Below are 72089 nucleotides of genomic sequence, written 5' to 3'. Positions count from 1 at the left end.
AGCTTAGCATAAGTCTAAGAAGCTTAGAAAGAAAAGCGTCTGGAGTTCTTTAAGTTTCCTTGAAGACGTTTCACCTCTCATCTGGGAAGCTTCTTCAGTTCTAAGAGCAATTGGTGGAGAGTCCCAGATTTTAAGCCCTATGGGAGTGTCCCCAAGAGGGTCATGGACCTCCTATTGATCCTCTACCTAATCACACAAGCCAAGTGGTGAAAATGGGTCTGGGTCACGCACGATCTGATATCGTCGTGTTGGTGTTGTTCCCAGATCAACATAGTAAATGTTGTTCCAGGATCAACATTGCAAGTGACCAATCAGAATGTTGTGACGTCATACTTTTGCGACTTCGGGAAAAACCGCCGTAAAACAAAAAACTGTACTTAAGCTGCGAGAAACCGCCTCTGTCTGCTGATCAATGGACCCTGACCCTAACCCTTTAATAAACGCTAAGCAGAATTGATATTGTCCTTGCAACATTGGAATTTCATAAATGCACGAATGGCTTGGCGCGCCAAAGAATAACGTCACAACAATGTGATTGGTCACTTGCAATGTTGAACCTGGAACAACATTTACTATGTTGATCTGGGAACAACACCAACACGACGATATCAGATCATCCCTGGGGCACAATCAGCCAAGGTTTCGGGTTAACCCATTGTGAAACCTAGCCCCACCCTATCATGTGATTTACTGAGGCCAAAGGCCCAGGATGTGAGTGGGAGTTAAGGCATCTGGGAAGGGATCTCAAAACTGGATTATAGATGGCAGACAGTTGGTGTTGTAAGCCACCACCTCTGTTCAAAGATGGTCGCTCACAGTGGACATAAATGGCTTCTTTCACTCCTCTTTCAAACCGTCTGTCCTCTCTGTCCAAATTGTGAACATTGGCATCCTCAAAAGAGTGACCTTTGTCCTTTAGATGCAGGTCACTGAGTGAATGAGCGGTGAAACATCTTCAAGGAACGTTAAAGAAGTCCAGATGCTTTTCTTTCCAAGCTCCTTAGTCTACAATGACCTGGGTAACTGAGAACCTTCACAGACATATAGCTTAGCAGAAGTGCAGTTGGATTCTCTTAGCGCTTGCATTTTCTTACTGCTTATGAATCCTCCTTAAAGTTTTTCCTTGACCCTATGACATTTCCACCGAGATCAAGGAAAAGAGTTAACTTCTTTTTAATGCAATTCCACAAGAAATGCCATTAATTCTCTAGAGGGCACAAGATACTGCTCAGTGAATAGAGGTGAATGAAGTGAAGGGTAAAAAAATAATTACATCTCCTTTAGACAAAAAGACCCAATTTTTAGTTTCACTTTACAAATGTAATATTGATTTTATATTCATTCTATTTTAAAATTGAAATAGAATGATACTGATGTTCTACCTTTTATATAAAACACAAGCATTCTTCTCATAACTGGACATTGCCACTTTGTTCATGTTTCTAAATGATAATTGCAACAGATCTTAGAAGCACAGTTCAATTAATAAAGCTTGTATATGTATAAAAAGCAGCTGGATTTTGTGGTTCACAATGACCGCTGTCAGGTGGCTCTTACTAGTATTTTTCAGCTTCTGCATACAGTATTTGAAGTGTGAGATCAAACTGGTTAACGTGATAATTTGGCTTTGGTGCATAATATCATTAATGCACTGAGAAACTCTCTCAACTTCCACGTGTGTGTGTGTGTGTGTGTGTGTGTGTGTGTGTGTGTGTGTGTGTGTGTGTGTGTGTGTTTTGTTTGTTTCACCAGTCACCTTTGGTCTGAGTGTTGTCTTCCAGGATGGCTGCCCTTATTATACGCTACTGAATGGTATTCTGCCGTCTGGAGAAATCTCAAGCAAAAACTTTGGACTTGTCTGCATTATTAAATATTAAATATTAGCAGAATGTAGAAAACAAACTTGAATGTAATACAGGTCAAACTCACGACTAATTTTAATGCTCACATTTCATTACAATACTATGTTTTAGCATAAAGTTATTTGTTCATTTATATATTTTAAGCATGTTCAGAATTTTCTCTTTTCAGTTGCTCTCAGTTCTTTAGCTTCGTTTGTACTTACAGTGCAATTACCTATGGCTACCTTGCCATATAAATAAATTAATAATAATTTAAATGAATTATTGTCACTCAGTTTGTTATGTGCACCTTGTGTGCATCTTATAATTGTTCACACAAGGAATCATTTGGATTGGTTTAATATAAGTCTCTTGTGCTGTAACACCATAAGTGTTACATAAGTTAACACTACATGATGTAACTTAAGTATTTTTTCCAGGAGATATAACGTGAAGCTGTAATTACCATCTTCTTTGTATGAGCTGTGACTAAGGATGTAACTCTAAAAACAACACTTCCTATGACATTCAGCTGTTTGATTCTCTGCAGTAACCTTGGCAATTGCCTCAATCACAGAAAATTAATTCCAGTCATGCCACTCCCTCCCCTGAGTTGTATGAGGCCCATGCATTGCACTACTGGCCTTGATTCACCCTGAATACCAGCCAAGCCCAACGATTTTCAGGTCCCCAGGCCCCTATTGGTATCTGTCTGCATCCGTTCTAGAAATGGGCCAGTCTTTTGTCTGCACACACTTCTTGGCTGCCAGATTGTGACAGATTCGGTCCTTTTTAATTTCCATATTATAAGACAATGTCAAAATACTAGGATTTCCTTACAGTGTTCAAAATACGTTGTGGTTTAGAACTTTTATCAAGCCCAAGATGAATTTCAGCACAATGTAAAACAGAAAAAAATAGAAAGAATCTACAGAAATTACAATGTGCAAGGAACAAATCACACTGGCAGTAGAGTGTTTCAGCAGTCCATCTCTCTATGGATAGGTCGTGGGGGCAGCAGTCTAAGCAGAGAGGGCAATTCAAAAACCAGCAAGTGCAATGGGTGCATTTGTGCAAATGGCGTGGGAAACTTACTTTAAAGGACAGATAATCCTGTGCGATATATACATATTTTGGAACTATATATACAGTGCATAAGGAAAGTATTCACAGCTTTTCATTCTGTGATCTTATAGCCTTATTCCAAAATGGTCAATACCATCCCTGCAGTGAAGCGTAGTGGTGACAGCATCGTGCTGTGAGGATGTTTTTCAGCTGCAAAAACTACAGCAATGTACAAAGACATCCCTGATGATAACCTGCTACAAACTGCTCTGGACCTCAGAATGGGTGAAGGTTCACCTTCCAACAGAACAACAACCCTGAGCACATTGCCAAGATAACAAAGGAATAGCTTCAGGACCACCCAGTGAATGCTTTTAATTGACCCAGCCAGAGCCTAAACTTGAACCCAAACTAACATCTCTGTACAGATCTGAGCACCATCCAACCTGATGAGCTTGAGAGGTTGTGGAATGTATTTCCTGAATGTATTTTTGTCAGAGAGAAATGATATATGTATGCTCATGAAAAGGAATGGCGACTCGGGGGGTGGGGGTTGAATCTACAGTGGGAGGTTGTCTAAGACCAAAGGCATCTGTCTGGGAGTGGCTGTAATTGGCTGCAGTGTGGCATTGTCTCATTAATATGGAGCCCAGGGGAAGGAGACAGCCAACTTCCTCCCTCTGTGTTTGATTGTTTGACTGTATCTCCATTGATGCTAAACGCAGTGCTCCCGAGGCACCCCATGCTTGTTGCCTGCTTCGTTAAAACCAAGAAAATGAATATTAATGTTATACAGACTGGAAGCTTCACTAGTAGAAGGGGGTCGTCAGTCTAAAAGGCAGTTACTACTGATTTCTAGGTGTACTTAATGGGGTCTATTCAAGAGGGTCTGCAGGACTACATGCTCGATCAACAACCAACCCTTATTTTCTTGTGGAAAGGGAATCAACTAATAAATGCACAGGACACGTCTGGTACAAATGGAAAATAATTAATAACACAAAATCTAAAATGAATAACACTAGAAATAGTTTTATGTTCCTATTATTAGTGGAGTCCTATTATCTAAAAACAAATATTTATAATATTTACTTGTATTCGTGGTGCAGAGTAAAGTAAAGTGAACAAACTCTAAACTGACAAAACATGGGCAGCAGGAGAAGCAAAACCTTGAACTGAAAAGGCTGTAAATAGTGTGTGGACCCACCACCCTAACATTTATGACAGCTACCACTGCCTGTTCTCAATTTACTTCACACCAGTAACACCAGCAAGCAGACGTGTCAATTAATCCACAGATATTAGTAAACACCCACAGACAGCAGCATTATACACACTTTCTGCAGCTGACAAACTTGTGAGCACACACATCTGATCAGAAATTGTAGAATCTCTAATAAAAAGCTTTCAAAATTATGTGCACATGTTTGCAGGGGCATAGATCCTAGTGTTTCATTCTGGGAAGACTCCTTTTGTTCCTTAACAAGCTTGGCTCTGTATACATAAAGCACTGTGCAAAAGTCTTACTCCACCCCTCATTTATGTATACTTCGTTTCCAAGGAGCCAGACTTTCTTGAATATTTTTTTTTTTTTTTAACAATCATCTTTGAATTATTCAAGAATAAAGGCACCCAACTCAGAGATGAACCTGTGTTGTGTCATTACATAACTGACAACTTAGCAAATAATTTAAAATTGTATCTTCAGGCACTTTGTTACTAGCAGTCTGTGACAAACACACAGAATTTGTTCCCATTCATTTTGCTGAATCTATGAAAGATGCCAGAGAAAATATAGTTTGTCAGGCATAAGATAGTATTTTGTTGCAGCAACAAAGTTATTGCTAAAGAGGTATCAAGCAACTTGGCATTGTGATCAGTGTGTGTTTAACAAACAAACTAGACAAATGCAGGACAAAGAAGCAGTAGGACAAAAAAAACTATGTTAGGTTTATCTAAAAGTCATATGCTTAAGAAAAGAAAAGTGTCAACCAAAGACTTAAAATGGGATACTATACCTGCTACCAGTGCAGTAAAAGCATACCTGGATAGAAAAGCATACAGTGGAATACTCAGTCATACATTGGCCTCCCCAGAGTCTGGCTCTCAACATTAATGAAGCAGTGAAAGATCATATTGAGAGAGCACAGAATGAAAGGCAGCCAACATCCAAATTATTCCTAAAGACTACTTAAAAAATTCAAAGAAAGTTTGCCTAAGGATTTTCAGGTTCAGGTTAAGGCTGTATATTGAGGAACTAGTGACTTTTGAGCTCACTAATAAAAACTGTACTGTATAAACTTTGTCCTTTGTGCTGTTTCATGTTTCAGTTTGTCTTTCCACCAATTTTCCTGCAAAATGTAAAGAATGAGCTGTAGCTTAAGACTTTTGCATGGCCAATCACATAGCTGATTAGATTTATACAAATGACATTTATAAAACACAGTAGTTGTTTCCTTGTTTTCTTGATATAAGTTTTATGTCCTAACTGTTTGAATTCAACAGATCAGAATTTGAAAATGCAAATGTAGAACTCAGAAAATGGAATCCTTTGGTTTTGGGTAAAAGGTCCCTTTGACTAATCAGTTAAGGAAGTCTCAAAATTACCAATTTATTCTTCAAATCTACTGATGAATAAAATTTGTTATATGAAAAGCATTCGAATATTATTAAAAAGTTAATCTGAAAAGAGAGGATCATCTTTTATCATAGTTGTGAATCATTCTGACAGCAGTAGAATAGAAAAAGTCTGAATATACATAGTATTGTTACATAATCAACTATAAACAGCTCATCAAGGCAGAGTGAAGAGACTGTCCCAACCTACTAATGTGTCAGTCTCTCAGTAGACTGCTATCTGTTAGCAATGATCTGATGAATTATTAATTATAGAATACATAGAATTCTCACCAGGGAGCTACTCAGTATCCTCACAGCAGACAACCACAGAGGGACATCCAAGGTCAAATAAAATAGGTTTCTTTGCCAAATGTATAAGGATAAAGTCATTGGAAAATACCTGTAATTGGTTTAAAACACTGCAATGTGGAAGGCTCCCTGCCAGCCCTGCGGTCATATTGGCTGCTTTTCCAGTTGAATTTCAGTAGCATTAATAAAACTTCAATTAACCATCAGGGGTCCGTCTTCCAGCTCACCTTCCTAATCTAGTTTGATGGAAGCAGTTAAAGCATCAGTAGAGCCTATTTGTGCCTCTTCCACCTTAGCAGTGAGTAGCAGATACTTCTAGTTATATGGTCGACACTGCTTTCAAGATTTCAAATGTGGAAGGCTGCATCATGTAGTGTCAAACTTCCTTAACCTTTATTCTCTTTAGCTTTTCTAAATAGTTTGGAGCTCTATAAAAACTGCCAGTATAGACCTGGTGTCAAACTGGTTTATAGGATCGCACCCCTGATGGTTAAATTATTTAGGTGCTTTGAAGAGAGGAACCCAACAAGCCTCCCTAATTGATATACCCGCACACAAACACTGACACTGCTGTGAAAGGGTGTGCAGGTCCTCAGCACTGCAGATGCCTTTTGGGCCTATTTTCATTCTTCTTTCAGCAAATGGGAGGTTTTTAATGAGCGACCACCCTGTTTCTGCAACATTGTCTGCAGAACAGCTACCCACAGCTGGACTTTGGAGTCTGGAAGACCTTCCATTATGCTTCCTCAGTAAATGAGATGAACTGCAGTAATAGGTTTTCTTTCTGTGCCAGATCAGTTCTCAATTATAGTTTCCTCGTAGTTCTTTTCACACACCATTTGCATCAGTAACAGCCCTTTGCTACTCCGCAGTAATGTTTTGTGAAATTATCTTGAAAAAAAAAGCTAATTATATTTGTTAAAGAGTATATTATTGATTGCAGTATTAATTATTTTATTCATTTTTTCACTCTCTAGCCTTTCTGAGTTAACATTGCATTCAGCATTTTATTTCTTATTTTTGGTAAGAGAAGCAATTGTACTGGTCTCCTTGTTCAAATATAGAGCTGTGTTGAAGCCCAGCTGTGCCGAGTTTGAATCTTAACTAGACAAAAATACAGTTCATATACTGTTTAGGTTTTCTTACTTTTTCATCATCATTATGATTTCAGTTGTACAGTTTCTCTAAAAGTAATTTTGGAAAAACAGGATGTTTACACGTTAGCAGTGGCTGGACAGCTCTATTCAACATGTGAATATTAGCTACCTTTGTACATGCAATATAAGCATTTCAGCAGTCAAGAAAATTCAAAAGGAATATCTGTTTGTATTACAGTGTACCTGGTTCTGTTTTTTTCCTACATATTTTATATTTAACCCCAATTAGCTTTCCAGCAGACTCCCAGGAGTTAGCTTCTTTAACATTTTAATGCTCTCCTTTAAACAAAGAGAAGCAAATTTGCCAACCAAAACTTTGGGATCCAAATCACAAAGAGTAATTGATATAAGTCACTCTATCACTATAAGACACTCTAAATCTTGAGACTGGCTAAAAGAAGTTTAATTTATTGCTCTCGGTGGTAATTGTCATGTTTTTATGTCAGATAATTAATTTATTTTTTAATGGAAACACTCCCTGTCAGTATGTGCGTGGAGATAGGAAGTGGGTCTTGCAGATGCCAGTTTGTCAAGTGAGGTAGGGCTGATTTAATGCTCCTTCCATATGCTTAATCATGTAAAACACACAAACACGATGGTGATTTGTTGGCTGCCAGTCTTCCCCACATTTAGGGTGAGCCAGTGGATAGATCTAGCCAGCTGGATGTTCCAACTCTGCGTTCCCTTTAAAGCTATTAATCCAGGCCAGTCTTCATGCCTTTGCTTTGCAGTTGTTGATGGTAATAATATTGGTGATAATATTCCAGTTTTTCAATTATTTTTAATTCATTATTTGGCAGTGTCCAAACTGTACATTTTAGTATGTGTAATTACATAGATCAAATCAAATCAAATCAAATCAATATACACCATGTAATGTCCATGAATCGCAGTTTTGAATTTACAAATCTAGATCCCTAACAAGTGTAAATGTGTATGAGTTATGCACTCAAACTCCATTCTTCTTCACTTATGTAAAGTGCTGTGAAGAGCTGGGTTCAAGAGCCAGATATATTCAAGATATATTTAGAGACAGAGTATGGCCATGTGGGTGAACCTCTATTTGTTGTATCTGTCCTATCTGTCTCTCAGCGATGTATTTATGTCAAAATATATTTTTAAAAGAAACCCAAGCATAATGCACTGCTACTAACTACATTGTGAGCTTAATTAACATAATTCATGTGTGTGTGTGTGTGTGTGTGTGTGTGTGTGTGTGTGTGTGTGTGTGTGTGTGTGTGTGTGTGTGTATTTAGACTGGAGAAGGAGTATTTAAGCCATTTATTCCAAGATTTGAAAAGGTTAAATTTTCTGGGATGTGGGTCTAACAGATATCAAACACAGGAAATGTCAAAGTTGGTACCCCTGATCAAATGAAATGTCAGAGACAATACCTCAGCTCAAGCCTTTCCTCACTTGGCCCATCATTTTCACAACATTATATTTTTAGTCAGGTATAAGAGGACTATCTAAATAGGCTTTCTTTCAATGAGCAGACCTATTAGCACCATATTGTTTGTACTCCTGAATGAAACGGGCTGGGGTCCTTTAGCCCACAGTTAAGGTCATAAAGTAAAATTCTCTTGTAGTTTTCTCCGTCCTTTGGCTCCCAGCTCGGCTTTCTCCCGTTTCCTCTGCCTGGCACAGAGCCTTGATTCATCCCAGTGTGGACATTCTCCCATGCAGCAACTCTGACTATCAAAACAACAGTCATTAGGCAAATTTGCTTTGGTGCAGGATTACGTTAATTATCATGGAATTATCACTTCATTAAAGCAGGCAGAGATAAATTATCTCTGATGAAACGAATGCAAAATGAGGAAATAATGATCAGGCCCACCAAAAAAAGAGAAAAAATTAAGAGACTACTTGTCGAAAGAAATCAAGTCGTTGTGTTGCAGAGCGTTGATCCCTAAGAGGAATTGCAGCACAGCACAACATCACAGAGCAAGTGGGGTTTCACAGAGAGGAGCAAGGACCACCCACCCCTTTACCCACTGCAGACACATTTCTCTGTTCAGACCTCAACAGAGCCTGCACTTTTCCTTGCAAATTGCAAGTATCATTAATCATGCCAAATACCAGTTTTAATGAATGCCTGCATAAACCCAGTAACATTCTTTGTTTCTGAGGAAAGTCTTTACTTTATTTTGCTGGAACAGGACCAAGATGTGATTTTACATTTATATATTTTATGTGATTTTATAAAATATAATGACTTTGGTTTTTCTTACATAGCATTTTCAACCCACTTTCATATCATTTATTTGCTCACAAAGCAAATTATAATGTTAGATTAAAAAAATGTCTGTAATCTTCATTCTTTTTTTACTAAAAATTTTTTACCGATAGGTATTTTTTAAACCAGTGTCCCGAGTATTTTTCTTAAGAACCCTGTTTTTCCATTTTGCAAGACCAGAGTGGTAAACAAAAAGATAAATAAGATCTAAAGCATTGAATTGTCTTGTGTTAAATTGCGTTTGTAATATAACCAATTACCTGCTTGTTTCAATTAAATTATTATTATTTCCACCAGCATTTTGATCGATTGCTGCTCTACAAGGTGGTTTACATTTTGTCAGGAGACAGAAAGAGCAAGACTTTCTTATAATCCTGCCACAGTTACTGTCTCTAAATGCACTGAAAAACATTCAATAGGCCATTTCCTTCAAAATGTCTGTGTTAGTGAATGTAGACCCTTGTATAAGAACAATGGCCTAACCTGTGGTTGTGTTTCAATAAACATTAGCTATATCCTAATTCCCACTTCCACTACAGTGCTCTCTTATATACTTTGCTGATCAAAGGTCTTGATGAACTGCACCACTTAAGCTGTGATATAGACTTCCCTTAATCCCTTAAGGAGTTCTTAGACTAGAAGTTCTTATAATGGTGGCACATTGTTCCATGAAAATGCTAGTTTGCGTTGGAAATTGGGGTCCAGGTTTATTAGAATCCATCCTGTTGAGTCTGAGAACAAGTTCCCAAGTGAGTTAGAGAGAGAGGCTAAAGGATCCAGATATTAAGGAGTGGAATTTCTAATACTCACACTTTGTCAAACTGAATCCCTGGAAGCCTTTACTGCCCTCACACTCCTGCAGTGTTATCACCCAGGCCTTCTATTGTTGAAGCATTTTGGGGTAAAAACTCACACAGGTTACTTATTCTTCATGGGGTCACATTAAACAAAGACACATACTCCCTGGGGTTTTCTGTGACTTCTAAAAGCATTGCATTGAGCTGCATTGGTGAGATGAGGTTGAATAGCTTTTTCCAAAATGGAAAGTGTGTAATGAACACTGAACTGTGAAAACTGAAGCTCATACACTTAAATGATGCTGCCATTAAGCATGGTGTTTGACAACAAATATATAATAAGTATAATACTGGACATGAACGAGTCTTACAAGAATACTAAACCCAAAGAGGGATCACAGGTGTTGATAAAGCTCCAGTTATTGTATGCGCTACCAGAGAATTGTACCAATACAATACAATCACAGCATGAGATATACACACTGCTGTGCTGACTATCTTGGTGTCGAGTTGCAAATTACATAAACCACCCACAAGAAATCTGTGAAGATGTATTTGTGATGATACAGCCACAATGGCCAGATCAGAGCACACTTTTTCAAGTTTAATGTTTCATTCCAGCCTATATTTAATGTTCTTCTTTAATGTTGAGGACAATTCTGCATCAGACAAATGTACAATAGGCAAAAAAAAAAAAAAAAAAAAGGTCCAGTTTCTTCCAGCAGCTGCCTGGAAGCTACACATGTCTGTCGTTGAAGCTGCGGGCTATCCATTTACTTTTGTTGAGAGATTTAAGTAAAACAGAGAACAATAAGTAGCATGCACTATACACACCGTTCCAATTTCAGCTCTCGGAGTAATCTCTCATTCTTCTCTTCAAAATGGTGAGATCCATTCAGCCATTTTTTGACTACCTAATGGCATTTATTTGCAGAAGCCCTGTGCAAATGTTATGCATATATGTTGTATGCATACTATTTGCATAGTAATAGTAATTCATGTGCATGTTTTTTATTTGTTAATAATTTCCTTTAATCTTTTAGTTGTTGTGAGAAAGACCATTATCAGCATTATCAGCCAGAAGTCCAACATTCTATATTTGCAATAAAAAATAATGAGTCACTCGTGTATCAGACTTGATATATTTTCATCCTTTAGTGGAACTCAGAAAGAAAAAAAAAGTCACAATGTGTGTTAAAGCAGAATTATTCAGGTGGTATATAATGCAAAACAGTGGTTCTTAAATTTCAGCTACCAGGCATTTATCTTTAGTGCTGTTTAATATGTCGCTTTATTTGCTGTGACAGCAGGGGCATGCAGCACATCTTTACTCTGGTATCTTGCAAAACTTTTCTTTGGACATTGGCTGCTTTTTCACCCATTTTCTGTCCAGTATTTGTACCCTATCATTTTCAGAGAACTCACTGAACATTGACCTATGAGTCAGTCACCCAATAAAAAGGCACTTAATACTGTGTCATCTAGAGCTACAGAACAGTCAACAAAGAACCAATTTTAACCAGTTTTATTTTGGTCACTTTGTTACTAGCAGACTGTTGCAAAGTACATTTTCTTCATCTGTATTAAAAAAAAATGTCAAAGATAGCACAAAATGACAAGCATAAAATATCATTTTTGCACCAACAACGTGATTCCCATTAAGTTATTAGCCGGAAACTTGGCATTTCTCATCATGGTGTACTGCGTGTCCTTAAAAATGTGAGGAAACTGGGCAAGTGGAGGAGAAAAGAGTAAGTAGCTGCTTTTAAATAAGCTATCAACAGCAGCAAATTACAAATAAACTGGACTGAAAATATGTGGCACGAGGTCTGACAGAGTGATGTATCCAGATTTTTGGTTCAAATTGTCATCAATATGTACAGAGAAGGTCAGGAGAGTAGTCCAACAGTGAATGCTTACACCCATCTGTAAAACACAATAGAGACATGGTTTGAGACAAGGTTTGAGACATGGTTTCAGCCAATGGTACTGAGGTTTGAAAAGGTTTTTGTTACATTGTTAATAAGTACAGATTGATTCTGAGAATTTCATTTCTATCTGTCCATTCAAAAATTGTTATAATTCTCAAAAGCATATAATTGGTACAAAAGGAATAGTAGCTCACAAAAGAGGTAAACAAGGTTATAGTAGAGGAAACAACAGCAACAAACAATAAAGGTTCTGCATTATAAAATATAATATTTGTCTTTATCCTTGAAAGATCTTATTCCCCATTAAGCAGCTCCAGTGTTTTGTTATGAAAGAAATAAGAGTGCATTCCATGCAGTGTCCATTGATTTAGAGTGATTTTCATTATACCGCTGAGGAGGCCTTGAAATATATGTTATGTTAATTTCTAGACCTTCCAAAATTAAACTTCTTTGACCAAAGTTATTCAACTTGGGGCACTGATGTATTTGGATACTGACCTCAAAGTGCTACTTTTGATAATGGCCAATTTTAAGAGCTTTATTTAATCCCCAAAGAATGCATGGTGTCTAGTACACAACATGTGCTTATACAACATGTTTATCTCCTGGCTGATAAAAAAAAAATCTCTCTAATGAGTAAATCACAATTAAAAACTCATAGTGTCAAAGAAAGAAATGAATGAACAACTCCGCTTCGAAATAGTGGAGTTGTTTGTTCTTGCCTTGTGCTCAAGAAATAACTGTCAGCTAAATGGTCAAGAAATTCCCACTGGGCTGGTTTCCAGAAAATAGTTCTTTCCTTGTACCAACACAAAAGAAAAGGCAGAAGGACAAACACAGAGAAATGACACTGAATGAATGTTCAAGATCTTTTCAGCTCTCTTTCTCATCACCTGACACTTTAGTTTAGCATTTTGTAACCAACCCAAAGGTGTCAGAAGAGGTCCAACTCAAAGTGTTGGGTATACTGCAAAACCTAATGTGTGTTCTCATAGTCATTCCCCTTTAGCTTGGTTACTGATAAAGAATACAGAGTTTTTCAGGCATGCCCAACGCAAAGATTTATGTGCACACAATGGATGCACTGTTAAAACCATGCATAGTTTGTCTAATATGCTGTGTTGCACATTTGCTCGGGGAAAAAAAAGTATAAAATCAATATGCCATCAGCTATTTAGTAAATTATCAATAAAGCAATTCGAACAGCATTGCAATATGAGTCACAACAAGATAAAAAGAAAGTGTTGAAAACACTCATTTTATATTTTGTGTAGTTTGTTGTCAAAAGATCACAAGAAACACAAACACAGCACGTAACACTCAAAATAACAAAGACCTTTTCACTACTTCAGAGGTTTTTGAAGATATTGCATATATTTGAAAACTAATCTCTTGTCTGCAAGCAAGCAGACAAGAGAATAGTTTTAACCAGGGGAGCTGACATTTGAAGTGACATGCTCCTTTGGTTTTAGCTTTTCACAGCACATTTTGGTCTCACGCTGGACTGCAATCCATCTTTCTGAATTACAGCACCGGAACAATTGATCCAGTCTTTTTAGTTCCCAGTATATTCCTGTAAAAAGCATCATTCCACAGAGACAGAAAACAGATTGAGATGGACTAAAGAAATGGATTCTCAGTTCTTCTTTTAAAATGCGTACGGTGTTTATACCGCTTATGAGCCAATATTCATAAAACCTGACATTTTCTGTCACTCCAAGAGGACAGAGAGGTCAGAGAATGTACCTGTGCCAGGGTAAAATAAATCATTGCCAAGCATAGAGTTTAGGTCAAACAATCACCCCTCTGATAATGCATGTCCATGGAGAGGCTGGCGAGATTCATTGCTGTGCTCCCTCTGACAATAATAGAGGCTTTCAAAGGCCACAGTCTTTAATTTCTAGTCCCTGCTATCAGGGATTTTACCCTCTAGAGAGGGGGAGGTCAACTGCCCCAGTTCCACAGCCCTAGAGCTGACATCCTGGGCATTAAGGGCTGAGAGAGGTGACTAAGGTCAGGCTGTGATTGCTGCTGGAGATGGCATGCTGTCGGGTCCAGGGGCTCATTGGACCCTTTTTTTGGGACAAAGAAGCTTTATAGAGCAGCTCCTTGGTCAGTCTTATCAGGGCAGCACTAATGGTTATGATATGATCTGTCTAGCATCACTTCCAATTAAAGCTTGCTGGGGGAATGTGGCAGACACTGCTTCCCATGTCAGTGAGGGCTCAGTAGCGCTCTCTGACTGTAGACTATTGTTTGAGCCACTCATTTCAGTGGTGATCAGAGTTTTGTTGTGACTACCACAAAAGGAAATGGCCACTGGCCAACCCTGTTAGATGTGGTTGTGGTGGGGAGATGGAGAGGGTAATCAGTCTTCTTATTGATACCATGACCAGCCGGCTTCTCATTACAACAAAGGCTAACCTCTCCTATACAATATGAAGCTATAGCAAGAGGTTGTTCTTTTTGTGCAGATAGCAGTACCTTCTGACCAGAAAAATACGTCTCTGAGACTACTTATAATTTCTAAAAACTTTCTGGCCTCACACTATAGCCTCTGAGCTGATATCCCATTCTTGGAGCTTGCCACTTTCAAATGACTGTGACTGCAGCAATCCTTAACGGTGGTAAAGGCTGAACTTTAGATCCACAGTGCAGTGCAAGCCAGAATCCATCAAGGACCTCTTATCTACATCCAGGCCTAGGTTGGAAGTTGTGCAGACTTGGTGTGATGACACATATGAGGCTAGATGAACTCGGCTCTGTGCTGATATGAATTTGCTCAGGTGTAGATCTGGGAAACAAACCATCATCTGTTTGGCAAATGGCCTAGAGAGGATATAAAAATACCCAATTGAGAAAATGCATAAATACTAATAAAAAAAGAGTAGCACTTTCCTTATTATCCATTAATAGTTTTACATAAATTAAGGTGAAAAAGCTTTTTTTCTATCTTGTGACTAAAAAGTCTTAACCAGCTCACCTGCTTTTCAGTGGTAGAAAAATTAGAGAAAAGATGTTAACCTTGTGTTGTGCATTTTAGTTACATGCCTGATTTAGAAATCTCTTGGCACACTGCAGTGGACAAAAATGAGTGGATTTTCTAATATGCAGACACAATATTTGTGGATGAAGTTACTGAACTAACTAACTAACAAATGTCACCAGTGTTTACATTTTAAGGCATTGAACATCACATATGACTAATGTTTTCTTTCTATATATATTTTTTTTTTCATCAATTTTCTGGTGTTTAAAGATTGCAACAGGTTTCAATATGAGATTTAGCACGTTACCTCAGACATGTTGTCGGCTGTCACCTACTTCAATGGTGAACCTCCACTAGAGGTTAGTGAATAGAATAGATGGTCGTAATGAGGCAAGAGCAGCTGCAAGCCCTTTTGATAGAATGAGGTCACTAGAGCGTGAGCTATCAGTGAGCCTGAATGGGGGTTGGTCAAGGGTGGGTCTCACTCAAAAGAACCCGCGACAAACTATTTTGTATTGAAGGAATGTGAGGCTGCAGGCACTCCTTCTGCTCTTTTTCAACGGATGCCTGTGTTCAAAATAAATCATTTTAATTGATCTCAGATTCCCCCTCTCACCATTTTGCTAAATGATAATTGAAACATTAATAGGATGTTAATAGGATGTGTGTAACCTAGTAACCTTTTATATAAATCTTACCCTAATGGAGAATATTCTCCATGACCACCATGAATCAAGAGTAATTAAATATGCATGGAAAAACACTAGTTTGGGAATTTCCCGCATTGCAAATAAGGTTTGACTGAGTGGGATAATGGATTGATGCAGGAGACAAACGTGCTACATATATTTGTTAGAAAATAAAAAAGGATTTCTGCAGTATTGTGGCACTGAGTCTGTTTTTCAGGTTAATGCTAATGAGACTGGGTTCTCTAATATGGATTTTAAAATGCATACTTTGCCCTTCAGTTGGAGGCAGGACTGTACCTTTGGTTCAGGCAAGTTTGTTATGGGGACCCAAGGGTCTAAACACTGCTGAAAGGGCATGAGTAATTCATATGAGTGAGGCAGGGCTAGAATAGTGGTTTTGCCCATGAGGAGAGACTTTAGCTGGAAGAAACAAGATCCTCCTTATAGACTAATGGATGTGTTAGCAAGTGTGCTTTCAGACCAGCTTTCATGTTGGCTCCACCAGGGGGTATAGAGGGAATGGCAAATTAATTATAGAAATGAAGCCAACCTCTTTTTCTTATCATAGAGGGCAGCTGTGTGGCATGTGTGTTTCCTCTTGCTTGTTTGCTTCGTTCAGTCGCTGCAGTGGCAAAAAGTGTCCTGCTCTGTATCTAATCTCTGCTTCCCTTTATCAATCCATACCGCCTTACTCGTGAGAAAGACCTGCTGTCTGCGAGGGAGGTGAAGAGTGGAGCCTTTATTGAGTGAAAATTTCATATAAAGTGTTTCAGACTTGCTGAGAAAGAATCAAGCTTTGTCTTGCTTTTCAACTTATTTCATAGCTTTTACAACCTTCCACTCAAAGTCGACTAATAAATCAATATTTCAAGTGGGATCTAGTGTTTCAGTGACATCATACTGTTGGCTGTGAAAGCACATTACCCGCCAGCGGAATGTGAGTCTCGATGACAGCCTTCGTGGTCCTGATCAGTGTCTACGTTGTAGTTTTTTTGAGAGACATTTACAGTGTTAAATCTCCTAAAAGTGGCATGTTTGACCCACTGTTGCGGATGAAGACGCTCTGAAGGAGACACTAGCACACACACACACACACTAGCCTCACTTTCTGAAAGATTCCCAAAGGTCTGCTTTGGAAATAATGGGAAAGAACAACAGTGAATGCATGGAATATTAATGAAGGGTTTAAGCCAGCCTCAGCAAAAACTCTTAATATCAAACAGATATCACATATCAAGCAGAAAGGACATGTGTTGATGTGTTATCATGCTGTTTTCAAGAGCAGTGTGCTGAAATTCACTTTGTAATACAAAATGTTAATGTATTGTGGAAAGACTGAATTGTCTCATAATAAAGAGCCTGTTGCATTCTCCACTCACCTCCTACACCGGCTTACTTATTACTGATATATTACTGCATGTTGAACATCAGTGTCAAGGATGAACTGAAATTACAATTCCTGGCTGAGAAGTAAGTTCACATGTCTCCGTTTTTTGTTTCAGTCTGAATATACAAGACTGTGAGAAAAGTGTTGCGCCACCACTCATTTGTTTGTATTTTGATTCCAAGGACACAGACTTCCTTTGAAATTTTTAAGTCATCTTGGGCAATAGTTTTCCAGGCTTTCCAAAAGAATTTTGTTTTTCTGTGGACACTGACCAGTTTGACATATGAATCATTCAAGCATAAAAAAGAAACCTAAATAGAAAAGATGAACCAGTGGTATGTCCACACATGTCACACTAACTAGCAAAGAACCTATTTTAAATAGATTCTTTAGGTCATTTGTTTCTATCAAAAACTATTGCAAAAACAGAATTTCTTCCCATTTCTTTAGCTGAAACTATGAAAAATGCCAAAAAATATCACAGTTTTACAAAAAGCTATTAGCTGAAAACTTGGCACATGTGGGCATGTCCAGTGTGTCCTTAAACCAACTGAGGAAACAGGGCACGTGGATGACAAAAGAAGAAGTAGCAGGGCTAAAAAGTATCTACAGCAGTATCTGAGAGAGTGACACAGGCCCTGAGAAATGCATCTGGCTCTTCAGTCGAGAAGGGCCAGATGGTCTCGGTGGAAGCGCGGCTGTCAAGAAGCCGTTCTTAAGAAAGGGAAACAGGAGAACAGGGTATGGTACACGTACAGTGGAAGCTCTGTCATGGTATTGGGGATCTTGTCAAAATTGATGGAATTCTGAACATAAAGAAGTACTGTCAAATTTGGATCCACCATGCAATACCACCTGGAAAGTTTCTGATTGACAGTGGCTTCATTTTTCAGCACGACAATGATACTGAACACACTGCTGCCAATGCAGTGAATTTATACCTGGATAGAAAACACACAATGGAACACTATCAGTCACAGACTGGCCTCAGAGCCTAGACCTCAACATTATTGAAGCGGTATGGTGTAATCTTGACACAGAAGGAAACAAAAAAAAACTATTCCCAAAGACTACCTAAAGAAGTAATGAGATAGCTCAGCAAAATAAAAAAAGGGGAAGTGGCTCAGTCCTTTTGCACAGTACTATACTTATTTAGGCAGGACTGTGATGGATAAAGTTCAGCTATCTAAATGCCCCTACACTAAATTTAATCCTAGTGATGACTTGAGAACTTCTTTCAGTACACAAAGACACAATGGTTGTTAAGAAGCAGTGGATTCAAATTTCAGTTCAACCCGAAATTTCACCGGTGTCGAGTAAAAACAAGAAAACAAAGCAGAGAACATTTAATAGTTTAATTATAAGCTGCTGTATACATTCAGTGATTATTCCGATTTTCATGTTGCCAGAAGCCATGGGTGAGACCAGCAAAACATTCAGCTACAGAGATCTAGTTTGTTGTATGCAATTTGTCCATTTTCATTCATATTTTTCCACATTGTACATAGTTTACTGCAAAGCAACATAAAACCACATTGCTGATGTGCAACACGGTTCTTCCAAGACCTTAGTTCCCTCTCGCATGATTCCACCCAGTCTGTTGTGTGGTGCTCATAGTAAGGGAGAGCCCTGTTTATGCCACTGTGGTCTCAACCTTAGCTTTGAGATCAGGAGAACACAGATGGTACAGGGTGACAGCAGTGCTGAGTAAAGCTAATCTGCACATCACAATGCCCTCATCTGAAGTTGGAAAAGTCTTTTTTTTCCCCACGTGATTGGGCCATATAGGAAAGCCAACCTATTACACAGATAAAATAGGTGGAACCTCGTTACAGCCTGGAGAACACTGGAAGCTGTTCTTCCTCCTTTGATACTGAGATGAAGCAACATCCTGCAATCATTAAGGTTGTGTTTGCATCTTTTTTGGTTTCTTTTGCTATCTCACTCTAAGCTCATTGAACTGACACACTAATGTTGGTGCTGAAATCGCTTTTTTTTTTTTGTCGTTGTTGTTTTATGTAATTTTTTTTGTCTTTTTACATTTTCTGGTAGCCCACACAGAAACTGGATGGCACAAGAACTGACCAATAAGAAACTCTTTACAACAAGGTAGACTGCAAGTCAACAGTTGCCAGGGATCACACAGTAAACAAAAAAATAATCCAAGTTTTGAACATAAACAAAAAAAAAACCCCAAAACAAATCCGGTTCAATATAAAAGCAAAAGACAAATGAACGAAAAGCAAGTTAATTTCAAGTATAACTTACTCATAAAATAACTACACAGCATTAAATATTCTCATTATACATTTTAAATTATTTATAAAATATATTTTGGCATATATGTTTTTTTTTATTTTTGTGTTTGTGTAACAAACGCTACTGTAGCTTCAGTTGAACACCAATGTTTATTCATTTTTTTTCTCTTGAAACAAAACATTAAAGGGATTGTCACATAACAACAGGTTATTAAAAATGATAATAGTAAACCCTATACAGAGTTTCACATAGCAAGACATGAGTGACGATCCCTTCTATCCTAGCCCCATAGTCAAAAGTCAAAAAAAGTACAAGACCAAAGCACAAAGTTCTAATTTGTGCTCCACTGGCTACAATCAAGGTTGGGCACAGGAGATTTCAAAAGCAGAAAGTCTTTTTTTTTGTTTCATACAACGCAATTTGATCACAAGTATCTGTCTGTCCCACTTCCTGCAGTCAGAGCGGCTTGGCAGACAATGAGAGTTCAATCAGCTCCATCCGTGATAAAATATAAATACTGTAAGGACCTCACAGTCTGATGACACGAGGATGTCCTCAGGGATATGCAGAGAACGTTTCTCTTATTTGTCAGGGATAGGAAGACATGAGACCAGGAGGCCTCACCTTCCTTCTCCTGAATGCACTGAAAACTTCTGAAGGAGTAAATTGATGATATTTTTGGATGAATCCTGTGTGTATTTGTTTTTGTTTATTACAGTGACAGAACTCTATACAAAGGAACAAAGAGCGATTTTGGCAGCTAAAACAGACTGCAAAACCAAAGAAGGCAAATATCAGTTCGTGATACAAAAGTAGTTCAAAAGGCATAACTGTACGTATGAACTGGCACCTCAGGTGTCCAAACATGTAAAGTCCTGCTTTGGGTCGAGGGCTGGAGAGCTCCACTGGCCGTGTCCATGCAGTCAGCAGTAACCTGCCTGTCCACTCATCGTAGGCTGATAGAAAGAAATCTGAACAAAAAGCAAACAAGGAAAAAGTACTGCGACTACAACGAAGCCACATCCACTACCTGGGCCTGAGCACACAACTAGCTGCAGCATACGTCAGTTTATCTTCAGCCCAGGCTGGTTTTTCAATTTTGTATACTGCAAATGGGTGTGTCTCTCTACTGCCACAGCCAGATTTTCTTCTGTGTATACACAGCTATTGCGGGGTATATATATGTGAGTTTACACTGGATGTGTGTATACATGTTGGTGTGTGTCACAGAGAAGCTTGCTAAAGCACAATGTCCTTCAGGCGCTTGCTGCTGGGGGATTCCTTGTCTCGGCCATCGTGGAGAAGTGTGTTGATCTCCCTTACAGCCGGCTCACTGTCCTTCCCCTCCGGCTGCCGCAGCAGGCTGTGGTTGGCAATTCGCTCTGCGTCACGGCATTTAAGCGTGTTGTAGGCAGATGACGGCTTGCACATTGGGCTCTTCAGGTGCACAGGGGAAGTGATGGGACTGGCTGCCTCCCGCCCATTGCCAGCTTCACGAACAGCCCCTCCATTGGCCTTGGGGCTACACACCTGAGACTCCTGAGTCCGCTTTCCCTTTATGTCTCCTCGTTCCACATCTTCAGACCCATCCTTGCCAAAGGTGGCAAAAGTCCTCTTTGTTGTGCCATCCTCATAGTGTGGCACGTCCACTGTGGTCGCCTCGATAGACAAAGCGATGACGTTACGAGCATGCTCGGGTGACTTGGCGCGTGCTGGGACTGTAACGCGAGGCATCCAGCAGCGGTCAGAGTGGCCTAGGATCCGACACTCATCTTGGCAGTGAAAGCCCTCACTGGGATCTGTGGGGAAATAAAGAGACAACCTAATTGTTATATTTGTTCTTAAAGTTAATTGATTTTCGTCTTTATTCTGATAATCCCCTTACGATTTAAGTATGTCAGAATTGACTTGAAAAACACACGAAAACTCAGTTTAAAAATACAAAGTTAAGCATTACTAAATGATTTTTTTGCAATCTACATGAGCTCAATATTACACTCCCTTTAACACTACTCCATGATAACTAGGGCTGGATGTTAGGGGCACGTCTAATATGCCAATTAAATTATGAATTGTTAAATCAAAAGTCCATTTGCAGCTGTTGTATAATTGAGTTTTCTGTAGCAACATTAGATGAAAGGCAGGTTTAAACATTGCAATCAGATATCTCACAAAGACACCAGACGAGTTGCGGTGCCGCTGCACGGTTCATATCTCTCTCCCTCTTTGTTTCTGTCATCTGGTGCCGGGTTATAAATATGTAATGATGTTTAACGCTGAAGTGAAAAAAAGATTTGTCTGAGACTGTATAACTGCGTCTTCTGCATTTTGTTGTGTTCAGGGAAAAACATTTAAGAACATTTCTGCATCATTATAACAACAAAAGGAGCCGAAGTCTCTCAAACTCAAATGCTTTAATTCTTGTTTGTTCTTTAACAGTCCAAAGAGCAGTACTCAGAAATCTCATGTACACATAATTTTGTTTGTCCTCTGTCAATTTCATTTAGAAAATGTTCATGGTGTCACATTTCTAGCTTTAGCAGCAGAACGTTGATATTTTTTGGAAAATTTCAAACAAAACTCATTTTTCCTAAACCTCGATATGAAACCGAACTCCCCACCTGCTTCTTAGGAAGAAACCTGCCGCACACATGCACAGTGACATATTTCTTTTCTCCCCTACTGCTTGTTTTACTCTAAGCAAGAGCCATCCTACTTTTCAGAGGCCCAAGGTGACAAGAAGGGATCGTGAGAGGGATTGCGATCGACCCAAATGCATACACTTACATCTGGCAATCGCAGCTTGACAGATCACCTAATTAAAATCACTAATGATCTGTTTTTCTCTCTTCTTTTCTGTACTCATGAGAGGCACCTCTGCTAAGGCCCCGGGGATCGATATTTAAAGACTGGAGACAGGCTTTTCAGGAGCAGATATGCCAGAGTTGTCTCTCATAAAGTATAATCTGATGAGACTGACAGATATGACCGGTTACCATGTCATGGAATAACTGAATGAGTATGTTAGGGATATCATGAGCTGTCTTAAAATTGTGAAGGAATCATCGCCTATGGGCACCGAAATCGCAAGCCATGAGTTACCAATGTCCATATGACAGAAGAGGATTTCTCTCATCATGTCTGTCTAATTGTGCACAGGCTGACATGAACTGACATGACATTCTCTCAAATGAATGTGGATGACGAAATCCGGTTGTCTTTGAACCATCTTAACTATACTTCACAGTAACAATTTAAGTACACACAATTTAATAATATGTAAAATGCATTTTTGAATTATTATAACCCAATACTATCCAAATTATACGCAACAGGCATAATGAGGCTGCTTTATTTAATTACCATACATTTAAGCTCATTTGATGAGGCCAAGAAGCAACAATGTGTGAAAACTGAATATTTCCCACTAGTTATAGTCCTGCATCTATGGAAATTACAATGAATGCTGATTGGTCCAAGAAACTGCAATGGCAGCAATCAGGGAGACAAAAGGCATTGAGTTGGGGGTTTTGTTTAAACATTTCCAATCAGGATGTAATAATGCAATCACAACAGAAAGTTGTTTTTTTCCCAGGTACCAAGAACATAATAGAGGATGATGAATAGAAAAATAAATAAACATAAAAAAGCACCATTTCAAACCTTTTTAACCCAGCGTAACTGCTTTACCTGTAACGGTACTTTAAAACGCATTTCTTAAAATATATAAATATTTAAACTCGAAGAGGCAATGTAAAGCATATTTAGAAAGATAATTGTTCACATGAGCATTTAGTGCTCTTATTGAAAACTTTTGTTTTACATTCATACAAAAGTTGAGCTCTATATTCAGCAATCTGAAATCTCACCAAAATTCATGTTTGGCATGTTTGACAAAGTAGATCTTTTGCTGCATTGATTAAAAATTTACAAGTATCTCGGTAATGAATTCAATTTCCTCTAAACACTTTGGCTTATTTCTATAGCCTAAAGCACTTTCTAAGGCGTGAAAAGCCTTGAGGCACAAAGAAACATACACAAGTTGTGTGCTCTGTACTGCGCCGTGCGTGCAAATGCAGTGAATGCCATTACTCTCCTTTCCTTTAGGGGTCTATGAGCGAGCAACTGGGTTGTAAATGACATTGTTATGAAAGCCAAGTGCTATTAACACTCACACATCCTGCCTTTCCTTGCAGCTTCATAAAACGCAGATGTTGCTTTAAAAGGCCCCAAAAACTGGAGGAGACAAAATTTAAATGAAAAAAGTGACAGGCCATCGACCTTTAACAAAACGTAATCTCCTCCCATTAAAAGATAAGAAAAAAACAAGCTTGTGTATGGTAGGAGATGAATTAAAGGCTTTTACAGCACTGCTTAGATTTAGAAGTCAACAAGTACAGAATAGAAGACAGTAAAGGCCCTCCTGCTGTGCATGTGTATTCAAAGTTATCAGGAAAATAAGCTTGCCAATCAGCTCCAGGAACAGATTTAGAGTACGGAACAGAGAAGGATGTCATTGGGAGCATTTCCGATCTACAAAATTAATTACGAAGGGAGCTCCACCAGGAGGTACAGGCTGGGCTGCATCTTGTGTGTGTGTGTGTCTGTTTTGTTCATTTAAAATATTGTGCAATATAATGGTAATAAAGTACAAATCTAATCATGTATCAAGATCACAACACTACTATTATATCAAACATGCTACACTATAATGTTGACTCCAAGGTAGTAGAAAGGACTTTATATATAGAATTGAAAATATGAAATTAAAAAAAAAAACATGTGCAAAAGCTAAAGTCTTCTGATAGTGCTCCATGTTTTTTCTGTTTGTAGTTATAGCACCAATTTGCATCAACACAGGGTGAAAAACCCATGTTTCCTTCCGTTTCATCTTGCATCTGTTACCTGCCGGCAGCCGATTCTGTCCTGTCTATTTGACTCAATCAGATGAAGGTGTCTGAACTTCAGCTTACAGCAGACAGATCTTCAGTTTCAGCGAGGGAATCCCACATCCTGACAAGCTCATTGCTCAGTTTACCCTTGTGCACTGCGTATAATGATCCCTTCATGTTATGCAGCTGCAGGTGCTATTTGTTTGTTGCTAATGTAGCAAGAAAAGAAGAATCAGCAAAAAGACTAAAATCCACTGACACAAAAGGGAAGGGATGCGTTCACTGAGCGAGACGTCTCCCTGTATAATTCCCTGAGCTTTCGCCAGCTATTCTGCGTCCTGTTTGCCTGACTCGGAAAACGCAAACGCTTATCCCTCCAAAAGTAGCGCACACAGCCTGAAGGTAGAAAATGATGATGTAATCCTGTAAAATCAGCGTAAGCAGCGGCAAAACAGAGAATACCAGTTTGGAGGGCCAGAGACAGGGTTGAGTAGATATGAACCAGATTCAGGTGACAAAATCATAATTCTGTATTTCTTAGTTTGACTACCACAAGACAACTGGGAACTGCAGTATGACACGATTCAGTCAGTTTGGTTTTACAGGATGATAAACCCTAAAAAGAATTATGAACAGCAGTGCAGGAACAGCAGTACGGTATGATAAATCATCTTACTAAGAGTGCCACTTGTGGCTTAAACTACTTTTGTTTGTACTTCCTCTATATGTGACATTTTTGATGCAGAAGAAACAATGCATTTCAACTGACGGTCTTATGAAAACAGATGCTACTCAACAGACATCCAGACAGTATCACAGCTTCCTGTGATGGAACTGTTATGAAAGGAAATAATGTAGACTAATTTAAACCTCGCTATGTTTTACTTATGGTCTCCACAGACTTTACCAATTCCCTTTGATTTCTTTTGCTTGTTTTTCTGTTGTTACCTTATTGTCTTTGATATTAATCCCCATTAAATATTCAGTAACAACGCTACCAAATAGTCTGAAATGATCAAACAGCACACAACAACACTGCCATTATGCTACGTGCCCCTTTTCATTTCTGGTTGAGAGTACAGGTTTAAAATCCAAAAATCGACTCATAAGTTATAAACATGATCGAAGCCCTAAGGAGTCAAAATTTCTTGTCGTGTGTGTGAGTTTTCATTTGCAGCTAAAATGTCCACTTTTCTGGTTTCATCTTGGTATGCCACAGTATCTTTAACAATGAGAGGGCTGTTTTCTAATTGCTCTCCATATTAATTTTCCATCCTGGCAGTCACATGGCAAAGCATGATTAAATCTAAATTGTTACTACAGAGTCTTGATGGAGCCTGTAATGCAAAAGCTGATGAAAGCATCACAAGGGAGAGAAAAAAATACTGCACGAACAGAAAAGACGGTGCCTGTCTGTGGTTGGTTAGTGCATCCCGTTGGTTAGTTCAAAATATGCTCAAGAACTAACAGGTTTGGTCCTCTCCAATCCTAACACAACAAATAGAGCTTAACATCTAGTCTGTCCTAACTACAGCAAAGGACAGTTCTACGGCCAGCTGAGGCTGAGGCTTGGCCAAGCAGCCTCCTACACTACTCACAAGGGAGAGTCCAAGCACTGCTGTCATCCCAGCCAGCCAATTCAGTCTGTGGGCCATAAATCAGCCTTGAGGCTTGGCTCCTGCGGGAGCAGCAAGATGGAGTGTGATGGTCTTGTTTTTACAAACAGTAGAGGGGCACCCTTACTGCGCCACGTAAGCCATCATTCTCTGCACAGCATCGAGTCCTCTCCTTCTCCCTACAGCATCTGGTTCAGTCACATCAAGCTACCCCCCCACCCCCCGAAACCGTCTAATTCATCCCTCACAGCTCCCTGCACAAGGCCATCCTTTATGCGTCCCCTCCTTTTGTTCTTTCATCTAATCAGTTCTACTGTCTCATATACGTTGACGTAATTAAATGAATCCTTCACCCAAAAACCTTCTCTAATTTCTGCCTATCTGTTCAGAATTCCTTCAGTTCTGCCGGTCAAATATTAATTGTCAAGAAAATTAGACACACTGTGTGGCCTTGTTAGTACTGTCTTATGACTGTTGAAGCCTGGGGTTCATAGGGCCGTCGTTCTATTTCTGAGCATTAGTAGCAGTCAATTTATCAAGAACACATTCACTCCCTAATACATCCCGCGCTGCACTGAGTGTCTGACAGCTTGTCACTACTACCAGGCCTACTTATGTCTTCCCGAAAACCTGATGTAAGATGGCAAGTTAACTTCATTTTGAGCCAGTCTTACGCTTTCTTTTCTTTGGAAATGCTTGTCAATAATTGTTCTAAATGCTAGCAACAGTGCGTGCCAAATACTGCAAATTTTTACTTCCACCGTATGCTCACTTCCCTTGCTGCTGGCCCATCCAGCAAAGCTAGAGCTTTCTATAATGGGTCTGGGTATAAAGAATGAATTTCCAAAGTGGTGTTGACAAACAATGCACTTGCCTCTAAATTGGTACAAACGGCATCTGTTTAACAGCTGTGTAACAGCAGCGGGATGAAAAAAGTGATCGCTACGCTGTTTTATAAATCACTATGTCATCGCACAGCAGTGTTTTGTTCAAAAGCAGGACCACTAGCCAATGGACTGCTTGATGTAGTGGAAACGATGTGAACTGGTTGTCATTATGACATACGTGGGTGGGCTGGTTTCCATGCCCTGGCAACAAATACTGTCTTGCTGAGAGAATTGTCTCACCTTATTGTGGCCTACTCCTACCATAGCTGGCTCCTAGAGGTTGCAGTGTCTCAGGAACAGTTTTAAAGGCCCTGAAAGTATTACCCTTGGCTCGGGTCATGACATGAAGAACATTTGAAGGGGCATGATTTACAGTGTTCAGGTCTTGTTTGAACAGACATCAGAATTTATGCCCTGGTTTTCATATATTACATGAGCCAGTGACCATTTAACTCTCTCAACAGGCACTCTGGACTAGATTTAACCCAGGCAGAAGGACATAAAGAGCTAAGCCTAGTTGTACACAGCTGTACTGTGTTAAAGAGGCAGTAAAAAGGTTCTTAACACAGGCTCCATCACCAGAACAATACACTTACATGTTCACAGAATTCCATAAAAATAAGGCCAGGATCGTGTCTGGCAGAAAAGTACCCCACGCTTCAGCCACAGTGCCAATTCATACAACATATGATGACACTAAGTGGACACTAAAATTCATATCATTATGATATCCATATCCCAAAATTATTCTGTTCAGGTTTTGCTGTTTTAATCAAACCACCATCCTTAGGGCTAATTGGCATTATTGTTAAAGAACTATATAAATAAATAAATACAGCACTTGGACTTTAAAATTCCAGTTGCATTTCAGATACTGAAAGGTTACTGAAAGCAGATTGGATTTTAATTATATATTTCCCTAATTCTGTACAGTGAATAGATGATAAAAAAATCTGTACTGTACACGTGGTTCTTCTTCTGCGAGATAATGATGCCAACCGTAACACTGTCATGGGAAAAAAGAAATCAGCTTAATAACTTTACTGAAGTAAATTGGATAATTTTGTGGACATATAACTTTCCCGAGGAAAAAAAACCAGAAAAACTAATCAGGGATATAATTCGGTGATGAATTTCATCAGAGAAATTTCATCTCTGGATTAGAAGTGTTTTAAATGGATGATTATTTTAAAATATATAAAAATGCAATTAAAGTCGAAATTAATCTTAAACTTGGGCTCATCTCATTCACATAATTTGATGTATTTCCAATTGAAAAAGCATTTGGTGGCAGGGGGAGCTCATGCATGAAGGAATCTTTCAAAGGTGCCAGCAACAAAACTGCAGTTTTCCTAATTGGAAAAGCACTGTAAAGCATTTAAAAAGCTTTGCTTTATTATTACCATATTTTTCTATTATCAAGAGAAATTGTAAGAATTGTTAGTATGTACTATTCTCAGTTCTTTTGGATCCCGACTTTCAAAAAGCAGGTAGCGTGATTCAGAATTTGAATATTTGTGTTAGTTTTTTTTAACCTACAAACAAGAAGCAACACAATCCCAATGAGTGATTAAAAGATCTCTTTGTAAAGCGACTGCATCGGAAAGTGTATGCATTTAAATAGAGTGTTTTACCATGATGTGATGCACTTTGCAAAAATCGCACGGCGAATTTTGGCCTTGTAAAGTCTGAGCAGCTAAATTGCCCTTCTAATGACGAGCTTCAAATTAACCTGTACTCAGGCGCTGAATGCCCCCAACAACAAACCTCAAACTCAGCACAGCAGGCTGCCGGCGTCCCTGTTGCAAACTGCCCACTCGACAATGCCAGCCAGACCGCCTGCCTGCCTGCCTCTGTCTGCCTCTGTCTGCTTGGCTCGTTTCCCCTACAATGCATCTGCAGAGGACATCTTTAAATACACTGGAACAAATGCAGCATTTCTGTGTTTAAGCTTGACCGAGCTAGCGAGCTAATTTGCTCCTAAACCCTTGAGTCTGGGAGAAGCAAAGGGGCACACTCTTAAATTACATCAATGAATGGGGTTGGAGCATAGATGAAAGCTACTGTATGTGGTGAGTGGGGATGGAGAGGAGAAAGAGAGTTGGAGGATAGAAGCACTATGGACTATTATTATATTTTGTCCAATCTGTAAGGTAAAAACAGATCTGCGATCACTGCGATCTATGGCTGACAATTAAATATTCTTCAAGGAAACCAAAATATAAGTCTAATAAAAAAGTAATGGTTCCACGTAAGAGAAAAGATAAAGCGCTAATGTCAAGGTAATAGTACACTGCAACACAGAAAACATTGCTTTGTGTGCTATGGGGCTTTTAGTGAATAGGAAGTCCAATTCATTTCTTTATTTCACAAATATCAAGGATTCTAACTCTATTTTTTATTTATTTATTATTATTATTATTTTTGGTGCAAACATTTCTCACAGTGAGAAAAGATTACTTTTTCACCTCTTAAGTGTTATTTCTTTTAGCCATCTGAAATGCCCACTATCCTTCAACACTTGTATCCAAACAACTGGGGATGGCACACCGGGCAGAAAACCAATATCTTGGATTTCCTCTCCCTCTGTGAGCTTCTGCTTTGCCTCAAAAGCCTGGCCTTACATAATTAATATGAAGTGAACTTGACTGAATGTGAAGCCACATTATGCTAGCCAGGACTGTTTTATATTCCATTTTATCTTGTCATAGAAGTACCAGCATGATTCCTGCTCTCTCGTGTTCTTGTGTTTTCAAATTTTTCCTTCCTTTAAAAAAAAAAGGAAGAAAGAAAAAAACACATTTTGCAAAATAGGACAGTATGTAGTGTTATGGGCAGGTTATTAATACAGTAAGAGGAGGTGGGTCACCACAGAGAAAAGCGGGTCACGGCTTGGGAAAAAAACAAATAAAAAAAATAATTACACAATTTTCTCCACCTGAATAGTCAACATCACTTAGCAGCAAATAAAAGAAATAAGACAAACACAGCAAGGTCTCCACTGTGTTGAGATGCATTAGATTTCCACCTACTGGGTAGAGGAAACGCACGAAGGAGGCCTTCCAACACTTTCTAATGCACTTCCATTTCTCTGTCACAAAGGCCAATCTGTTTGGCATCTGGGAGGCATTCTGATTCTCTCCCAGGTTCTCCATTATCCACCACAGTGAGCTTTGCACCATGATACCACTTAATATAAGACAGTCAGAACCAATGTCTGTAGCATTAGCCACCCACCCAGTGCTACACTGTATAGAAGAGTGACACTGGTGAGGCAGTCCACGAGGAAAGCTACAGCTTGTATCTAAGACACAGATTGAAATGGAGGTGGAAGACTGGCCTGAAGAAAAGAGAAAGAGCTAATAAGCACATCTTTTCTGATTTAAGGAACATGACTATAGCATACATAAGGATGATAGCAGGGGCCTGACACAGTGCTAGTAATTGGATTTCTCAGCCCCTGTGCCCACTCATGATAACATGCTGAGCTGTGACATGAAAAGTCCTTATGTGTGGCAAGAGAGCAAGGTGCAGCAGAGTGGAAGTGACAGGTGTCAAAGATCCAATTCCCCTGCTCCTCTCCATCTTTGAGTTCCTTTTCTCTAGAGACAGCTGAGGAACAACTTGTCCTGTGGTAAAGCCAAACACCAAGCTTAACATTCAGTTGCAAATCCAAGGTAGTTAAACCTATGTAAAGTGGAACAGAGGGGAAGGAGGGGGAGGAAGGGTGGTGTTAGTGGGGGGTCTCTAAGCACTGTGGGTATAAGAGGTCATGGCCTGATTGCTTGCTTTATTTATTTTCTGATGCTGATGTGAGCTGAATACAGACGAGCACTGGTCTGCTCGAGGAAGATTGTAAGATTGCTGTTGCAAGTTTCTTCCCACACTGTACTGTGTGTTTTAATAAAATAATTTGTGTTGACCCACTATGGACTTCCAGTCGTATGTCTCTTCCTCAAAAAATCGAACCACGACAATTTCTAAGATGAACTGGAGAACACACAAAGGAGCCTGAGACCCCCCGCTGCATCTCGGGGGGTCGTGCAGTATACGGCTGCGGTCCCCTCGCTGTCCTCTCCGTGCATTTGGAACTCATCCTTAACGAGGACTGCACGAGAAGAGGCATATCATTAAAAAAAGCCATTCTGGGACATTCCTGTCTGCCATTAAACGTAACAACTGACCTCTCTCATTACTTTTTATCCTCCCCTTTAAAGAGGTGGGGTACAGAGTGGTATAAAAACTCAGTGGCTGCACCAAGATGCAGCCACTGACTGAATTCTCTCTCTCGTTCAATTATACATAAAAGGAACAACATAAAAAAACCCTCCTGGAATTTATCACAAGCATTTTTCTTTATATTATAAACCCTATCTCTGAAACTAAGCAGATTAATGTTAACAGTTACTCCAGTATTTACATGTTTCGCGCTAACCTGATTTTACATAATATACTAATGTGAAATGATAATTAGGTTAATGCCCAGAAAGATATGTGGTAGCCTTAAGCAATATCTTATTAGCGGGACAATACAAAAATAGAGGGCCTTTGTGAATGTTTTTTTTTTAATGCTGATAAATTTACTTAATTTGATTATCCACCACCGCCAGATTCACCACAACGGAGAAACACTGCTCTGAGTCAGTTCAGTTCTTGACCTTTCTCACCAGTGAACTAAGTCCAAGCAGAGTGAATCCAGGGTGTGCATGCCAGAGTAACTCAGATTAAATTCAATGTGACGTTCAGGTTATGTGCTCTAAAATTTGATCCTCACTCAGCGCAGAAGACCCCTTTAAGATAAGCAGTAATATATTCTTTTTTAATCTGAATGACTAAAATTACTAAGGTGCGCGAAGTCAGAAATAAACAGAGCACAGAGGATTATGAAGACGTGTCGAAAGACAAAATGCCTGCAAGGCATTGTGGAACCTGGTGGCCAAGAAGGGGCTGGGGGATGCTATCTGCATCCACACATATCTCAGCAGCTTCCCCCTCTCCATTACTCTGATCTCCCTCTTTCATCAATAGTTTATATTCTGGGCTACTAGCAGCCGCACAGTACCTACCACTGTTGAGGCTGACTCAAAATGTTCAATTACAACACACTGAGCTCATCTCTGCAAGGTCATCTCGGGGACAGAGAGGGGAACACTGACACTAATTGGTAAATGAAAGATAGTAATGATAGTGCTGGTTTTCTGTGACTTCCCTTTAACCTCTGCTTAACTACTTTTAGAGTACAAATCCAGTGCGCACAATCTTCCGTGTTGTTTTACAGTATATGCAAAGTCTTGAGAAGAGAAATCCTGCATTTCTAAAAGTAAAATGTTACAGAATAAATCATCCTCGCTGAATATACATGAGGAAAGCAAACTATGGAAATATTATGGCACACTGCCTGAGGTAGTAACCTTTTGTTGCCACGACGGAGAAGGACGACATAACTTTACATATTACCGCTACATATTCCATCCGAGCTATAATGTTGTCAGGAGAAAGAAGGTGATGAGAACTAAGATAAAAATCAGGATTTAGAAGACAAAGGCATCGGGGGTAGACAGTGAAATGAAAGGAAAAATAAAACAGATGAAATCTCAAATGGATTAAGGAGGATGGAAGTGCGGTGTTTTTTTCCCACAGAAAGGAAGTAATAGGGGTTAAAAAAAGAAATGCACATCGCTGCAGCACAGGAGACCCCCCCCTCTCTCTCTTCCTCCCTTACCCCAGCTGCAGTGATAAATGTCTCTTTGTATTCTGGACAGAAAACTGCAGGCTACAATGTACTTGTCAAAAGACAGCTGATTTTCCCCTTAAACAGAGCAGAATATATTCTTAATCTTTCCTTTCACACAGGGAGAAGATAAAAGAAAGGCCTCGTGCCAAGACACTTAAAGCCCAGAAAATCTCCCTCCATTCACTACACGTTTGTGTGGCGCGCAGTTATGAATGTCTTCCTGTGTGTACAATATACGTGTTTGCAGCAGCAGGTGTAGATATAGCATGTGCAACTGCATTCTGTTTGTACTTTTCCTAAATTTCTCAGCATCCTTAATCCCCGCAGTGAAGCCATAGTTCCACTATGAGGGCTCCTAAATGGAAGTCAGTGCTACAGGTAATGGAGCTGATTATAGCTATCTGGGCTATGGGCCAGGTGCCAGACTCTGCCCTGCCTGGAGGGAGCACAGGCCGCCTGGTGTCTGATATCCTGGGATCCCTGTAATACAAGCCTTGCTTTGGCAGTCACTCTGTGACTATCCTGCCCACTTCCAGCCACACATCAAGGCTCCTTTGAGTTTGTCTATGTGTATAGTATGTCCTCATCAGGCTGTTTACTCAACAAAGTATCAGACTGGAGTCATACAATTTCAGCAGCAAAGCTGTGGTAAGTCATGCTTTCAAAGGACTTTTGTGGGCTCATGATAGGACCTCATGTTGTCAACAGAGGATCAGGCTCTGCTGCAGAATTATAGTATCAGCTGTTTTCTAAACAAAGTGTAGAATGCTTCTGGTGGCGAACTTACTCAAACAAACTGCATTCCCGACACAACACACAACAATGGCTAATCAGCTGGGAATGCATCCCCCCCCCCAACATAAACTTTTCAGCTGACCAGCAGCCAGTAGGGTTAACACAGTAATCCCTCGCCCTTATTTCCACTAAATTTCACAATAAGGATATTTACCGCAGTGCTGGGCATCAAGTGTTAAAACATGGTATGCTAGTCCCATTAACTTATCATTGCAGGTGAGACAGCACAGTGCAACAGGTCCTTACATTTAAGTAAATGAAAAAAAACATCAATGATCACAACAAAAGACTAAAAATGCTTAAAGTCCCTTAAGTATAAAACATACTCCGTAATACTATGAGTGGTATAAACGGCGGTCCACTTCTACTTTATGACATGACAGTGCCATGATTAAGACTTGGTTAATCAAAAATGTGACTTGTGACAAATGCCTTGGTATTTCTTTGTAATGCACTTTGTGATCTTTGTCTTTTGATTAAGGATACTTGGGGAGGTTTAGTCATCAAATCCCTGGGGGGCACTTTGTCGTAATGTCTTTACGTTTACCACAACAATCTTTTGGAAAAATTTTTAAAAAGGGGCCTCTTCATTAAATATTAATATTAACAGCTCTACTCTCTACAGAATTTGCTGCTCTAAATAAAATCACTTGTGTTCCTGACAAATTTCCATAACATCTCGAGAGCTTTGTCAGCGGTCAGTTGTTGAAATGTCACCGTTGCCCTTGTGAAGAAGTGACAATAACTTTTACTTTGCAGGGAACTCTTTACAAAAACATGCAACAACCATGGAAATTGGAAACTGAGTACATTTAAAGGATATGTAAATGAGTGCATTTCAAGGAGAAATTGCATTTTGCATTTGCTGCATTATACTGTGGCGGGGGTTGTGGGTGAAACGTGCAAATAGGGCTCTTTGTTTTGCTGAGTCGACTTTACATGAAAATAAGGTGAGATAGTGATCACCCAACCCCTTGGGAGAAAATCACAAAAACGTGTCAAAATAAAGATACAACAATAAGCTAAAACATCAAAAAAGCTCCAAAGCACTCTATTTTTATGTAAAAATTAAATGCCTTTATTCTCAAGGCCTTAGAGGGTTTTTTTTATTTTAGCTTATGTGCCCCTTACAAAGAGCACCACAAATGGATGTTTTTTTAAATCCAGGAAGGATTCAATTCAATTCTGAAGATACTGAAAAAGATAAATGAAAAAATGGGTGTTATCTTAATTTTTAATATCATTATTACATCGTAGAAACAACAAAAAGTGAAGTAATGAGCGGAGTGTTGATGTCACCCTCCAGAAAGATCGAAGGTGTAAAATGGTTTAATTCTAGTTATATAATTACAAAATGATTAATCATACTTAATAACATCAAATCGATCAATTGGCAATTGATTTTTTACAATTACATTTCATTTTAGCACAAATGAGGCTGCAGTTGTTTAGTCATACAGCCCCCTGTTTTAACACAGTGTTTAAAATGGCTTGCAGTGCAGGAGAGGTTATGGCATGTGGTGATCTCAGAGAATTATAAGGACAATATTGCGGCTGTAAAAATGGCTGCTGCCTCGGTTCCTCAAACAAGGACCAGAATCAGTCAAAGCCACAAAAAAGCAGGTAGACTGGAGACACACACACCACAGCTCTGCATCTTGCAATTCACTCTATTTCCCCCAAACTTCTAGTATTTCACTCTTGTGCCATCTCTTTATCTTTCTCCCTCCTCTCCCTCTCTCTCGTTCCCATTCTTTCCCTGATTAACCTTTAAAGACACACACTTGCAGCCTCACACACACTCAACACACTGTGTACACACTCTCGAACAGGTTTAAAATTCAGGTACTCGCTCCTCTCTCTTTATTACACACTCGGCCCCCATCAACTTCTGCACATTACCTGTTCTTAATCTCCCTCCCTCTGTCTGGGATCATCCTGATCCCCCTGTTTTCCCATCTGCTGTCGATTGGGGCCCAGCTTTGCTAGGTGTTCAACAAACAACGGTGATTCACTTGGTTTCTGCGGAGATTATTAACACACCTAGCATGCCACAGCATCATGAATAAGCAATGGAGATCCGGAGCCCTATTTTCTCTCTGCCTCTGTGTTTCCTCCCTCTCTCTCCCCCCTCTCTCTCTGTCTCTCTCTCTTGCCCTGCCGCGTTGTGAACTGAATGCCAGGATTGTCTAGAAAATGAGCTGTCAGTGGAGGGCCTGCAATGAGATACATCAGGCTCATTGTGAGCCCTAGAAAATAATGAACTATTCCCATTTCTCTCTCTGATATGTTCAATACGCTATCCATGACAAGTGCAAAGAGATAAGCAGTCCCCTCTTGAGCTGATTAAATACACTGGGTATATTCAGGAGAGCTTTGGCAGAGTGTAGGTTCAGGGGATGCCATTATAGAATTATAACATTACTATATGTTTGCAGTTGATGGTGGAAATTAAGATCCTTTGCATGCCCTTTTTGTGTGTGTCTGCAGTAGCTGAGAAAGAGCAGCTAGAGGTAATATTGCTCGCAGAAATTTTACAAAAAGCACCACATTTTCTTAAATTCCTCTTTGGGTGTCTTTGCTGTTTTTATATAAATTGTTGGAGTGGTTTAGGCTTCAGGATTTCTTTTAAATTAGAGGACAAATAACAGCAGTGTTTTCAGTACAGAATTAGACTCTTCTTCACAGTGTGACAGAAAGAAAATCCTCAGACCTTTTTTTAACAACACGCAAAAATTAGGCAGCTGTTTTACATTATTAGGTGTAATTTCAATGTGACAGAGCCAAGACTTCACAGTCACCGAATTTTATTCAGCGACGTAAACAAGATTAAAAAAAAATAGAAAGAAATTTAAGCCCAGATGGACACAGCATGAAATTACATTTTATTTCTATCTTTTTTCTTTAATTCTCCACAGCTCGGAGGCAAAAATCTACATCCAGGTTGTTCATTACAGAGTTCACTACACCTGCTTGCAAGCATTCTCTGGTGTGCTTGAGCATGCAGTGTGTTTGCACTCTATCTTCCTTAATGCTTGTAATGCTCTGAGCTCTTTGTCACTGTCAGCCATTTTACCTCCACTGGTTCCACATTAGATTAGACAAATCCAAATCAAAATGGATGGTCCCAGTATAGAGTTTATATGTTAATCTGATCGTAAAGTATCATAACGCAACACGTGTCATTGCCAGCCTGAATTACAACAAGGATTTTGATGCTTAATTCAATCAAATGTTGTTTGAGAATCAGTCAAATCCTCTAGCACGTTACCTTGGAGTGAGAGAAAGGGAAAAAATCATTCCCACCTGTCACAGAGATTGTTTCTTCTTTTCCTCTTTTTATTTTCTCTCGCTAAGACTGCTTACTAGACTCTCAGCTCATCTCTCAATCTCTGTCTCCATCACACACAGACTCTGGCTCGCTCTCCCCTTCTCGTGTTGTCAGCACAGGCCTGTTCCTGTTGCCTTCCTGATTCTGACACCTGTCAGCATTTTCGTTAGTAGATCAGAGAACTGCAAGCTAGAAATGTTCCCGTGGTGAATTTAGGGCAAGTTTGCAGCAGGAACATGTGAGATGCCTTTACTCTTTCTTTAATTCAACAGGGAAAGGGAACTGCTTGACTGGCACAAAGTTGGGAGATGTGGGTTGGAGATGTTTGCAGTCAGTAGATGGAAACAGAAGAGAAAATAAAGATGGAGAGACATATGGAGGGAGAGAGAAAAAGCGAAAGAAAATCAATTAGGAACAGTGAAACCCTGTGGATCTGCTGATGGAAGAAGGGAATATGGAGAATTTTGCAGCCCACGGAGGGGGCTTCCATTCCTGGGTTCCAGCTTCAGGCACACACCCACAGGGAGCTAACAGATAGATGAGAGATATTCTCTGGAGGTGGAGGCCAAGGAATATGTCAGAAATAAAAGAGGCCTGTTCCCTGCTCTGGCTAATTGAGCAGTCTTAGATCCCTTTGAGTCTAATAAGCCAAGAGAAAGTGATTTTATTTGAAGAACACTTACACGTTGACCTGGATACAATTCCAAAACTGAGATCACAAAAATCTAAAGGCACAGATCGGACACTGTAAAATGACATCGTGCCCCCACCATTCCCTCCCGCAGAGATAACTCGAGCGATTTAACATTACATGAATCTTAATCCTTGAAATCCACGGCTCATCCATATCCATGTGAATTAAAATGTGAGCTATGACAATCAAAGGATGTCAAAAAAATAGATTAAGCCCCCTTTGTCACAGCTCCTTTAGAGTCGTCTCCTTTGCTTCTCCCTTGACACTAATAGTTCTACAGAGCTAAAGCTAGCATGTCGCACATTTCAACCAAATCCCCCCAACTTCACAGACATGCCTATAAAGATAACGAAGAATTCATTTTATATAGCTGCTCTTCTCAATTTATAGTTGCAGCGATATCGTTCATTTCTATTCTATTGGCAGATACGAGGGAGGCCATTACATGTTAAAGATATCTCTTCCTTTATAGATTTTAAGAGATTTAATGTAATTTGTTCTTCAGATACTTCCTTAATCTAATCCACTGGGTGAGGATAGTTAAGGTCAGGTTTTCAAAAAGAGTACATACACACATCTTTTTAGATTCTTGGCAGCGATTCAGCAAATTCACTCAGATTTAAGTCGAAAGTCTCTTCACAAGCACTTCGCTCAAAGTTACCTTGGTATTGGCTCATGCAGGAACAATGAATAATGTTGTTGAAAAGGCATTACTGACAAAAAAGGCATACAACAGATGGACAAAAGCCAAATATGAAACTCCTAAATTGCTTTAGGTGGGGAAAATGCCTGCACTGATATGGTGCCGGGCTAGTTAGCAGCTGAATCTCATCACACGAATGGATTCCCGCATGAAAGTCAACAAGATGACATGGATGCAGGGTCGTTGTGTAACCGTAACAGATTGTCTCCTGGGCAAACAGCATCTTTACATGACACTGGGAATAGTAAACATTTGCACTGTAAAAGCCCGAGAGTTTAACCCTACCTCCCTTCCCGTTTTGGCTTCCTTTTGTTCTCAGCGCTTATCAACACAAGAAAACAGAACAATAAAAAACACACAAAAAACAAGCTTCTTCTCTCCTCAGCTTGAGCGTGTTGTTGTCCTTTGGCAATTGTAGTCTATCAACTTGTTTTGTGCTTTTGCTGGCAGGAGAGGTGCACTATACAACACAGTTACTCCCAGAAGACATCTAAACAGCGGGGTGTTTAGTGAACATGCCTATTTGTTTTCTGAAAATTCCCTCCACTCACTCACGAGAACTGGCAGATAGTGTCCATTTTTGTCAATTAAAACAGATGAGCTCAACTACTTCTATATTGTATAAACCTTTCTGCCTTTGTACTCAAGACACTTTAAGCAGAAGGGGAGAAAAAAAGCGTGAAAACGAAAAAGCTGGCCTTCTCCTGAGAAACAACAACAACAAAAAAGAAGAGGTTATTGTCAAATCCTGATACGCCAGGAGAGACAGGACCATGCATCATGGCGAACCAGCCCATAATGTCATCCTACCATGCCCTTTACCCGTGTAATTAGACCGTTGAGATTGCAATAGAAAGATGATTTCATTTGGAATGTCATTACATTTCCGCATGCGATCTTTGCCCAATTTATTTAATAGTTATAACCGCCCTCTCATTACTTTGTGGTGTGATCACTGCTGCAGAATGACTACCAAAAGCAATGGGAAAATAGATTCCACTGAGGTATTTTGTTGTCGCTAAAGAAAAATCAGAGGCCAAACGTGAGTCTGGAGCTAAAAGCGATTAAATTAATAATAAAATAAAGAAATAAATAAAGAAAAACCAAACCATCAAATTGTAATTCCAAACAGCAACCTCATTATCATCTATTTGTTCTGGTCAAAGGAAAGGACAGACACTGTGAAATAGCCTGTTGTTCTGTTTACCGGCTATGTGGTGCTGCATTACAAATTCAGGAGGCATGTATCCATTTTGCTGAAACAGATACAATCATTGGTGGTGTTAATGAAAAAAGATCTGCCTCAGAGAGCTCTCCTCACTCGTAATATTCTTCATGTACATTACTTCTAATTGTCTCCAATAATGAGATCCCACTACTAGAAGCATTTTTTAGAGACCCAGGAATTTTTTGCAGGTTCTGAAGTAATTACAGCTGACAACCAATAGTCAGCAGATTCGCTTTTCACTGTTCATTATCGTCTGATGCCACCAGAGTAACACCCAGCACAAGCTGATTCTCTGGTCATCATACTTCCTGACCCTATGTATTTCTCGGCTAAGTCATTACAAGGTGTGAACTACCAGCCAGGAAGGCATATCCACGTGCACGACTCCATTCTTGAACAACGCAAAATGTGGGCTGACTAATGTTATTATTACCCAGTCGAACAATATCAACAGTGAAACTCGTTTCCGACAGGAAAGAGCCTTCAGATATCCATTGCCGCCTTTTCAACCACACCCACACACTTCACAGTCCACTGACAAAAATAGACAGAATAGATAAATAATTTATTTAAAAAATCACATAATCTTCATTTCTTTGCGCTTTTTTTTATAAAGTCGTATTCCTTTTCGTTATCTCTTGCTCATTAATTTTTTTTCACTATATGAAGCTACGAAAGAAGAAAGTAGAGTAGTGAGAAAGTACACAGCCTTAGTAGGACAGTGTTAGAAAAAAAGGAACTAAAATTATGTCAACGTTAAATGAGGAAGGAAAACCTAAATTTGGCATCAGTTTCCAAATTGGGGCACGGTGCAAACGTAAAGTTCCGATGCAAAGGATATCTATAAGAGTGTCCTCAAATGTCCACTCTTTCCTCCTCACTATGAATGAAATTCCTAATGGGGTTATCCTAAAATATCTGCAGTGTTTCACACACTGACTCTTGCGCTGCCATTGCACCTGTGCGTGTAGTGCTTCCTTTGAGGACTTTAAATACCCTCAGGTGCATATAGTAACATCCTGGACTCCCAGACAGCTATATCCTGCTTTTTCCCCCCTATCTCCCTCTAACTGACCCACTCTCTACTTCAGTCTGACTGGCAGTAGTTAAGAATGAACATGACCCTTACACTGACTTCTGCCAACCAAGCAGATGTCTTTTTAAATGGGGAGTCAGAAATGAAACATCAACATTAATTCCCTGCTAAATGATCCAATTGAATAATGGATGAGGGCACATGGAGATATGTAGATTTCCACCTTTTACCTTTATGAGCCTAATTGCTGCCATTCAAGCACATCTGAAGTCAGCTCATCCTCAACAGCAGACATGGCTACTATCAGTCAATAACGTTGGCTAAGCCTGTATCAAAGGGTAGCCTTTGCCGTCACAGATCCCTCACATTAGCTGTACTAACATCAAAGACAAAAAAAACCTGTGATGTTATTCATATACTTGCACATTTGAGACTTCCAATGGGTAAATGCATCTTAAAAGATGCTCCGGTAGCATAAAAACAGTCTCAGTGGCACACAAAAATACACATTGGTCTTATCTTGAAACTTGAAACACATCCCAAACGATGTAGTAATCCTCTAAACACACACAGTGCACACACACATAAACACAAACAGACACAGATTTTCTTACCTTGGTCTGGCAGCTGGCAAACATTAGGAGGAACAGTCATGTTCAGCACGTCATTGACAGCCGTGTCAACATAGTGTCCCCTCTGGACATCATGTTCGCTGTCGGTCTGGTCGCTCTCCTCATGGCCGCTGTCCTTCAGACTGTTCCCCTCCAGGTCCTTGAATGTCGATGTGCTACATGGGGGCCAGGAGGGAGGAAAGGGAAATGTTGATTAACTGTCACCTCACCTAAAAACATGCTCTGATGGTTTGTGACGACTTGTCTATCTTTCGCTTCGTGTCCCTTTTTGTGCTTTTTGTTGCTTTCTTTAACCTGGTGCATTTCCATCAATTTAAAGTGGATGAATACTAATTTACACTGGCTCTAAGTCTAAGTTAAGCACCACACCTTTTCAAAGAACAAAACCTCTTTCCAGCTTCTGTTTGCACTTCCATGTAATAAGAAGGGCGTTTAAATCTCCTGAGAGCCTTCTTGGATTAAGTGGACATTTTTCAACTTCATAGATAGCAAACCAGCCACAGGATGTTTCAGCCAGGGACATTTTGGATGGATGCACTGACTTCAAGGACATCGCATTGAACAAACAGGAGGCACTCACTCACTACAATCAAACAAATACTGCAGTAATCAGGAATTCCTGGAAGGAAGATGGATGTAGAAAATGCTGGAAGCATACAAACTGAGCATCTGTCTTGTTTGGGGCTCACAGTCAATAAAGAGGGTGGGGTGTGGGGGCACAATCAACAGCTGCACAGTAACAGCGTGATTTCCCTTCACTTGATTTCCATCCCACTGGAACAAATTCTGCTTTACAAACAACACTAAATAGGGGTGAATATATGAACACGTGTTCACAAGAGAGAGAGACAGAGGGGAAAAAACATGAATGAGTTTATGTAAAGACAGACAAGGGTGTTAGAGGTTAGAGGGGAGGAAGAAGACAGACTGAGGAGAAAATGAAAGTAAACTAATGTGCACAAAAAATGTAAAGGAAGCAAAGGACAGTGCAAGGTAGCTGCATTCCATAGTGCGAGCCTCACATTCTCCAGTGTGGGAGAGAGGACTGCAGTGGAGGTAATGCTGGCTCTCTGATGTTATCACTGTAATTGCACCTGTCCCAGACCAGAGGCTCCCTGGCTCCTGAGGGGATTTCTTTGTAGTATGCTGCAGAGGCCCACACTTGAATGCTCTTTGTTTACATTAATGCAGGGATTCTTTTGGGGAGAAATTGCCATAATGGGTTTTCAAAAGGCTGGGATGGCCTCAAACAAAAGGAAGCCTGGAATGTTCTATAGCTGCAGGTAAGAAGGGAGAACTATAGTTTACAAAGTGAGACTGGTTACAAAACCCTCTTTGGCTTGAGGGAATTATTAAATGAAACCCATCCCAGTCTCCAGTCCTGAATTCCTCAAACCCTATCCAAGATCTTGGTTTAGGTGAGCTGAATAACAATGCACAATGAAAACATTTATCCTTCTTTCCCTGACAAAGGGAAAAAAAGTAGGCAATTATGGTCCATTCATGACTGTTTTCTTTTAAAAAAATATTTTAAACATAATATGATGATTAGGTAGTTGTTTCTTTTTTCCGTTTACCTGATAAAATTCAAGTTTATGTGTAATTAATGAAGTGTATCACACCTATGCACTTTGCAAATATGAAAATCATTACTTGCAGATTCTGCTGCCCTGTGTAATTTAATAATCTGAAAGTATGACTTTGTGCCTCATTCCAACAAGTGTCTACTAAACGCATTATTTTAGAGTAATACTATTTATCCTAAAATCTTATCCTCCCCTTGCAATTATACAGAATGAAGAACATGCAGGAACACATGAAAACTACTGCAACGGTAGCTGTGCACTCATTAGATAAAACAATTACAGATAACAATGGTAATGAGGTGCTGGTAACAATTCCTAATCAAGACATACCTTTTAATGAGGTGGGCTCTGCTGTTCACATAACTGGAGTCAATGGAATAATTCTCCGTCTGTAAGAGAGTGATGGCGGAGCAGGTGGGGTGGGGGTTGTGGTGGAGGGATGATGGGGGCAACAGAGAGAGGTACTTTTAATAATGGAAGCAACCAAAATAATGTTACCAGTAATTGGCTTTCAGTAGAGATGTTATTTTACACAAAGGCCCTGGTGAGCAGCCTCGGCTTTCAAAGGGCTGAATCCTATTCTCTTTCAAAGCACACACACAGAGAGGCTGACTGGGAGTTGAGAGCTGAGGAGAGTGCTGCAGTGAGCGCAGCCTCTCTTCTCCTGTTCACCCTCCCTGCTCTCGATCCCTTGCTCCCTCCCTCCACTGCCGGTCAGCCCACTGTCTTTAAAATGGAGTCATAAGGGAGGACAGACTATCATGCAGACAGAGGGAGAAGAAAAGTTTCCCTTTTTTCTTCTCTGAACTCTTCACTTTTACCATGTTTGAGAAGACATTAATGTGGATATATTAAATAAATAACTGCGAGAGAAGTAGATGAAATTAAGAATGTACCAGGGGAATCTTAACTTTGCAATTGCAGATGAAAAGGCTTTCAGAATATGCATGCGATAGATCTCTGACCCACATTAGAGAACGCAGTTCAAAGAGATCTTACATTCATTTTTTTTCTCCCCAACATTTATTTAGCAAGGATAATGTCTGACGAGACGAGCACACGGGCAGAGAAACTAGTGTAAACTAAGCAAGTAGACCCTCCCTACATCTGCCAAGCGTCTACTTACACAAGGTAAGATGCCAGAAGGCCATAGGATATCAAATCCTCTCAAAGGACACGCTCAGTCCTGCAAAAAGCCGGGACGTGACCCTTTTGACAAGGTTTGATAAGATGCAGGTATTTTCTCCTAAAAGAAAGCGAGGCCCTTCACTTAAAATTCCATTGTGCAGATACTGTATCCTGATAACAGCTGAGTCAATGGCTGGCTTCCGAGGAAAGTCTACAGTGTACCGATATCAAAGCCCTGTTGAAAAAAGTCACCCTGATGGTAAGAAAGGTTAATGCTGGCACCGGAGCGCAGTTGCTTATTATCAAGTGAGCTGCACATTTGACAGAAGCCTGCTGTTGAGGTAACAGTGGCCCTGCAGCTGTCATATGTGGTGACCAGACAGATTTGGATTAAAACTCAGTGTGCAACTGTGCGAACACTCTCCTTATTAGATGTTAATGGGGTTGAACATTTTGAACTTTTTCAATGTCTGAGTGGAAGTGAGACCACAATGCAGATGAGTCTATGCAGTGAGGTTGGGGGGGCAGAAGAAATGTCAAACATCAGTCCCAGTTTTCTTGGATTTTTTTTTTTCCAATAAATACATATAAATAAATAAATAAAAGCGATGCTGGAAGATCACAGCGTTTACCCCTGGCAAACGGCTCCTGTGACCTATTTGCAGTTTATGAAAAATGTAAGAGACTGTTAATGTTAATTTGTTCAGATTGATGCCATTCTCACCTGGCTTTAATCACAAAATGTACCATCGTTATTTGTCTGATACACATCGTGTCCCTACAGTGGCTAAAAACTTTTCTATAGCACAAGCCTGTTTATCTTTAAAAAGACTGACGTGCACTACATCTGTCTTAAATAAGCACAAGAGCTCCTGCTTGCCTTCTCACCTCCTTTATGCCTCATTATTTTTTTTGCAGGAAAATGCATGATAATAAGCAACAGTGCAACGTGGGCTTCTGATTGGGGTTTGTTAAATTATGATGCAATATATTTATGCACTGAAGGTTAACATCGTTCCTTTTCCCTTTTACCATTTACCCCTAATTAAACTTTAACTCATTAAAATGGGGAAGATAATTCATTAAAAAAGGAATTTAATTAACATTTTATTATTATCCCATAATTTGAAGCACACAGTGTTTGTTCCTTTGTATTACCCCTGACTACTTTTGTTCCAATCAGCTTGAGTCTTTTAAATATCAAAGTTAACGGCAACCTGCAAACCAGATAAATCATTAATTAAAGATTTTAAAGTATGCTATTTTTCACGGATATCTGCGTAGTGCTCTATCAGATTGTCTCTGTGCATTGCTGTAACGATTCCAGTGCAGATACTTGATCTGCTACTGCGTTACATTATTACCTACGCTGCATTTTGATCGCAGTGTACACGCATTAAACTGCTTCATCTGCTATAGTGGCTGTGCATCCAGGAAAACAGAAATGAAAATGCAAGGCGTGAGTAACAAGGAGCAAACTTAATTTAAACGACAAGATAGAAAAGTTTCTTGTAAATGTCACCCTGGCTGCAGCCTGTAATTGGTGTGGTTAACATGTTCTATGTGAGCATGCCTTAGAGAGGAGTGTATGCCGCTGCTCTCAAGCTGTCCCTGTATTGAAAATAAACTGTATTTTTGATAATGCAAATTTCAGATAATGATTTTACATCAAGCTCTTTCAAGAGTGTACAACGCAGAGAGATTCCTCATAATATTCTAGTCGATAGTGTTGCATCACCATCTCTTCCACATCAGCTCTTATCCACTTTACAGCTCCCCATTAACCAAGAATGTGGTTTATTTTCTCCACTTATCAAATTGTTAGTGGAATTAGGCGAACGCCTATCATGTGAAGGCTTATTCTTGTCCACTGTTGAGTCAGTCGGTAGTGCTTATTCTGAGGAATAATAGCTTGAACTTCCTGTAAAGAAATGTAATGTCTTCCCCCACATTTCTAACCAACCTCAAATTGGAGGACATGTCAATATATCTTGCTGGGAGGTCAGGTTTCAGGCAAGAGGATGAGGACTGCTTAACTACAGCGAGGATGCCACAAATGGCTACTTAATCAGGTTGGACAATGTGTTGTTGTGATTTGAGCGGCCCCAGTTTGGCGGCCAGAGCCACTCTATCCCCATAATTATTGTTCCGTTTCATCTGGAGGGCTGGAGGCAGGAATGTAGTCCCTGGTGTCGCCGGGTGACTGATAGGTAGTGTCAGCATGAGTGGGGAGCGGAGTGAAAAGAGAGTAGAGAGGAGCGAGAGACGGTGAAGATGGGAGGAAATGGGTGAGACTTGACCTCTGGGAGACTTGCTGTCCAGTTGCTGCAGCCCAATAGCTTTCCCCTTTTCACCCCTTGCTTCTTTCTCTCCAGCAAAACCCGAAGCACAGGGACGGTGGACTTGCTTCTCTGCAGCTGAGAGGAAAAGCAATCTCCTCGCCTAGTTGCTGCCGTAAGATTTGATTTGCCTTCCTCCCAGCGTGACAATTGGTTCTGCAGTCTGGATGCAAGTGTATTCATTGTGTGGGGGCATGGGAAGCACCAGAGAGAAGAGGAGGAGTGGGGGAGTGAAGACACCAGTTGTTACACCAGTAAACACCCGACAAGTTCAGCAGATGTCACACAGATAGGAGAGAAAAAGAGAGAAAAAAAATGTCACACAGCTGCCCTACTGTATGTATTATTGAGGCTGATATGGCACAGAGTAACATTTAAACAAGGAAAAAACATCATGCACTAATGACATGCTATTTAAAAAAGATGCTGCTAACAGCTATTTGCTTTATACTTAAATTGGTTTTCCATTACAATCTAAAGAAAACAAGTGGAATGAAACATGATATATATATCATATATATACATATCATATATATATGTGTGTGTGTTAAAAATTAAAAATGCAAAAGATTAAGTTTCACTTTAATACCAGAGCAATCAACCTTTTTCTGAAATACAGCAAGAATGACACATGTCCTTGAAGACATTTGGGTGACGGGGGCTTTAAAAAGGCTACGCATCTAAAAGTAAGACAAAATGGTTACAGATATGAGTGATTCACATCTGTCATGGATGCAACTCTAAAATGTCGTCAATTTAGCTGACAAAAAACATCCAGCCGTACTCCATGTGGACACAAAATGCTCTTACTGCCACACTGAAATGCACAGTTTAAAGATAAAGAAAAACAGACCAGAGAGAATCTATTACAACTGTCAGATTAAATTTAGCATTTGAGCAGACCTCCACTTTGTGTTTGAGCAGTCTGTGGTTGTGCCTCAGTCTTTGTTTATCAAGGACTCCCTTTGGCCTCACAAGGAAATGTTAAACATAATGTTCCCTGTTATTGATATCCCATTGCTAAAGCAAGGGATGAGAGGGAAGCAATCCGGGCAGGTTAAAGGAAAAACCAGCTGCAATTAGGGAAGAAAGAATGGGTTCATTATCCCTCTAGGTTTGGTTGTGGTTCAACTAAAAGAGTTGAAAAAAGTAAGAAAGCGAGGGAATTAAAGAAAAGAATAAAAGTTTATGAAAGTGACTGTTAACACATATATAAATTTGTTTTTTTAAGTTTATTTATAAAACCCAATATATTTCATATTGACACAGACAGTTTCATATTCCTTTTTTATTTCTTAATACTCTTTTCTAAATGTACACTGCGAATATGAGCTTTCATCCTCTCGCACATACACACCCTCTATCTGCACTTCCCTACAAAAGCACTGCTCCAGCAATCCCTGACTTGCAGGTCTGTGCTGGCGCCCGCTGTCCTCGTCTTTAGGTCTGCACCCAGGAACGTCTCTAAGCAGCTCAGACTCAGTCTGCTTCTTATATTGTTTACCGTGTAAGAAAAAAAAGGAAAGTTTTTCAGCTCCTGAGATGCAATAACCCTCACTAGCTTCCAAACCTTTGCCCTCTAACCCAGTGACCACCATCACCACTTTCTTCCTGATTATAAAATTTCCCATAGACCCTCTGCCATCTGCTAGATTATAGATTTCCCTCTTCCTTTAGAGAGGCCCCGGCCCCTGAGGGAGGATCAGCGGTAAAAAGGGTGAAAGAGTGCCTGAGGCACAGCCGTGGTCCTGGATGAGATTACATTTTCTATTTCTGCCTGCTTAAAGGGGTCTGCTGTGATGAATACAGAGAGTTGTTACTATTTAATATTAACTGACTCTCCTGTAAACTCAAATTATACACAATCAATTGTGATAGAGGGGAGCACGTGTGACAAATAACCTGCCACATTGTCTCCATCATTTCACTTCATCAGCCATCAATTCACCCCAAACCCAGGAGCCCATTTGAAAATCAATCATGTCATGAAACTGAGTGATTCTGTGGAGAAAGGTTTTTAAGACTTCCTCGCCCAGCTGTAGTTTGTGCATGTCTACACTCTCTGTAACTGGAAAAAAAAGGGTGAAATAAATGCTGTTACGAGGTCACTTGTGTCCATCAACACATTTGTTAAGTGTTCATTATTGTCACAGCAAACTAAATAACAGCTTTTCTGAAAAACAATGACACAGATACGTAACTACAACAGCCCTTCCTGCCTGTGTTTCCTCGTCTTCCCGTGTGAAATTGAGCAAATATTTGCCCATTCAAAACAACACAATCCCCGTCAACCCGTTCGCGTAAAGGACGGGGAAAACGGCCAGAGTCCAATTCTATTGCTTCCTCCACCTGTGTATATAACATCTAAAGAAAACTGCAGACCGCGTGGCTGTCTTCTATTCTGAAACAGAGACAATAGCCCAGACCAGTCTCCATGTCACTCAGGACTACAGGCTCCACAGAAGTCCAGTTAGTAGAGATGTGATTAATTATACATACATTGATAGAAACAGCATTCATTATTCATGAGCTGCTCAACGTCAAAGATATTTCCCTCCCTTTCAGCATGATGAAAAGATTTTAAATAATAGCCCCCATTTGCAGATGTCTGCATTCCAGCGGAGTCGGCTGACGCTAAAGAGGCTTAAGTCAGAGCTGTTGTCTTACAGGGAATCACTGCTTGGGCCCAACATGTTTCAAACTGTTGGTGGCTGTTTGGTTTCCTGGGGGGGTGTTTTTGTTTTGCTTTTGTCTGCTGCTTTTAAGGCTTTCCGATGGAATTATAGCTTTCAATTAGAGCGAATAGGTGTCTACTGCCTCAACCAGCCACATAAAAGTGGATAAGGTTTCATTCAACACCTGTTCAGCGTTCAGGGCTGTTCAAGCTACGTGCATGTCACAAAGAAAACCTGTGCTTCTCCATGACATTAGGATCCATGGTTTTACATAGTAAATAGGGGGGAGGAAAGAAAAAGCCTCGACTATCAATGCTGTTTCCTCAAAGAAATCGGCTTACTTTTCTTAAAGCCTGTGGAGCCCAATCAAACTCAAATGGCAGGAACTTCCCCTTTAGGCAAGTCTTGAGGGATTTTCTTTAATTTGGATGTCAGACTGAAAAGTTTTCTCACTCCTCTCATCCCAAAATCCGTTAATGTGTGTATGGCACCGCATGAGAAAGGTAGGTGGTGATTTTCTGAATAGACTCCGCGAACATCAATGAGAACATCTAATCCAGGTAGACTTTATGGTTTCCGGCCCTCTAGGAATAAGCATTACAAACACATGTTTTAAGCAGTCATTTAGTTTCTCTGAGAGAATTACTAGATAGCAATTTCGCTGCTCAGTTGTGGCCTACATTAGCCAGTGTTGAGTTAGTTTGGGGGGAGGGGGGGGGCGGCTGAATTAGAGCACAAGATATCCCCAAAGGTTCTCCCCACCTCCCTTGGGCTGGGCCTTAAAAATAAACATTCAGAAACACTGCAGATTATGTAAACACATTCTGCTTAAATGCTTATGTGAGAGCAGTGACTGAATAAACAACATAACTTTCAGTCACTTTCAAAATCAGTAAACTTGGAATTCATTTTTGAATAACTTGATGCACATGACGACAGAAGTCTATCAATGTGCGTGGCGAGCGGATCAACTTGAACTCTTGTGCATTGCTTAAGTACAATCTCACTTAGCGGCATAAAGGTGGCTGCCAGTCACATCGGTGCTGCTGTAGTCTCTCTTGTTCGTGTTCTCGCTCTCTCTTTTTTTTGTCTTGCTCAGTGTGACAAGGCATCTTTGCAGACATTTTAGTTGGATGGAGATTTGCAGCAGCTCATTACAGACTGGGAGGCTCTGTGAGCGGATGCAGTCACTCGGAGATGGATTGAGTGGGTCTGTTTATTGACATGCCTTAATCTGACACTGGGTAAAGGGAATGAGTCACCGCCTCCAGACACACTACCACATCACAGCCACTCCAGCAAATAGGGAGGCAGCACCTAGGATACAAGTGGAACTTCATCAGTGCTCATTAATCCAACAACCCCAGGCCACTCGCTCAAACAAACCATGTTTACACTGCATGTTGGCTGGATGGAGGGGTGATGGAGCTTTTCAAAGGGCATGTGTGCAGGTGCTGAGAACTGCACACACAAATGCGCATACTGTTGCTACACGTACACATATGCACAAACACAAACACACGTAGAAACAGGTACTCTAGCCTCAAGCTCATGAAAAACGTTCCCGCCCTCATAACCCACAAGCCCCTAAACACAATATCTGTGTAGACCAGCTGCTAAAACTCACTTGATGCACTTTGTCTCGCACATCAGAGCTGGTGCTCAGATCAGGGGTTACTGATTGGGCTTGATGCCAAAGTATGTAGAGCAAAAAGGGGCTTTTATTTAACGGATCTTTTAGCTTTTGTCAGAGATGGGTCACTCCTATCAGCGATTCGGCCATGGAGGCCTAGTTAGCATTTTGATCCTATTTGCTGGTGCTCCAGTGTGACTCACATCTGGTGATAATATTTGGGATGAATCCTTCTAGACAGCTATCGGTGCTGGGATTGACAGCAGAGTATTAGCCGCTTGCACATCTCCGCTGCATCTGTAAATCCAGCTTGTTAACAGGACTGTGACAGACTGCCATCAGGACGGAGACGGAACAAAAACAACAACTAATGCTTTGTGACGACACCAGTGCTTGTTTTCCATTTCACCACTAATGATCAGTACAATGTCTAAATGTGAATTCTTTGTCTTTTATATTTGAATATAAATTTATGAAAAAAGTTTAAAAAGGAGTAAACAAGGAGCGTGTGTGAAACGCATAAGCTAGTAACTAAAATAAACCTTTTTTTGAAGAAACACACAGGCGCACAGGGAAAGCAGGCAAAGGGGAATAAATACTATGTGAGTCAGAAAGAGAATTGCACGACACGGATTTACATTAAAACACTTTGTTTTTCATGCAGAAACACACACACACACTCACACGCGCACAGAGTCGCAGTGGGGCAGAAAGTCTGAGTGGGGGCTGATGTCTGCTCCACCGGGGACTGGGAGCGCAGCAGCTTGAGAGCAGGGCCAGTGGATAGGGGTCCAGATGTAGCAGCCTTGACCCACTCATTTGTAAGGGAGGGGTAGAGTTAGGATGGGGGGTATTTCAGCAGCTGAAACACACAGGGATTAGCCACAGTGACTTCATTTAATTTAATTTGTATTAGGGCCGTCTTTGGGGGCAAACATCGTTTTTAACTGCGAGGGGACATACGGGGTCATGGAAAACAGCAACAGACGGTGGATCTCTGCCTCCTACCCCCGCAGTGCATCAACAGGGGAACGGGAGGCACTGTATTCTCAGACGTACAGACACATACACACACACATACACACGATTGCACACACATGCACAAATAAATACACCTGAGCAAATGACTTGTTTCCCTCAAATTATGACTATATTATCAAGTCAAATCTCTCAAATTGACATGCATCTTAAACCTTGCATCAACCTTTCCATAGCTCAATTTCTTGAAATGAAGGCCTTTAATCCTTTTGTTCTGCCACCATGAACAACATGTAGTAATTTTCGTTGCTTATCAAAGCTCCGCTCTGTGCAGTTCTGTGCTTGTGTTTGTGTGTGTTGCAAACACTAAGCTGTTATCTACCACGAACATATCTTAGGGGTGGATGTTTATCTGTGCTGATGCAGATTGGAGGAGTTCTCTTTGTCTCAGTGCAGTGGTACATAATATTATTTGTTTTTTCATCGTTTATTTCTCCAAGGCTGATATAGTTTGATGTCCTATAGTGGAGAAATCCTTTTAGTTACCCCCAGGCATCTAATGTGCTTTTACTTGTAATCTGGGAAAGGCTGAGGGGAAAAATCTGTACACAATCAAATAATTTAACTCCCTTTTGTATTCAGTGCAACATGACTTACAATGCTAAGTAGAAGAGGAAAACAAATCCAGTAAGCGAGTGAGTACCCAACATTCCTCCTTACAATTTACACTAGCTCTGTGGAAAAATATGGCACCGATCAGTTATCAAGTCTGCTGTAGCCAAAGCCTGCGGTCATACAAAAGCTTCCTCTCAGTCTTGCGCAGGTGATGTAGTCAGAGAAAAAGCTAATGTACCATGCACTGGGAGAAGAAGTTTTATTACAAACACCGTCAAAAAGAAAGAAAGAAAGTATCGCCTTGTCTGTGTGAGACAGAAAGGACTGTACTGCTGGAGCCTGTTCAAGACTATCAGGCACTCGTTTTTCCTCTCTCCCCCAGCCCCTATCAAAAGATGTTACTGTGTAAAATGTCAAAGAAAAAAGAAGCAAGAGAAGTAATCTCCTTCTCCTTTTTGATCGCAAGTGGAATAATTGGAACCCTCTTAGGCTCATTACAAGAGTTGCCCGCCAGCCAAAAGACGGCTCCAACTGCCCCTCTTCATTCATGTTAGAGCTTTGAAAAATATTGCTTCCTCTAGTAACAACTTTTTATGAGATGCAATGACTAGAGGTCCTGGTACCTACATTAACGAATAATCCCACAATGCCTTTGAAAATATATCTTTCAACTTCTACTGTCAAACATCAATTCTGAGCAATGGGAGGGAAACAGCAACAATCTGGCTCTGTAATAATGTCATTATGCATATTGCACAGCACTTCTCACCATTACCCTTTTTTTTTTTTTTTGGCAGTGCTGTTCTTCTCAATTGCATAAGTTATTCCATATGTATCCCTATAACTGATAGGCTGGTCTTCATTGTTATTACAACTATGCTTGTAATTATCGTGACTCTAATTACTATTACTGTATTACCCAAATTAACCTTATTCTGGGTTTAGATCACCCGCGCTGACGCTAGCCAAGACATGCCAATGAAGAATGGCACCAATGTCCCTTCAGATAAATCCAGTATAATTAGCTGTGTGCCTTACAGGGCCTGTGTGATGGTAATAATTAGAGCTACTGTAGCAAAGGTCATGCAAAACAATTTAGAGAGGATGCTGGCTGCTTGTGTAATGGGAGGAGGAAGGCGGAGCTCCTATTCTGTCTTTCAGAGATTGAAAATGTATAACTGTTACTTTACCTCTGCATTTGCTCCGTTTTTAACCAATGCTCTCAAAATAATAAAAATTGAAACCCCATTTTAATGGCAAGTAGACTTCCAGCTAACACAGTTTAAATGGATCCATGATTAGATTCGAGGAAAGTGCTACAGGGTGTATCTGTTAACTGGTATCAGCGGAAATCGATTCGCTGCCTTAGAGGTGTGATAGCCGCCCCATCGCACTGTTGTTGCATCTGTTCATTAGTTTGAGTTTAATGTGTTTATGCTTACCCTTAGTTATCACTATTAATTGTGGAAGAGAGGGAGACGGCGAGAGATGTTCTGATCTACCCAAGTGCACAGGTTAATGAGCTGAGTCAAAAATGTTGACACAGAGGTAAACAAGTACTCACACCGAAGGTTCTTCTATTTCTATGCTCCCCCCATGTGGTTTGGCTCTCTCTGCAATTCCCAGATTACTCCTAAGCTGAGAGCTCAGGGTTCTCAGTCTTGATCCATCAGGAATTCACTCTGCTCCCTCACCTCGCCACCATCACACCCCGATGAGATAAGTAACAGCCTCGTACTCAAAAATAGCATCTCAAACAACACATATGCTTATGTCTGCTAGATTGGTCTCCATCCCCTGCTGCAAAACACACACCTCCTCGTACTCCCACAAGTCTCAACAACACTTCTTTAGCAAAGAGGGATGCAAACAGCCCTAAAGTGGTAGTATAAGACTTTTGCTGCAGCTACTGTCTGTCACCTGAACTATCACTGTTTTGCATGTTGAAGTTGATTTATTACAGCAAAGTGCCTCACATTACTGTCGACAAAACTGGGATGTTTTTACATTTTGGCATGCTTTACCTAGCTTTTTAAGAGCTCGTGATTTGCATTAATTTGCAAACTGCACTTAGCTAATAGTTCAGAATTTTGAAAATTACCCTAATTTGCTTTCTAGATAAATTAGATGATTTGAAAACTACACTCGCTCGATAAGTATGAAGCTCAAGTAGAAGACAGGTAGCTAAGCTTGCCATTAAGACTGCAAACAATGGGATCTGTCCAAAGGGAACCCACACACACTTCGAAAACATACAAATCAACATCTTAGTGTTTGCTTCTACAGGAAGTTGTGAGCTCATATTTTTCCTTCACACATTGCCTTACTTCCTAGCTTTCCTCTATGTATGCCAATCAGATATATAGTGATATCAAAACAAATAATTAAATTAATAATAAATGTAGAAAAAAAACTTGCAAATCCATCAATAAATATTATTACAGGAGCAAATATTAAACACTATACACCAGGTGGGAGAATTAAAGCTTTCTGCAATCAAGTACCATTTTAAATTAATAGTGAAACTACAGGAAAACTCACACAATCCTTTTATTTGTCACCTCGATCATTTTATCCTGATATACGTTCGGATGATTTCTGAGACTCCGGCAGTCTTGAATCTACATTTTTCAGCAACAGCGACTGAAGCCATTGTGTCATATAGTTAATAAATGTGTGTGTAAAAGTACTTCACTGCAATACAAACTGCACTCATCAACTGCTGTTGGATGTCGAATTAATTATTATTATTATTTTTAGTTTTTTATATATTTTTTTTTTAATTAGAGTCAACACACTAATGGAATTCATGCAGTGGAAGAAGAGGCATAAACCAGGATCCATATGTCTTTGTGACAGCAGGGATTTAAAAACTGTAAATTGTGATTATCATTGATCTCATTCATCAGATGCCTAATCTCTATGACTCACATCCACACTGGCCCCACTGGGTGACGACGAACTGTCCACCCCCACATCTGAAGTCCAAAAAAAAAGTGTTGCGGAAAGCAGCGATAAGCGGGGCCTTATCCTTTTAAAGACACTCCCGTAATCCATCAGCGGTGGGAGGAGGGGGGGGGAGGCTTCAGCTTTAAGGGACTTAGTCTGGATTATAGCTAGTCCTCCAAATTAAACCAAAAGTCAGCTTTCTGCAGTTGCTCATGCAAGCTGGCAACTGGCTTGTTACCAGCTCTACAAACATGGCAAATGATGAAGGTCTATAATTAGAACATTTTCTCACTTAGCCACCAGATAAACTAACAAAAGTAGCACAGCAACAAAGCCTGACCCATTCCCCACTAAAGTGACTATTCTACCTTTCTGTCTCTGACCTCCTGTGATTTGACTCAGAATGTCTTCCATTCTATGTACCTGACTCTGGTTGCCAGCCAGCTTAACTACAGACAAGCTTCTCAACCAGGGCAGGGCTGTTACGTCCCCATTGATGCCGCTTCCCACAGCAAAACAAGGCCAAATCTGGGGCTTAGAGGCTAAAATAATCATTACTGGGTTGCAAACAAATGAAAAGTCAGAACACTACTCCCTCTGACATTCTTTTGGATTGATTTTTCTCAGATATACAAATTCATGCTGCAGTAATTTATAGGAATATTTTAACATGTTGGGAAATATGCTCATATGTTTTTTTACTGGGACTCAAGATCATTGATACCATTCTCATGTTAGTGCTTCCCAGATGAAGTTAAAGCAAGCAACTGATATGCTACCTGGAAACAGGGAGCCTAGTTCTATGCAAATGTAATAAAATGTGTATGCCACCAATGACAAACCTCAGAAAGCAATGTGTTATATCTTGTTAGGTCCATTTACTGAAGGAAAAAATGCAAGCAGTGGTAAAATGACAGTCGTAATCTGTCTTTGGCTAAATCTTAACATGGAGCAAATATATATTAGAGTAGTTTTTCTTTATTTTCAAAGATCCAACAGTCAATTTTGTCAAAAGATTTTGCAAACTGATTATTTTAAGGAGACTATTTCACCAAACTGGGAGGACAAATGTTTCCCTCTGTTTACAGAGGGAACATGTGTTCATCTCTGTGCATGCACGTACATGCATTGTGTTGATACATCAGAGTCTGGTTTGATGTAATAGTCCCCAAACTTGATAAGAGCACTTGAATTTACCTCCACGGTAACCTTCCTGCTTTATTCCCCCAAGGAGGAGTCAGTCTGTCATTAAAGCACAGAAATTATAAACAATCTTTAATTTAACAAGTGCAGACATGCTGTCTTCTCCATTCACTAGCTTCCCATAAAACTGAACTAGGAACAGCTAATCTTGAACTAAGGAGGTTACTGGGGAACGTACTGCTCTCGGAGCAGTCTGACAGAGGCCAAGTGCTTTTCATTCATCTACTTGGCTGCCTGTGCTGTGGTATGTCAAATCATGGACGTGAGGGGAAAGTCAAAACTGTTGTCCTATTGTGCTCCACAGCCAGACGACTGAACCCTGAACATTGTTTTATAATGCCAAAAGAGAGACCCGAGATGGGGGTAAAGTTGTTACCAATTCCCATGGAAGACAATAATAAATATCAGTGGTATTGTTTTCATCTTCCACACTCAGCCCAGAGTAGATATCTAATTTATTCCCAAGCATTTTTGCCTTCATAACTTGACCTAATCTCACTCAAGCAAAGAAATGGATTCCCACCTTCTCTAGAAAATGGATATGGGTGTAAATAATATGCCTGGACACTTTCTGAAAAGCCTTAATCCCACGAAAACAAACCTGATTGAAGCAGGCCCACCTGATTTGCGTTCAGGAAAACTAGATAATCAAAATGCAAAACAGCCTTTGATAGAAAAATTAGCCAAGTTCTAACATCAAATCCCCTACAAACAACATCAGCATATTCGCCTCCTGAACTTTTATTTGTATTCAGTGTTTGGGTTTTTAATGTAATCACAGTGCATTCGGGGCTCCATCAATGAGCTATTCTGATTTGCGTCAGGCTGAATCACACTAACTGCTTAGAGGTCTGCAGACATCATGAATGAGAAAAGGACCCACACACTGAACACATTAGGGGTCCTACCATTGCCTTAGACAGAGGTACAATGGGTAAGGGAGGCGAGATAAAGGAAGGGGATAACAGGGGTGAATGAATTGCTGACGTTGATCAGGCAGAGAAGAAGGGCAGAGTGGGAGAAAAGAAAAGAGGAGGCCCAAGACACTGGCCACACAGGGCATGAGGGAATGGGGGGCTTTGAGAGGCCTACACTCGGTCATAGCCCATTAGCCCGGTTGGGTGAAAATGCTACAGCTCATTACATGCTCTGCCTCTGTTGTGTGGATGAACAATGCACAATTACGCTACCCTGCTGCTTCTCTAGCCATACTGCTGCATGCCTCTGAGGCGGCTGATATTGCTGCTATAGTGGCTCGCTTGCCAACAGCCCCCGTGCTCATCAAACATCCCATACATGGACTCCCTAATGCAAATTCAGGTTTATGTGTAGAAACAAAAGTGCTGTTTGAATGTGCTAAAATAAAAAGGGGAGAAGCAGGAAGGTCTACTCACCATCGGTGTGCACAAAACAATGGCACAATGCAGCATTTGTGTGAGTAATATAATGACTAATGTCTAATCCACCTTCCTTAAATTGTATTAAATGCCAGACAAGCGACAAATGGATAATTCTTTTCTTTTCTGCCAAATTAAGTTTCACTAAGTGTAAGAATTATCCCAAATCCAGGTGCAGTCTGAAAATATAGATCCAAGTGTAAGAAAACTAGAGTCCCTGAAACTGCTGTGACAATATCTGCAATGCAGTGAATAAGTAAGCCCAGGATTCATCTATCCACCAGCAAATTGGTTCACTTCAAGTCTTGCTCCTTTCCACTCTACAATTATGCATGCAGAAGTTGACATTTAATCTGATGGGGGAAATGCTACATAAGATCCTCCTGCTAACTCTTTGTTTCAGGCAAAAAACAGGACACTTGGAAAGGTCATTCTTCCCTGGTGTCAGAGCTGGCTGCTTGGAAAAGTTTCTGTTCACAGCGACTATTGTTATGTTTCACAGAATCCCTCCCCCATTTCCCTGTCATTCAAAAGGCACAACATCAGCACTCAAGAGAAAGCCCTGGGAACTCTTTTAACAATGTGGTAACAAGTCTGACAACCCACAGTTCAACTAAAACAGGACAGGGGGAAAATTAGAAGCCCGATATCTATGAATTTTAATTAATACCTTTTCTCTGTGCATTTGGATAAAATTAGTTTTTGGCACACGTAACGGTCATTACAGGAGAATTGTAATTACTTTTTTCTCACTTCGTTTACTTTCCCAAAAACATTGTGGTTTTGTTGTTCAATAACACATCTGGAAAGAAAACAATTATTTTTCCAAATATGGATGGCAAGTCCTTTGCTATTCTTATCTGCAAGAGGGAACAAATATATTGAAGCAGTGTCTATGTTTTCTTCCAGTGCATGCCAGTAGACATTGTAAATATGCTTCTGTTTTAATATTCTTACGCCACAGGGATGGCAATCGGCACATTCCTCTTGACACACACTGAATGCAACAAAGAAAATAATATTGTGAGCAAATAGATTTCACTTCTGGCCATAACAAGTCTTAGGTTTGTATTTTTTTAAATATGTAAGCTGACCTTTCCTATCCTATATTAATGTAAATACAGACATTTCCACGGAAGGCAGCAAAATCTGAATTAACGAGAGATAGTTGTTTTTTTTTAATAATATTTTTTTATTATTCTTGTGCTCCCGAAGCTGTGTGAAAAATTACCTCAGACTTGTATTACTTGATTTCCATGTTTATTTCTGAAAAACCTCACCCCCGCTTTGTTTCACACTCGAGAACAGCCAGACTTGACACATAAATTTTTTTAAAGTGTGACCTGCTGGAATGACCACTTTAAACATCTCAGTAAATCACTGGTGATGGTACATTTGCACACCTCTATTGTCCTCCTCGTGTTGCAGGGTTTCCACTTGAGAAAACAAAATGTGGCATATTTGTGTCAGAGAGCATAATTTGAAAAATACAAAAAAAAAACAACACCAGAGGAAACTCATTTAAATGGGTAATTACGTCCACGAAGCATCGCTTGCAGGATTTAACAAGGTGCGTAATGAGGGTCCCCTTCCCCAGCGATAAACGTCATCGCCATGTCCATTTTCTTCACTTTACTTTGCCATTTCTCATTTAGGGGTGGACCTATCAATGTACGAACCCAGTGCTGTCATACCTCTTTTAGCTGACTGAAATTAGCATATGACTACAACCATTACCTAACTATTTTTGTTTCACAAAAACCCCTTTGATTAAAGGATTTAGGAAAAAAAAGCAAAATTAAAGTGTATCTTCCTCAAATTAAGTAAAATGATCTCAAAAGATTGAGGAACAATTACGTAGATATGCTTTTACTTTTCTAGCTCCAAGTAACTGTGTGCGTGCAATCTTCTGACACGTACTTGTGCCTCTTACAGTACGCAGTTATTTGACTCGAGATTTTTAACTACTGAATGAATTTGACACGCCTTAAAGGATTGATTTTAAAAGACCGTCGAGATTTAAAGGAAAGATATCGAGTGGTGCAAAACTCAAAACACCATCGTTCGTCTGTGCCACGGAGCACATTCACAAGTCCACAAATGTAATCATAATATTTGTGTTTTCAAGGGGGAAGAGCATCTTGTACATGCAATAAAGAAGTGACATGATTGCTATCTGTATCGCGGTTAACACGATTTGGGCAATAAAATCTCTTCCTAATGCAGTATTTTAGACAGAAAAATAACATGTTTCAGGCTGCAGCAGTACAGGTTGAAGAAAATCATTGACATTCTATAAATAGATATCACCCCCCTTTTCCCTCCCACTCTGTCTCAACTCGATTTTTCAGGCTTTACCATTTTTCTACAGTATAACTCCCTCTGTACAATCTTTACAAGTCACATGTGGTTAAGGATACATGCAGTGACATGTGTACATCAGATGCTGTCACTTGTGTGTTTTGACTCTTAAACTCTTTTGGCTGGATGCTCTGATCCTGACGATAGGGCGGCAACCCGGCGGAGCTGGATGCTTCTGACTGGCTGCCTGGGGTTGTTATGTCATTTCATTGTAGCTTTGCGACATCGAGAATGACACGCAGTGATGGGGTGTTGCGGGTTAGGGTCAAGGCTATAAAAACCTAACCAAGCGTAAAACTAGCACTAGTTGTACATGAACTGAAAACCATCTTGCTGAGTAATGCTGCTCTGTCAGCTACAGCTTGACCAGTTTGGCGAATTAATTACAATCAGATATAAGAGGCCACTAAGCAAATCGCATCACACTTTTAATTTCCTTTGACAGATGCTGCTTTATTTCACTTTATAAACACTGACACTTGAAAAGCACAAGATTTCTGAAGTCTCTACCTTACAAATAACCTCTCTAAATAATTAACAGGTTCAACTGCCACTCAATCAGTGAGCTTCTGAGGCTTTTGTAGATGAAACGATTCTTTTTCAAACGGTCTGAAAATAGGAGACGTTAAAGAATGTAACATACCCCACCCAAGTCTTCCAACGCATCAAATAAATAAATAAATAAATGAAATAAAATGCAAGATCAAGGTGTTATGTATCCCTCCCCTTATTGAACGACATCTGTATAACTGTCATTTTCTCTTTCCTAACATGATTAGTCTTTGACAAACTATTCAGAGTTGCAGAGGTATATCTGTGACCAGAACTAGACACCAGTAAATTTGTGACACCAGAACTGTCCTGTGAGATCAAACACTAAACATGACACTAAAATAAAAACATTTTAGCAACATTTCCACGCGCGGGCAGTACACGACACTAAAAGTGTACTTTAAATGCAAAATTCACAGCATTGTTTGATTATTGAAAATGTTGAAATATGCTTCTCACTCCTCCTTCTCTGAGATTTCTGAGTCAGTCATAATGATGTAAATGATAATGTCACAGCCCATATTTCAAATAAATGTGACACTCCATAAGAAATATTGTGTGTGCCTGTGTATTCATGAGTACATGTGTGGGGGGAGATTGGCAGTTTCAACAGATGTGTAGTATGCACTGACAGCATGACATCTATTTTGCATGCTCAATATGACACGTCTGAATGCTCCCATGCATATTGTCCTGATGTGAAGTGATAGCAAGGGATATGCATCCTCGCTGGAACCACTCCCTGTTGTCTTTCCTACATCAATATCAAAATGTCTTCCTTACTAACGGGAAAAACAGCAAGACAGATACGCAGATCTCTTTCCAGTTCTCTTTCTTTTTTTTCTTATTTAGCATACTTTGATTGACTGCGAGTGCAAACGCAAAAGGTACTTTTTTTTCTCGTTATATAACTAAAACTTGGACAGTGTATTTGAAGGGGTGTGGTGGGCATATGGATTGCTGGGTTGTTGGATGACTGCTTCTGTTATCAATCAATTTATCCTGTTAAACATACTTTTGACCGAATGCATTTTACACTGTGTAACACAATGTCAAATCACTTTTTTTTTTCTTCAATTTTACACATCACCTTGTTCTGATAAATCCTCCCTACAAAAAAAAAATCTCTTACCTGAATGAGGCTAATCGATGAAGTAAGAAAACTCATTTTCCTGCTATACTCATTATCTGGAATCACAGGTGTGAGGAGCCTTAGCACACATTACAAATTCAAAAACACATTCTAGCCAAAGGCTATTTCTTTACTGTATAATTGTCTCCCCCACCAAGTGATTCACTATAATTAAGCCATGGAAGACAGCTCTATTCTCCTGTGAGCATTCATATTAGTGCTACTACAGGCAGGTCTAACAAACATCTCACAGCTGATGCTTTTCAAAACAATGGACAGTAATGTTTAGGGATGTATATGGATGATATACTGGTCCACATTCTCACGAGGGAGAATACAATATACACAATGCAACTACAGGTATGAGGCCTTTGGGGAGACCTGTCACTGTTATCTTGGCAAAGTCTGCTGTAGGTGTGTGTGTGTGTGTGTGTGTGTGCGCCAGCATGCTTTGTCTAACGCAGGAAAAGCTCGATTCCAGCTGCTCTGACATAAGCAGGATTCTCGCTGCCCCACATGAACTAACAATAGAGGAGAACTTTCTATTGATCAAAAGCATAAATTACAAACAGATACAAGCCCATATCCTGTTTCCCTCCATTAACAAACCAAATTTGACAAGGTTCTGATGGCTGATAATTTTAAACTACACGTTTGGAAAATAAACAAATGCAGCAACATCACTGTGCCGTGGTGTAAAAACAAAAGGCTCTTCTGCCAAGGATAAATGAATCGTGGATAATTACGAGGTTGCCCTCAGGATGAAAACAATTTTTGGGGACAAAGCAGCCTTAGTAATCACAACAGTGCAGCCACTCGTGTGTCCTAGCCAGTCAATGGGATATGGGTTGAGGACTTGTGGAGTCAAGTGGTTTCAAGCCCAAGCTTTCTCATTGTAACAAAGCAATTAACAGTCATTCCACTGCTGTTTGTTTGTGCTATAAATGGCATTGTAATTATACCAAAACATTTTTTTTTTAATTTAAGAGTAACATTTGTGCATCCTGTATAGCCTCTGTCTCTTGAAAGTGTCACAATGGGGAGCCAAGAAAACAGTGACAACTGTCATTGTGCTGGGTTATCTGTTGGGGGACAAGGCATGCTCTTGATACTGTTTTCTTTACTTAGTGAATCTCACACACACACTCTCTTTTCTCGGTCCAGAAAATGTGCAAATGTCGGGTCAAAGAGATGTTTGTCAACATCTAGTGGAAGAAGGAGAGAGAGGGAAGCTGCATGCTAAACAGCCCCAGCCTCTATTAGGCCAACCAACTGCCTCCAAGAAAATGAGAAAACGTGGTCAAGGCTCAGACACCTGGCACTAAGACTCAATATTCACCCTGGCTCACTCCTTATCTCTTTATCTGGCCTCACACAGCTCTATCAAGACAACTCTAAGCTTTGCATATGGAATCATCAAAATCAATCTTTCTCCTTACTTGCTCCCTCTCCCCTTTTTCATTAGGTGAAACAAATAAAGGGTGTCCTGATCCTGCGGCAAACGTGCTTTTATTGGATGCTTCAGCCAAAGAGACAGGATGCTGTTCAAGTTTTTGTTTTTTACCAGGTTAGTGGATATCTTGTTGTAGATTTCTTTTTTGAGAGAGAGAGAGAGAAAGGGTTGTGTTGACCTGCATAGCACTGCCTACCAGCTGCCACAATCGCAGCAAACTGGTCACTTCATGTACCTGCTGAATCCCACACCTCTGCCTCCACTGACACAACTACATTTTTCATTTTTTCCACCTGTGTTATTCACGCAGTCACTTGGAACCAGCTCAGACAGGCTCAGTAAATCAGCATGCCTGTAAGTAGGTCTCATTGACCTCTCACAATCCATTGGTGCCTGGATCTTTCAGGATCATCCAGTCAATATATCAATATCAATCTTGTGTTCCTTGTTTTAAGACCCCCTACCCCAACCTTCTCCTCACTAGAATGTCAAATGGAGACTGTAACCATCATTTACAAGGGTGTGTGTGTGTGTGTGTGTGTATATGTGGAGCTTGCCACTAATATGAGTGGGTGTGGTAAATACTCTGATAATGATACAAGTACACACACATACAAATCTAAATGTCCCCTTCTGCCATGGGATTGAGGAGAAGTGGGTCATGAAGAGAAAAAGAAAGGTTGATGAAAGAATCCAATAGATGAGTTCATACATACAAAAAAGATCTATAAACTAAGGATCAGCTGGTCGGCATACACCTGTCAGCTTGAATAGCCTTTCAAGTCAGACCTTCACTGCTCTGCTGGAGCCATGCATGGTGTGTCAGGGTAATTCAATGGCTGGCTGTGCAGAGCAGCCATGCGGTAATGCTGTAGCCAAATGGACGACATACTGATTTAAGCAATGATTATTCTTTCTGTTAGCACCTGAAATGCTGTGAGGTAGAGGTGATTAGCCAGGTCAATACATCTGGCAGGTGGACAAACTCCTGTTTTTTTTTTGCAATTGCTCAGCACATAGAAATAAAAAAAGAAAACAAGTGGAGTAAGAGATGCCAAATAATCCACTTTGTTAGGCCTCCAACTTCTGCTTGGCAAAGCACTCTCATCAAAGGACAGCTTCAGTGCCTCAGCACCTTAAAATGCCTTGAAGGATTCCTCTCAGATCGACTGACATATTGCCATTTCAGTGGCTCAGCTTTTCCATCAATAATAGACCAACATTTCACTGGCACTGTATTCTTTGGTACAGTGGAATGCTACATATCCCTGGACCTTTTTTTTTTTTTTAGATATTTTTGCCCACATATACCTGTTATTTATTATCACGCAAACTAAATACTAAAATTACAAAAGTAACAATTTCTTTGTTTCTTCTAAACCATTGCATTTAATCACAGGAATCAGTTTCAAATTTAAAATGTATTCTAAAGTAATAGCCAAAGCAGCCCAGCCAAGGATCAAGAACAGAGCACAGTGGATTTTATCTCACCTCTGGCAGTGGCATGCCGTTGATGATGAGGTCAGGCTGCTGCTGGTGACCCTGCCCTGTGAACGGGTGCTGATAGCCATGGTTGGGAGCTGCATTGCGTGAGTTCTGGTTCTCCACGTTGAGGAAGGTGCTCTCAGAGCGCCTGCAGCCCAGCGGCAGGGTCTGCTGGTGGTAGTCGAAGTAGTTGAGCGAGGAGGTGAGAGATGAGCAACTCACCACATTCATCTTGTCTGTCTCTTCAACGTCTCGGGGCACCAGGCGGATGTCGTTCTTGCTCAGCTTCTTCTTTTTGCTGGACTTCTTCTGGTTGCCGTATGAGTACTCCGCGACCCTGCGCAAGTAGAAGAAACTGAACAGACTCAATAAAGCAGTGTTCTGCCTTCCCCCTCCCCTGCCCATATGGTCAAAAAGTTTCCCCACCATGCTAACTAGGACACTGTTCAACCATGGGATAATTGCCCTTTTCCAAAGGTGGAGCAGCGCACGTAAGTGACCTTCCACTCGAAGCTTGCAGTGGAGCTGTTATCCCTTGTTTGTTTGCATTTGCATGCTCAACAATTGACATGTCACAAACAGGCAGACAATATGCAAACATGCCAAAACCACAGAAGCACAGCAAAAAGAGCACACTGATACCGAGCAGCATCGGCAGTATATATGCAATCACATTCAAAGCACACATCCCACACTAATTCCATTTTTTCTTTCATTATCAAGGGAGCCCACTAGCAACACGGAGTGCAGGAGAACTGCAGATTCAAATTCATTTAGCTGCTCTCAGTGGCTGCTGCAAACTTGAACTGAGTATTTTGACTTTAACGAGAGCAAATGAGCAACACAGCCATGTTTTATCAAAGGATTCTCAGACTGGGGGAAATATCCATTCTTCACACAGCCTTGCAGTTTTCCACAGGAGAACAGATGCTAAATACTCTGCAGTGATCAGTGCAACCCTCACTAGAGACATATTCAAGAAAATATGTGATCCTTTTTACCACCTGCATTACCTCAAAGACTGGAAAGGGTCATTTTTAACCTTATGGCATGGGGGATATGGTTTGTTTCCCATGATAATTTGATAACAAAACTATAGCTGCCAATGAAATGTAATTACCTGAATGTATCCGATCCTTTCTGATGTCAAACATGTCTCTGCTTTACTAGGCCTTACTGACCTCTGTTCTTCTCTAAAAGGCAGCGCTTATCCTCTATCATTCCTAAAATCACACTGACTAAGAAGGTGCACCACTGTAGTTTGTCCTTTTCATTTTTTCCTTTTTTTCTTTCAGATTGCATCTTGAAACAACCCCTATTCTGCTCCTCCTTGATTCAGAGGAAAGAAAATGGGCAGCTGCAAGGGTAGAAAATGCTTCATCGCTGTTTCATTTATCATTTTAACATGTTTTCTTTCTACTTTGTGCCCACAATGAAATCTGGGAGGGAAAATCTTCAGAGTCAGAAAGACTGACAGAGGACAAGCAATAAATTGGAGACAACTGCTCCTCATATTCGAGGTGGCGACTGAGAAGCAGAGCACATCAGTGCTGATTAAAGCACCCAGCAGGGATAGTGTCGCACACTCGGAGAGCAAAGTACTGGGAGCAGTTCTGAATTTTGAATTTATTGTTGTTTATCATTGGGTTTTTTTTCTCTGAAGAAAATGTACAACTGACATTAAAAAAATGTGAGAAATGTTTCTGTCAAGATGTCAATAAATAGATTTCCCTGTATTTCCAAACAGGCTCAAATAAAAACACGTTTATAAAATTTTTCCAGGAGATATTAGTGTCTCTTGTTAACAATTAAAAAAAGGGGTCGACTGTGATGGAGACATAGTTTGGGATTATATTTTCCCCTTAGAACTCTCTAGTCCAAGTCCAATCTTTGCAATTAAGAGTGTTGAAACACGCCTGTGATCATTTCAAGGGAACATTTTTTATACATATATGTACATAATTTGTAATTAACGGTTAAAAAAAACAACAACAATTATTCTTAAGTCGGTTCTCACGTTTTCATGACCACTACTGCTTAAAAAAATTAAGTAACTTTAAATCAACAAAATAATGTTTGGAGCAAAATATGATTATAGCTTCAGGTTAAATTCTCAAATCCAATCTATATGTAAATTTAGTGGTAATGTGGCACGGGGAAATCAAAGCCAGAACTGATGTTCAGACTGATGAACACAACAGAATATCCGCTATGCAAGTTCAGGAACACAATAATCTGCTCCTTTCCATGAAGCAGTCTTCATAGTTAATGAGTGGGATATGACTTACATACTCTCATAGAATCTAAACTGTTTTTGTTTTCATATTATATTTATATTTACATTATTATACTTTTTGTAGAGAAAGGCAGAGGGGAGCCTGAATGATCCTTGAGGACTATCCATAATCACACTAGATTAAAGCTGATAACAGCCAATCAGCCACGGTGGAGGTTAAATAATAAATGTCTGGGTCTGCTATTGAGCCAGTGGGGCGTTAATTGTCCGGCAACACATCCGCAAATTGAACATGACAGTTGAACCGTCATATTTATGAGTCAATTGGTTACAATGAAAGAATTAAATCCATCAATCATGTTCCGCTAACACGGAACAGTGGGCCTTAGCGAATGTTTCTGATTTAATGCAGTAGAGATTATTTAGATATAACTCAATTTCAGCTGTGGAAAGAAATCTGCTGTCCTCAGATTAGAAGCCTTTACATGCTGCATAACAAAAGCAATGCACTGACAACTGACAGGTTCAAGCGTAACTGCGAACACACAAAATCTCTCTCTCTCTCTCTCCCTCTTGCATACACAAATCTATACATCCATAGACACAAGCACGCACAGGCTTTAATCAGTACCTGCAGTTGTACGTCCGGATCTCCTTGTTATCCCTCTTGCACTTGACCGCCACAAAAATCATGGTGATAAACAGGATAGCTGCGATAGAGCCCAAGGCGATGATGAAGATGAGAGACAAGTTGACAGGTCCTATAGACTCCTGCGCACTGAGGTCTGGAGAGAGGTACACCACTATATAGGCCGAAGAGGACAGGGAGGGCTTGCCGTGATCCCTCGCCACAACTGTGATTTCGTAGGTGGATTTGGCGTTTTCTCCAAACATTTTGGTGGAGCGTATCTCTCCGTTCACCTGGTCGATTTCAAAGAAAGTCCTGTCTCCCTCTGAGATAGTGTAGGTCAGCCGCCCGTTCTCCCCCTCATCATAGTCGTCAGCTTTAATTTGGGTCACCATGTAACCCTTAGCAGCGTTTCTTGGGATAGAAACTTCCGCTGTGCCATTAACCAGCGGAGGGTTTGTCATAACAGGTGTGTTGTCGTTGACATCCAACACGACGATGCGCACTGTTGCGTTACTTGATAAAGACGGATTGCCGTTGTCTCTGGCCAGCACTTTGAAATCAAAAGTCCTAGTGTATTCATGATCAAACGACCTCATTGAATAAATGCGGCCTGATGGGTTTATGCTGACATATGTGTTTACATCCATGTGCTTAATCTCACCAGGGACTATTGAGTATGAAACTGTGCCATTCATCCCCAGATCAGGGTCTTCAGCTGATACTGTTAGCAGGCATGAGCCAGGGAGGTTGTTTTCCATCACCATCTCTTGATAATGTGGCTTAAGAAAGTGGGGAGGGTTGTCGTTTTCATCTGTGACTTTTACTACCAACGACTTTGTGGCGCGTAAAGGGGGGATGCCACTGTCCTCTGCTTGGATGGTCAGGTTGTATGTGTCCTTTTGCTCTCTGTCCAGCCTGCCATCAACAAGTATAGTGGAAAAGCTCTCATATTCTTGTAGTCTGAACGGAACATTACCCTGCAGCCTGCACTGCACTTTGCCGTTTGCCCCAGAATCCTTATCTGACACCCTTACCAGCGCAATGACATATCCACGCTGCGCGTTCTCACTAACTTCCACCATCTCTGTGTTCAGTGAGAGTAAACTGATGACAGGTGGATTATCGTTAGTATCCATCACATTCACGGTGACTTTGCAGTGGGCTGGGATAGAGTTTGGACCTAGATCTTTGGCTTGGACGTCGATTTCATATATTTGCGTCGTTTCATAATCCAAATCACCAATGACAGTGATAACCCCGGTTCTGGGGTCAATTTTGAAAGCATCCCTCGTTTTCTCGGTGACGTAACTGTTGAACGAGTACAAGACCTCTCCATTAGTGCCTTCGTCGGGATCCGTTGCATTCAAGTCTATGACTAATGAATTACGGGGGGAATTCTCCATCACATTAACTGTATACACTGGCTCGTCAAAAACGGGGTTGTTATCATTAGAATCAATTACTTTAATATTTAACTGGACCGCACCTATCTTTGGTGGGTCTCCTCCATCTTCTGCGCTGATTTCATATGTATAGTGGGACTGAGTTTCCCTGTCTAACGATTTTTGCACAACAAGCTCAGCAATTTTCGACCCATCCCCTCTGGTCTTTATTTCTAGTCCGAAAAGCTCATTTGGAGTGATAGAATATGATTGCACTCCAAAGATCCCCGAGTCCGGATCGCTTGCCCCCTCTAGGGGAAACCTGGTACCAGGGGAAGCATTCTCAGAAATTTCTATGTCAATGTGGCTCGTAGGGAATCTGGGTGCGTTATCGTTCAAATCCTCAATTTCAACTTTGATGACACAGATCTCCATAGAGTTTGACATCACTTCTAGGGATATAATGCACTTTGGGTTTTGTCGACAAAATACGTCCCGATCTATTTTCTGTTGGGCTGTAAGAATTCCTGCTGGACTCAGTTCAACATATCCAGGATGTGAATTGGATATGACCCTCAAGTACGGGGGCTGCGGTGCAATCTGAAATCCTTGCTTTAGTGCGTCGTTTGTCACGTTTCCTATCACTGACCCGGCCCTCATTTCCTCGTTTATTCCATACTTTAAATTGATAACAGCTTCAGTCCCGACCCAAAAAAGGAGGAACACAGCAGTTAATTGTATTAATTCCATCTCCTTCGTTTGCATTGTACCTGTTGACTTTTCCTGTGCCTAACAAAGACCTTGATAATTACGCACAGAGGTACACGTCAGAGACAACTGGAAAAATTATGCAAATTAACCATCTCATTAAAATGTCCAAAAAGTGTCTGAGTGATGAAAATCTCCTATGTATGCAAATTATATCTAGGTGTGAAAGCTAAAATTCTAACAAGTGCCTTAGCCTATTTCACTCTCCACAGGCAGGGAACATCCTCTGGTCTACTGCAGCGGACGAAACACTGGGGACGACAGATCTGTGAAAACATGCTGAATCTTCTCACAGTACTGATTTAGTCGAATAAATCCGTGCTGCTCTTATCAAGCGGCAAAGTGGTCTTACACATGACTCGTGCGATGAACCGTCCATTTTCAAGTGGTCTGGAACTAGAAATAAATGTTCGGACTGCATAGACACAAAATTCCTTTGAGTAAGTCCACAATTTAAAAAAAAAAATCTTCTTTGTTGATAAAGTAAAGGAGCTTAAAAGTCCGTGTTAGGTTTTCAGCCTTTATCCCAGTCAATATTTAAGTCGCATTTTGAATAAACATCTTGTTTTGTGCAATTTAATACAGGCAGTGATCAAATTTCCTTATCGATAGACAGCTATAGGCTTTTAAACTGCACAATTGATGAAAAAAAATAAAATAAAATAAAATAAAGAATCAGCAGTCGCAAAATTATTCAACAGCCTAAATCCGGATAGCTTTGCTTAAAAAAGAGGGTGCAATTGCAGGAATGTCTCATCACATCACTCAAGTCCCGATTACCTTTTTATTTCCAGCAGATTTAGTCTTTCGTCCCCTCCGTAAGTCTTCAAGCTTTTACTTACTAATTGATTTCCTTCTGTGTCAGTTGGAAAAGGCTTCACATATCCCGATTATTAGTCCATGCAACACAGAAAAAAAAATCCGATGAAAATGTAGCCAAAAGCCTGTGGGAGGAAACCTTGTCAGTGCACTACTGTATGTTCAAAACGCATTTCATGTTTAGCTGCAGCAAACTGAAGCACAGTCGCCTATATCCAGCCTGGTTGAGGCAGAAAAAAAGAAATCACTACTCGTTGCCAGAAGGCTGTCTAGTTGACTCCAACTAGCGCTCCTCTCGCTTCACTGGTGCACACTGGCGAACTCTCAGCTCCGAGGCGAGCGCTCGGTCTGAGGACCCGCAATCCCCTCAGCCAATCAGGGGTTACACGGGAGGGCTGGAGCTGCTGGTGGGTGGGGCAAAGTACAGCAATGAAACGCGGCCAACTACCTGTTCTCCTGCAGATGGACGACTCGATGGGCAATTACATCGTACACGCCGAAACACGAAGCTGAGTATTAGATGATCGTTAGAATACGGTTCCAAATGTAGGGTCTGGGGACTCATGGGGGTCTTTGAAAAGACTCCCACGAATGCCACAGACAAGAGTAACAGACTAATTTCTTCCAGCAGAAGCGGAGAAGAGAACCCGCGGATAAGTTTTCACAGATTTGTCCTTGCGTTCCTTTCTACTGTTGTGCTCCATTAAATGTAACAAGTCATATTTTACTATACAGATCTTCAACAGGAGAATACTCGCTCTTGTTTTTGACTTTTGTTAGAGACAAGAGGTGATACGTCAAGGTGTGGTCACCTCCGTGCCAGAGCAGACATCGAAACTACTCGGCAGTGTTTACTGTTGGCTTATACTGCATATTTTAGAGTCAGCCACGGCCCGCTGATCTATAGCCCACAACCGTTGCAAGTGCACGCATCGTGTTGCATCATTTAGACCCTAGACGTGGCTGTCATGCATTTAATGTTCTGAACTTCAGCAACACCGAGCACCACGGTGAGGCAATTTCCAATAATGAACAAATATTATAGGCCTAGATGATGGCTTCCATGTAACAACAAGCTGGGGGGAAATCTTGCCACGGGCCAAATCAATAGTAACTCAGATTTATATATAATAAAAAGAAATTCGAAAAAATTCGAAAGCTTTTACCCCACGAACGGTCACAGCCAGTTGTCTGTTTCATACCTCCTTGATGCTAGCGTTGTTGTATTTTTTATTATCGCTATTAGTTCATTATTTTTGTTAAATACTTTGTAATGAACACGAGAACCATAGAAAGCCTACAACAGAGTGTTTTTAATTATAGAGATAATGATTTTTATTACGCCATTTAATGGCTGTAAATATTAAACCTTTTGTTAATAAGGTCGATAATGAGTTGGGTTCACCGTGACCTCCATCCTACCTACAGCTAATGGTCATAATGTAACAACACATTCAAGGCGCCCGTTGTGCCATCTCCACAATGGGTAATTGACATTATGGCTCCATCTAATGTGACCAGTTTACCACCATTAAATCTCAGCCAACACAAGCAGGAAAACTATGGCAAGAAAAAAAGGATTGAATATGAAGTTGCTTTAGTCGTTCTGCACATATTGCAGACTGTCATCGCCCTCCTTGAAATCTCACTCTTTTCATTCAGATGGAAGCGACACTCGCTTACAGCCGGCCCTTTGCACACAGACACGCACGCACACCTCCTCCCATGCAGCCAGGCTGCTTGCCTGACTCTAACCGGCGCTCAGCCGCCATCACATCCTGTCTAGGGCTGGCAGATTTCAAAGTCACAAGGGTGACACCTAGCGTCCGCAGCCTCCGCTCGATTCTGTTATTCCAGCTTGTCCATTTTACCCCCAGACTGTTTCACCCCCACGAAAAACAAATAACGTGCCACAAGAATAACAATGAAGCACATCG

At 40.3% G+C, this 72089-nt stretch overlaps 1 protein-coding gene across 7 annotated transcripts; it reads right to left on the bottom strand.

The window, feature by feature from the left end:
* Positions 1-18364: 18364 nt before the first annotated feature.
* Positions 18365-70531, bottom strand: pcdh19 (protocadherin 19). 7 transcript variants are annotated; one of them, XM_084951430.1, is made up of 5 exons: positions 67184-70531; positions 64539-64671; positions 42748-42805; positions 40813-40998; positions 18365-21081 (listed from the first exon to the last, which is right to left on the bottom strand). In XM_084951430.1, exons 1-5 carry the CDS (start codon positions 69328-69330, stop codon positions 20522-20524), a joined length of 3084 nt encoding a protein of 1027 aa, XP_084807556.1. In that variant the 5' UTR covers positions 69331-70531; the 3' UTR covers positions 18365-20521. The 7 variants fall into 7 exon arrangements, with proteins under 7 accessions (XP_084807556.1, XP_084807529.1, XP_084807564.1 ...); XM_084951403.1 differs by having other exon boundaries at positions 64323-64671; positions 67184-70529; XM_084951438.1 differs by having other exon boundaries at positions 40813-40985; positions 42747-42805; positions 67184-70529.
* Between the last annotated feature and the right edge of the window lie 1558 nt (positions 70532-72089).

This window comes from Perissodus microlepis, chromosome 2 (genome assembly GCF_051167445.1).
Source record: "Perissodus microlepis isolate ML-2025 ecotype Zambia chromosome 2, ASM5116744v1, whole genome shotgun sequence".
NCBI classification, from domain to species: Eukaryota; Metazoa; Chordata; class Actinopteri; order Cichliformes; family Cichlidae; genus Perissodus; species Perissodus microlepis.
The sequence above is the reverse complement of the archived record's forward strand: the minus strand, read 5'-3'. Positions and strand labels throughout refer to the sequence as shown.

What these genes read in the sequence shown, in the direction of transcription:
- pcdh19 (XM_084951403.1), bottom strand. Translation starts at nt 69,330, where the DNA reads ATGCAAACGAAGGAGATGGAATTAATACAATTAACTGCTGTGTTCCTC. An exon ending in ACGGCATGCCACTGCCAGAG is followed by an intron (nt 42,806 to 64,322) that starts GTGAGATAAAAT and finishes ACTCTCTTACAG; the next exon opens with ACGGAGAATTATTCCATTGA. An exon ending in CAGAGCCCACCTCATTAAAA is followed by an intron (nt 40,999 to 42,747) that starts GGTATGTCTTGA and finishes TTCCTCCCTCCT; the next exon opens with GGCCCCCATGTAGCACATCG.